General features: G+C 44.8%; 1 protein-coding gene across 1 annotated transcript; it reads right to left on the bottom strand.

Moving 5' to 3' along the window:
- Positions 1-18,971: 18,971 nt before the first annotated feature.
- Positions 18,972-53,468, bottom strand: MMP14 (matrix metallopeptidase 14). Its single transcript, XM_073575427.1, has 10 exons — positions 53,118-53,468; positions 26,566-26,714; positions 25,681-25,803; positions 25,296-25,603; positions 24,978-25,145; positions 24,567-24,718; positions 24,305-24,443; positions 23,970-24,120; positions 23,779-23,894; positions 18,972-21,202 (listed from the first exon to the last, which is right to left on the bottom strand). The coding sequence occupies exons 1-10, from the start codon at positions 53,205-53,207 to the stop codon at positions 20,883-20,885; spliced, it is 1,716 nt and encodes a 571-aa protein (XP_073431528.1). The 5' UTR covers positions 53,208-53,468; the 3' UTR covers positions 18,972-20,882.
- Positions 53,469-72,089: the final 18,621 nt, after the last annotated feature.

Genomic DNA, 72,089 nt, shown 5'->3' with positions numbered 1-72,089 from the left:
CTGAAGTTCAATATTTGGCTTCGGGCTCAATTAGTTCATGAGATCGATAACGCAATATCTAACTCATTGATCCATTTTGATTGGCAGGTTTTCAGAGTTAATTTTCCCAATGCTCTCCCAGCGGGTTCCCTTTGCCCTCCGCTTCTGTGGGATTTGGTCGCGAGCAGCTGATGCCCCTTGTCCGTTCTTCGGTGTCCTCTTCAACTTGGCAAGCATACGGTAAAGCTTGGGATGAATGGTGCCTTCTGGTTGTTCGCAGACCGGTTCAGGTTTGCGATCATTCGAGATTGCAAGTCACGATGGAATATCTATGCCAGCTTAATAAGAAGGGTTTGTCGGGTACATCGGCGCAGCAGCGTTTGTCGGGCCTGGCTTTTCAGTTTCAGTTATTCGGTTGGGCTGATGTTACCAAAGCATTTACTATTAGACAGGCTATGAAAGGTGGGAGGAGGATTCAGCCCTGCAACCAGTGCAGGCGTCCCATTTCACTAGTTTTACTTGGTCGTATCATAGCCATTACTGAATCTGTGTGTAGTTCTTCCTTTGAATCGGCCCTCATTTCCGCAGCTTTTGGGTTGGCATTTTTTGGGGCTTTAAGGATCAGTGAATTGGTTCTGCGGTCGAAGTCCAGCGCAGGGTGTGGTTTATTGTTTGGGGATGGGGTTTTCTTGGATGCAGTGGTTCGTGTTTGGATTCGTAAATCAAAAACTAATCCATTGGGCCGGGGTACTTGGGTTTTGCTGCACGCTTCGAACTCTTCTACGTGTCCGGTCGCTTTACTTACTGCATATTCGGCCATTAGGCGAGGGGGGTAGTTTTTTCTTAACATATTCAGATTTTTCATCCTTAACTAGGTACCAATTTCAGGCTTTATTTACCACTTGCTTAATGGCAGTGGGTGTTTAGGCCGTTGATTATGGTACTCACTCATTCAGCATTGGGGCTGCCACCGAGGCTGCTAAGGCAGGTTTGCCTGATGCCGAAGTACAGAGGATAGGGAGGTGGTGTTCGGCATGCTTTGCTCGATATATTCTGCCAGACTTGTTATAATAATGCTTTATTTTACCCACAGATGCCGTTAAACCAACTGTCTGGTTGCTAGGACATTCGTATATGTTTTGGGAAGCGCAACGGGCCGAATGTCGCCCAGGTGGGAAGCACCTGGGATTTCGTGAAGTGCATTTTATGTGGCGGGGCATCTGGGGACTGCAATGGCCGCAAGTCTTACCGGAAGTAGTAACATCGCAAGAGGAGCTACAGGGCCAGTAATGTTAGTCTTACATGTGGGGGGAAATTACCTGTGTTCACACAAGGTGGCGGAACTCATGATGCGGGCAGATATTGAGCGTTTTCACAGCTTTTTTCCTGGTTTGGTCTGAAATTGTTCTGAGGGCAGTATGGCAAGGAGCCAGAGATGGAATGGCCGTCGAACGCACCAGAAGGACAATTAACGCTCACATTTCTAAGTTCGTGCGGGAGACCTTTGGAGTGGTCATCAGACACACACAGTTGGAGGGTGACAATGTGGCTCTGCTAAGGCCAGATGGGGTACATTTGAATGATATCGGGCTCGATATCTTTTTATCTGGGCTTCAAGATGGGGTTGAGCAAGCATTGTTATTGATGGGTGGGGGTCGGAGTCCTGTTTGAGAAACAGGATCCTCCGTGGCGGTGAAAGGAAGAAAGGCACAAGGTTACGGCTCGCTGGCTGACTTGCCTGTGAATAGGCAGCAGGGCATTAGGCGGCGAGCAAGTTTTAATAATGTGCCATTTAAATGGTTGTTCTAAATACATCTAATAAAAGCTGTGACCGACCTTCACCCATCATTTTGGTGTTCGAGTCTGATTTGTTAGTTTTGGTGGGGTTATGGAAGTGCGCCAGTGGGTTAGTTATAGGTCACCGCAGTCTGGCAGGCACTGCACTTGTTAAGGAGAGTACCTCTGACTGCGGTGCTTCCCCTCCCCTATAGGATCAGGAAGGGGTTATCACAGCCCCTTCCTGTGGGTATAAAATACTGGTTCACAGCCAGCCCTCCCTCTTCCCTCGCATATTTGGGTCCTGGAGGTGCTTGTCCCACCCTCCCTCCCTCTTTTTGTTATGTGTGTTCACTAATGTTCAATATGTTTGTTTTTTCGTAGAATGCAATTCATAGCGGTGAACGAAAGAAAGGCACAAGGTTACGGCTCGCTGGCTGACTTGCCTGTGAATAGGCAGCAGGGCATTAGGTGGCGAGCGCGTTTTAATAAAGTTAAGTGCCATTTAAATGGTTGTTCTAAATACATCTAATAAAGGCTGTGACCGACCTTCACCTATCATTCGAGTTCGAGTCTGATTTGTTAGTTTTGGTGGGGTTGTGGAAATGCGCCATTGGGTTAGTTATAGGTCACAGCAGTCTTTACATACATTCATCTCTCCCCATTGATCCATCCATCCATTCATCCATCCTATTACAGTAGAACATGATTATTCAGTGAGTGGGATATAATCTTTATAGCCAGGGATGGTGTTCTGGTGCTTTGTGTACCTCTGTACACTGTGTCAGTGACTTGCCTTAAGTAGTGCACTGGACAGAAGATTGTGCTCAAGATTTGTGTGAAGATGAGGAAATTTAAAGGGAATCTGTCACCTCATTTTTGGCCTAGAAGCTGCGGCCACCGCCATCAGGGGCTTATCTACAGCATTCTATAAAGCTGTAGATAAGCCCCCAATGTAACCTGAAAGATAAGAAAAACGAGTTAGATTATACTCACCGGGGAGCGTGGTCGGGTGCGGTGGGTGTCGCGGTCCGGTGCCTCCCATCTTCTAGAGATGACATCCTCCTCCTTACTTCTGCCGCGGCTCCGGCACAGGTGTACTTTGTCTGCCCTGTTGAGGGCAGAGAAAGGTCAGAGAGGTCCTGCAGCTGCGCACTGCATTACTCTGCTCTGCCCTCAATAGGGCAGATAAAGTACGCCTGCGCAGGAGCCGCGGCAGAAGTAAGGAGGAGGACGTCAGCTCTAGAAGATGAGAGGCGCCGGACCACGACACCCATCGGACCGGATCCCCGGGAGAGTATATCCCATCTAAGACTTGAGGGCACAACAGCAGCTTGGATAGAGAGCTGGGACTCAGGAGAAAGAAGCCCCCGAGATAGGCTACAGCTGTCTGCCGTGCAAGTAAGGTTCTTGAGAAGAACATCTGACAGGAGGAACTTCAGTGTAATTCAGTACTAGGAGTACTTCATTCAACCAAGCGCTAGGAAGGAGACTGCACAGCCCATCTGATGAGAGAGAATCCCTGAATTGTTTCCAGGCTAGCCTGCTCCGTTACCCTCTGAATCAGGACCCTGGACTGCAGTTATCAAGTAAAGGTACAGAAATTGTACCCCACTGTGTCTTGTCTGCTTCCTACCCTTACGGCATTGCTACATCCCCGTGCCAACCACCTCTACACTGCCCTGGGACTATAGCTTCACCTGTGGGGAGCTTTTTCATCCTTGCTGCACCTTACCATCTGTCCCAGTGGATCTGCATGCAGCGTCGGCCTAACACCTCCCTTGCCGAGCACCACAGGTGGCGTCACGAAGTGTTCCATTCCATTAACTAAATTCCCCCATTACTTGGGTGCCCAGGGCCACGAACCGGGTCACCGCTGCTGTGACACATTCCCCTGACACCGGCCCGGTACCGAGTACCCCACAGCCCTGGGAGGGCGACCCAATTTGGCGTCACGAACAGGATTACGGAGCCCGGTACCCCCGGGTCCTGTGTGCCATAGACTGTGTTTGTGCAAAAAAACTGTGTGTGTAATTGACGCCAATAGCCGCCATTACTGCGCTGCTTGGTGCGTGCGGGTAGAAAGAGGTGGGCCTTCGTGGGCGGAGCCTGCCGCAGAGCGCGAAGAAGCGAAGTGCCGGGCGTGAAGAGAGTACAGCGCGTGAGAGAAGGAGGAGCTGAGGCCTACAGCTCGGAGCATCGGGCCTGTAAAGCGGCCGCCGGTGAGCTCACATAACCCCCGGCCCTGGCTAACGTTAACTAGGGGGGGAAGAGGATGTCCACGCCAGACAGCAATGTAGCGGTCTCCATAATGCCGCTGTCCATGCCCTACATCCCGGGAGCGGCCTGACTACCGCAGTACTCGGGTGAGTCACATACCCTGAGTGAATTTAAAGAGAGACTGTGCTGTTTGTTTAAAGTCTACCCTCTGTCTGAGAGCCAGAAAGTGAATATCCTGATCAGACAGCTAATGGGTGCAGCACAGAGAGAGGTGAAAGCTTGGCAGGACACTGATAAAGAGACTGTTGCAAAGATCCTGGCCAAGCTGAGAAACACCTTTGACAACCGCCCTGCAGCTGAAATCAAGATCCTTAACTAGGTACCAATTTCAGGCTTTATTTACCGCTTGCTTAATGGCAGTGGGTGTTTCGGCCGGTGATTATGGTACTCACTCATTCAGCATTGGGGCTGCCACCGAGGCTGCTAAGGCACGTTTGCCTGATGCCGAAGTACAGAGGATAGGGAGGTGGTGTTCGGCATGCTTTGCTCGATATATTCTGCCAGACTTGTTATATTAATGCTTTATTTTACCCACAGATGCCGTTAAACCAACTGTCTGGTTGCTAGGACATTCGTACATGTTTTGGGAAGCGCAACGGGCCGAATGTCGCCCAGGTGGGAAGCACCTGGGATTTCGTGAAGTGCATTTTATGTGGTGGGGCATCTGGGGATTGCAATGGCCGCAAGTCTTACCGGAAGTAGTAACATCGCAAGAGGAGCTACAGGGCCAGTAATGTTGGTCTTACATGTGGGGGGAAATTACCTGTGTTCACACAAGGTGGCGGAACTCATAACCATGATGCGGGCAGATATTGAGCGTTTTCAAAGCTTTTTTCCTGGTTTGGTCTGAAATTGTTCCGAGGGCAGTATGGCAAGGAGCCAGAGATGGAATGGCCATCGAACGCACCAGAAGGACAATTAACGCTCACATTTCTAAGTTCGTGCGGGAGACGTTTGGAGTGGTCATCAGATACAGACAGTTGGAGGGTGACAATGTGGCTCTGCTAAGGCCAGATGGGGTACATTTGAATGATATCGGGCTCGATATCTTTTTATCTGGGGTTGAGCAAGCGTTGTTATTCATGGGTGGGGGTCGGAGTCCTGTTTGAGAAACAGGATCCTCCGTGGCGGTGAAAGGAAGAAAGGCACAAGGTTACGGCTCGCTGGCTGACTTGCCTGTGAATAGGCAGCAGGGCATTAGGCGGCGAGCGCATTTTAATAATGTGCCATTTAAATGGTTGTTCTAAATACATCTAATAAAAGCTGTGACCGACCTTCACCCATCATTTTGGTGTTCGAGTCTGATTTGTTAGTTTTGGTGGGGTTATGGAAGTGCGCCAGTGGGTTAGTTATAGGTCACCGCAGTCTGGCAGGCACTGCACTTGTTAAGGAGAGTACCTCTGACTGCGGTGCTTCCCCTCCCCTATAGGATCAGGAAGGGGTTATCACAGCCCCTTCCTGTGGGTATAAAATACTGGTTCACAGCCAGCCCTCCCTCTTCCCCCGCATATTTGGGTCCTGGAGGTGCTTGTCCCACCCTCCCTTTCTCTTTTTGTTATGTATGTTCACTAATGTTCAATATGTTTGTTTTTTCGTAGAATGCAATTCATAGCGGTGAACGGAAGAAAGGCACAAGGTTACGGCTCGCTGGCTGACTTGCCTGTGAATAGGCAGCAGGGCATTAGGCGGCGAGCGCGTTTTAATAAAGTTAAGTGCCATTTAAATGGTTGTTCTAAATACATCTAATAAAAGCTGTGACCGACCTTCACCCATCATTCGAGTTCGAGTCTAATTTGTTAGTTTTGGTGGGGTTGTGGAAATGCGCCATTGGGTTAGTTATAGGTCACAGCAGTCTTTACATACATTCATCTCTCCCCATTGATCCATCCATCCATTCATCCATCCTATTACAGTAGAACATGATTATTCAGTGAGTGGGATATAATCTTTATAGCCAGGGATGGTGTTCTGGTGCTTTGTGTACCTCTGTACACTGTGTCAGTGACTTGCCTTAAGTAGTGCACTGGACAGAAGATTGTGCTCAAGATTTGTGTGAAGATGAGGAAATTTAAAGGGAATCTGTCACCTCATTTTTGGCCTAGAAGCTGCGGCCACCGCCATCAGGGGCTTATCTACAGCATTCTATAAAGCTGTAGATAAGCCCCCAATGTAACCTGAAAGATAAGAAAAACGAGTTAGATTATACTCACCGGGGAGCGTGGTCGGGTGCCGCGGTCCGGTGCCTCCCATCTTCTAGAGATGACGTCTTCCTCCTTACTTCTGCCGTGGCTCCGGCACAGGTGTACTTTATCTGCCCTGTTGAGGGCAGAGAAAGGTCAGAGAGGTCCTGCAGCTGCGCACTGCATTACTCTGCTCTGCCCTCAATAGGGCAGATAAAGTACACCTGCGCAGGAGCCGCGGCAGAAGTAAGGAGGACGTCATCTCTAGACGATGAGAGGCGCCGGACCACGACACCCATTGGACCGGATCCCCGGGAGAGTATATCCCATCTAAGACTTGAGGGCACAACAGCAGCTTGGATAGAGAGCCGGGACTCAGGAGAAAGAAGCCCCCGAGATAGGCTACAGCTGTGTGCCGTGCAAGTAAGGTTCTTGAGAACATCTGACAGGAGGAACTTCAGTGTAATTCAGTACTAGGAGTACTTCATTCAACCAAGCGCTAGGAAGGAGACTGCACAGCCCATCTGATGAGAGAGAATCCCTGAATTGCTTCCAGGCTAGCCTGCTCCGTTACTCTCTGAATCAGGACCCTGGACTGCAGTTATCAAGTAAAGGTACAGAAATTGTACCCCGCTGTGTCTTGTCTGCTTCCTACCCTTACGGCATTGCTACATCCCCGTGCCAACCACCTCTACACTGCCCTGGGACTATAGCTTCACCTGTGGGGAGCTTTTTCATCCTTACTGCACCTTACCATCAGTCCCAGTGGATCTGCATGCAGCGTCGGCCTAACACCTCCCTTGCCGAGCACCACAGGTGGCGTCACGAAGTGTTCCATTCCATTAACTACATTCCCTCATTACTTGGGTGCCCAGGGCCACGAACCGGGTCACCGCTGCTGTGACACATTCCCCTGACACCGGCCCCGGTACCGAGTACCCCACAGCCTGGGAGGGCGACCCAATTTGGCGTCACGAACAGGATTACGGTGCCCGGTACCCCCGGGTCCTGTGTGTCATAGACTGTATTTGTGCAAAAAACTGTGTGTGTAATTGACGCCAATAGCCGCCATTACTGCTCTGCTTGGTGCGTGCGGGTAGAAAGAGGTGGGCCTTCGTGGGCGGAGCCTGCCGCAGAGCGTGAAGAAGCGAAGTGCCGTGCGGGAAGAGAGGACAGCGCGTGAGAGAAGGAGGAGCTCAGGCCTACAGCTCGGAGCATCGGGCCTGTGAAGCGGCCGCCGGTGAGCTCACATAACCCCCGGCCCTGGCTAACGTTAACTAGGGGGGGAAGAGGATGTCCGCGTCAGACAGCAAGGCAGCGGTCTCCATAATGCCGCTGTCCATGCCCTACATCCCGGGAGCGGCCTGACTACCGCAGTACTCGGGTGAGTCACATACCCTGAGTGAATATAAAGAGAGACTGTGCTGTTTGTTTAAAGTCTACCCTCTGTCTGAGAGCCAGAAAGTGAATATCCTGATTGGACAGCTAATGGGTGCAGCACAGAGAGAGGTGAAAGCTTGGCAGGACACTGATAAAGAGACTGTTGCAAAGATCCTGGCCAAGCTGAGAAGCACCTTTGACACTCGCACTGCAGCTGAAATCAAGATGAGGTTCTTTGGCTGTAAACAGAAAGGCGCAGGATAGTATCAGGGACTATGCTCTCAACCTGCAGGAGGTGCTGCGAGCAGTTAAGCAAGTTGATCCTGACAGTGTGAAAGAGGAAGATAAACTGTTAAAGGAGCAGTTCATTGAAGGACTCCTATCCAGTACCCACAGAGGACAGTTGCGTATCATAACCCTGCAAAACCCTGATCTGGACTTTGCTGATTTTAAGGTCAGGGCTATTCGGGTACTGCAGGAATCCACTGACAGATGTCCAGCGCCCCCTAGGCGCCCAGCGATCACCTACCATCAGGAAGCAACGTCTTTTCCTTCCATCCCTGTGGAGGCTGATGCACAAACTCTGGATAAAGATCCAACTGAGGAGCTGCGTCTTCAGGTCCAGGAGTTGACCAAAGGAATGGCTGCACTTAATAAAACCGTGCAGTCCCTGCAGGTGTCCTCCAAAGAAAAGATCCAGCTGGCTTCCTGTCCAGAGGATGTCCCGTGGCTCCGGAGGAGGAGAGCCCCGCCACTTCGAGGAAGGAACAACAATCGCTATGACCAGGACGGACGTCCCATCTGTTGTCGCTGCTACAAGGCAGGTCATCTTGCAAGATTTTGTCCTTTAAACGCGGAACCCCCGGGGTAGAGGGCCAACCCCCAGGAGTAGGATCCCCAGGCCCAAGGAACTGGAGAGCCAAGTATGTTGGAGGGAGACCAATCCTTCCAGTGGTGATTGACGGCATCCCCATGAACGCTTTGCTGGACACTGGCTCCCAGGTGACCACTATGCCATACATTCTTTACAGGAGATATTGGGCTGATTCTGAACTTACCCGTGGCCCAACTGATGAACTGACAGTAGTTGCCAGTAATGGTCAGTCTTTGCCGCAGATTGGATGCAAAGAAATTACTGTTAAAGTGGGTCAGGTAGAACTAAAGCATCAAGGTCTGATAGTTGTTGATATTGATCGACGTGAATGTAATCCCATGATAACTCTTGGTACAAATGTAATTGAAAACTGTCTTTCCGAGGTTATTGTCTTGTTGCAACAGGTGGCTGAGACTGCTGGTTCCGGTGAACAACGAGTCCTGCAGAAGGAGATCAGAGCCCTGATGCAAAGACAACAGGTAGAACTCTCTGGAGGAGAGATTGGCAGCATCAGAGTGAGTGATGCTTTCCCCATTGCAATACCCCCCCAGATGTGAAATGTTGGTTTGGTGTCGGGCAGCTATAGGTCTTAGAGGGAGAGATTACCAAGCATTGGTAGAACCATTATACTCCGACAGCAGGCCCACTGTCCTGACAGCCAGAGGGGTGGTTGATGTACGAAAAGGGAGAGTACCCGTACGTCTTTTGAATTGTAGGGAGCAAGAGGCCACAATACCTCGGTACGCCACAGTTGCTAAGCTGCTCACTGTTAACTGTTAATAACAACTCATTGCAGGCAGCAGAGCCCTTGGTTTCATCCGATCAGGTGGAGGACAATGGCTCTGTGAAGCAGCCGGAGGAGTGGTGCCAGCAACTGCAGGTGGGGACTGACTCTACACTTTCATACCCGAAAAATGGGGTTTACAGAGTGACACAAGAGTATGAGCGGGTATTCACCCACTAGATTTTGGGAAGGCAAAAGGGGTTCAACATCGTATCGCCATTGGAGACCATCCACCCATAAAGGAGAGGTACAGACCTATACCCCCAACACAATACCAATGTGCTAAGAGTATTTTGAGAGAGATGAAGGAATCTGGGGTTATCAGAGACAGTTGTAGCCCATGGGCAGCTCCAATAGTTTTTGTAAAGAAAAAGGATGGTACCATTAGAATGTGTGTTGATTACAGGAAAATTAACAGCATTACACATAAAGATGCCTACCCATTACCCAGAATTCAGGAATCATTAGCTGCACTTAAAACTGCTTATTACTTTTCCACCTTGGATCTCACCAGTGGGTATTGGCAGGTTCCCATGGCAGAGGCAGACAAGGAGAAAACAGTATTTACCACTCCAATGGGTCTCTGTGAGTTCAATTATATGCCATTTGGGCTCTGCACTGCTCCAGGAACATTTCAACAGCTGATGGAGTGCTGCCTGGGACACATGAGCTTTGAGACGGTCCTGTTGTAGCTGGATGATGTCATTGTTTTCTCCAAAACCTATGAAGATCATCTGGAACACCTGCCTGAAGTGTTTGAAGCTTTGTCCAATTTTGGCCTGAAGGTGAAGCCCTCCAAGTGCCACCTCCTGAAGCCCAAGGTGCAGTACCTCGGTCATGTGGTCAGTGCAGAAGGTGTGGCACCAGATCCTGATAAGGTCACAGTCATCCGGGACTGGCCGAAGCCCAGCAACCTTCATGAAGTACGCCAATTCCTTGGACTGGTAGGCTACTACCGAAGATTCAGCAAAGGCTTTACTGAAATAGCCACCCCTATGCAAAATCTTCTGGTGGGGCAGTCCAAGAAGACCAAACAGAAAAATTCCACCTTTGAATGGACTGAAGAGTTGGAAAGGTCCTTCACCAGATTGAAGATGGCTCTCACAGGAGATGAAGTTCTGGCCTACCCAGATTATGACAAACCCTTTGTGCTGTACACTGATGCCAGCAACGTGGGACTAGGAGCAGTACTGTCGCAGGTACAGAATGGGAAAGAAAGAGTGATCTCCTACGCCAGCAGGAAGCTGCGCCCCACTGAAAGGAACCCTGACAACTACAGTTCTTTCAAGCTGGAGTTCCTTGCCATAGTCTGGGCTGTCACCGAAAGGTTCAAACATTACCTAGCCTCCGCCAAGTTCACTATTTTCACGGACAACAACCCGTTGACGCACTTGGACACTGCAAATCTAGGTGCACTGGAACAGCGATGGATGGCTCGGCTATCTAACTATGAGTTTACCATCAAGTACCAGGCAGGGCACAAGAATGCCAATGCTGATGCGCTGTCCAGAATGCCTAACCTACCAGATGCAGGAGAAGACCCTGAGGCTCTTGAGGAAATAGAATTGCCTCCCTTTCACCGGCCACTTGCGGCCCAACATGCTCAAGGAGTGAGAAACAGACGGTCTGGCTTGAAGGAGGTCACCCTGAATCCATCATGATTGGGCAGAAACGCAAGATAGTGACCCTGCAGTCTGCCTGGTGAAGGAGCTGCTGACACGAGCTGACTCACGTCCAGAGTCGGATGCTCCTGAAGAAAGGAGTTGTGGAAGGAGAGAGGCCGGCTGTTCATTTATGAAGAGAAGCTGTGTCGGACGAGTATCAATGCCCGCACTCATGAGCTGGTTTGGCAGGTGATAGTCCCAAAGAGAGAGGCATCCATGGTCCTAGAAGCATACCACAATGGAGCTGGACACTTCGGATGAAAGAAGTTGGAAGCATTGCTCCGGGAGAGGTTCTACTGGGTTGGTATGAGGAAATCCATTGAGAGGTGGTGCCGGGAGTGTGGACAATGTAACCTGCGCAGAAAGGATCGAGACAGCCAGAGAGCTCCTCTACAGCCAATCATCACCAAACAGCCCCTTGAGTTGGTAGCCCTGGACCATGTGAAGCTGGTTCCAAGCCGGTCAGGCTACATCTATGCTCTTACCATTGTGGACCACTACTCAAGATTCCTGGTAGCTGTGCCTGTCAAAGATCAGACGGCCAGGACGGCAGCCCGAGCATTCCAACAGGACTTCTGTAGACCACATGGGTATTCTGAAAGAGTGCTTACGGATCAAGGTCCAGCTTTCGAGGCAGAAGTGTTCCAAGAATTCTGTGACCTGTATGGTTGTAAGAAGATCAGGACAACACTGTACCACCCACAGACCAATGGCATGTGCGAGAAGATGAACCAGGTAGTAATTGACCTCCTGAAGACTTTGCCCTTGGAGTAGAGGAATCTGTGGCCAGAGAAGTTGCCTGATCTGGTAGACCTCTACAACCATATTCCAGTGAACTCTACCAACTGTACCCCAGCCTATTTAATGAGAGCAAGACCTGGTAAGCTGCCTATTAACTTAGACATAGGAGTCCTGACACCTGAAGTAGCATCACCAGATGCTGATTGGGACACGGAGAGGCAGCAACAGTACAGGAGAGTTCAAGAATGTGTGGAGAAGAGTCTAGCCCAGGCAAGGCAAAAGCAGGAGAAGCTTTACAATCAAAATGCACCTGCCGTCCCTTTGTCGCCGGGAGAACAAGTCTTGAAAAGGAAGAGAAGATTGCACAAATTGGATGATCAATGGGAAGCTGAACCTTATACCATTCTGCCCTCGAACTTTGATAATACTAAAGTATGCCTTGTTAGTAAAGATGGAGGAGAGACCTCTGCAGCGGTATCGAGAGATCATTTGAAGTTATGCCCTGACCAGTTAAAAGAAAGAAAAGAAGAACCAGATAACATCCAACCCATAGTGGAAGAAGAGAAGGTCAGCACAGTGCTTGGAGAATTCCCTGCGAATTGGACTAAAGTAAACAATGCTATAGTGGTGCCCGTGTTGATATTTCCCCAATTGGTAGCACAGGAAGACGTGACTCAAGGAAATCCTGAAGATCAGGAAAATCAGGCAGCAGATGCCACACCAGCAGTGGAGCCAGAGAACCCTCGCCCTTCCAGTGGTGAACCTGTTATGCCCCTGGTGAGTCTAAGAGTTCACAGACAATCTAGGATCCCTGTGCTGTGCAGAACCCCCAGTAGTGTATCCGGTACATTACCCACTACACCAGTCTTACGCAGATCTACTCGTATCACCCAAGGCATACAGTACTACCAGTTAGATTCCGCATATAAAGTAATATGACTGTTGAAATGTAAATATGTAATTGTTTTTCAAGTTTTGTGCCTACAGGTAACCTGTAAGAGTTTCCTTTAAATTTGCCAGTTTGTTTTATGGACATTGTACCACAGGACTTGTGTGGTCAAAAACTTTCCTTGTAAATATTTCACCATTTGCCCAGGAATGGACCATGGACATTGATGCTTGGACTTATCATCATAGGACCATTTTTCAAGCTCTTGGTTTTTGTAACTTTTTCATTTTTAACTCTTGTACAATTATTATTGTTTAATTGTTTACATGTTTCATGTTTTTGTTCAGCCCAGGAGTGCTGACTTGCACTAGGGGGGAGTGTGGCGCCCCCAGGGGTATGGTCGCCACAGTGGCTTTGCCTTCTTCCAGGGGAGGGTAATGCCAGGCTTGGAGGCAATGATGGGTCTCTCTCGCAGTCAATCCATACATGCAACACAGTTCCACTCCAGGCCAGCAGGGGGAGCTCTGAACCAGATTTAAGGGGAGGAGTGCTCTCTGAGGGCCAGGAGGAAGGAGTAGTCAGTGAGTCTGCGGAGGGTGAAGTGTGCAGACGTGGAGAGAGAAGCTGGAGGTTGAGCTAGGAAAGGAGAGCTCCCTCACAGTGAGCACATGAACTGGAGCCTGGTGTCCACGGTTGTACGGATACTAACGGTCCTACAACAGATACCAGAGGAGTAGGAGGCTGTACATGCCCTACTCCCATCTAAGACTTGAGGGCACAACAGCAGCTTGGATAGAGAGCCGGGACTCAGAAGAAAGGAGCCCCTGAGATAGGCTACAGCTGTCTGCCGTGCAAGTAAGGTTCTTGAGAACATCTGACAGGAGGAACTTCAGTGTAATTCAGTACTAGGAGTACTTCATTCAACCAAGCGCTAGGAAGGAGACTGCACAGCCCATCTGCTGAGAGAGAATCCCTGAATTGCTTCCAGGCTAGCCTGCTCCATTACCCTCTGAATCAGAATCAGGACCCTGGACTGCAGTTATCAAGTAAAGGTACAGAAATAGCACCCCGCTGTGTCTTGTCTGCATCCTACCCTTACGGCACTGCTACATCCCCGTGCTAACCACCTCTACACTGCCCTGGGACTATAGCTTCACCTGTGGGGAGCTTTTACATCCTTGCTGCACCCTACCATCTGTCCCAGCGGATCTGCATGCAACGTCGGCCTAACACCTCCCTTGCCGAGCACCACAGGTGGCGTCACAAACTATTCCGTTCCATTAGCTACATTCCCCCATTACTTGGGCGCCCAGGGCCACGGACCGGGTCACCGCTGCTGTGACAAATTCCCCTGACACCGGCCCGGTACCGAGTACCCCATAGCCCTGGGAGGGCGACCCATATAATCTAACTAATTTTTCTTATCTTTCAGGTTACATCGGGGGCTTATCTGCAGCATTACAGAATGCTGTAGATAAGCCCCTGATGGCTGTGGCCGCATCTTATAGGCCAAAAATGGGGTGACAGATTCCCTTTAAGAAGAGGTTTAGGTGGAGATACAAGGACTGTGCTCACTGCTGGCTTGCAGCCCAGCACAAGGAATGATGGGGAATGATGGGAAATGTAGTCAGAAGGGAGCGGGGAAATGTGAATAGGAAGTGATGACTGTAACAGCAAAGCTAATGCCAGGAGGGGATAGGAAGTGAAGCAGAAAGGTGTAAAACAACATGGAACTTGCAGAAAAAGTATATAGGGATCTTTAGGAGCTTCATCCTTAGGGTATGTGCACACGTTGCGAATTCTGCTGCTGATCCGCAGTGGATTTGGCCCTGCAGATCCGCAGCAGATTCCGCTGTGGTGTACAGTACCTTTAAAGTCTATGTAAAATTAAAAACGCTGTGCACATGCTGCGGCTTTTTCCACGTGGATTTGCTGCGGTTTTGAAACCGCAGCATGTCAGTTCTTTTGTGTGGATCTGCAGCCTTTTCACACCTGTTCCAGTATAGGAATCCACAGGTGTCAAAACGCAGGGGAAATTCGTACAAAAACTGCAGGAAATCTGCACTGAATCCTCAGGTAAAACGCAGGTAATTTTACCTGCGGATTTAGCCAAATCGACGCGGAAAAATCTGCAGGGTGATCCGCAACGTGTGCACACAGCCTTAGACATTTATGACAAAACCAGTAGCTGAGTTAAGATAGTGGATAACTTCTTTAAGTGATCTTGGTTATGGTACTATCTACTCTCTACTGAGCAGGATGTAATTATTGGCAGACAAAATGGTGCTCAATACCAGAAATATTCCATAATCAATATCACAATACAGATAGTTTACTACATGTTAAAAAATGTCCATTCATGTAATTTATTTTTTCTCACAGAAAAGTGAAGAATTAGACTAAGGGTACGTGCACACGCTGCGGATTCTGCTGGCCCTGCAGATCTGCAGCAGTTACGCGTACATTGTACAGTACAATGTTAGCCAATGGGATTTCAAATCTGCAGTGCACATGCTGCTGATTTTTCCGTGCGGATTTGCTGCGGTTTTAAATCTGCAGCATGTCAATTCTTTCTGCAGATTCCGCAGCGGTTTGACACCTTTTCCATTGTCCAGGTGTCAATCCGCAGGGTAAAACCACTGGCAAATCCACAGGAAAACCGCAGGTCACTTTACCTGCGGTTTTACCTGCAAATCCGCGCGTAAAAATCCGCAGGTGAATCCACAGCGTGTGCACTCACACTAAGGCTGGAGTCACACCAGCGTCTGGCATCTGATGCGATATTCTAATGACCCTCGGCTCCTGCTCTGCTGCGCGCGTGATCCGAGTGTCAGTACACTGTACTCCGAGCCTCTTGCACAGAGTGGATCAGAGTGCAGGCGGAGAAAGTAATTTCCCCATCTCCTCCTTTACCAGGGTCAGCGTATATTGCACAGCACTTAGATGATATCCGAGTGACGTGCATGGTGTCACTCACACCCATAGACTTATATGGGTGCAAGTGAGCCAAGTCTCGGTGCCAATCGCAGCATGCTGTGATTGTTCTCTCATACTGATTCAGCATGAGAAAATGATCGCAGATGTGAGCTGCCTCATAGTATAACGCTGGGTCAAGTGCTATGCAATGTTTTATCGCGTGGCACTCGGCCATATTGTACGGTAGTGTGACTCCGGCCTAATGCTAGGATAGTAGTACTGCTGAAAGCTCTACAATTATGAGTCTGTAAGGTACAGTATATCATGGATGTCATTGAAATCTCTGAAGTCTCCCAATGTGTGACCTTTAAAGGTAACCTGTCACCTGTAGAAACACTATTTACCTGAAATATAGTGGTGATCTACAGGGTCATAGTGTTTAAATTATGTCTGACTGACCCTCTTACTGGAGAAGCGGCTACATATTGCAGTTATATCCTCTATACAGTGAGTGCAGCTGTAATCACTCCCCAGCACATTGACACATGCTGCAGAGCAGTTTGTCAATCAGTGTGTCATGAAGTGATTACAGCTGTACTCACTGTGTAGTGAGTAGTGACTGTTACAGCTCCCAGTACTGCCACCATGGAGCGGCTGCAGGGAAAATAACATTTAATTTTCTTCCTGAAGCCGCTGCTTCAGTAAAGGTACTGTCACACTTAGCGATGTACCAGCGATCCCGACCAGCGATATGACGCGGTCAGGATCGCTGGTGCATCGCTAAGTGGTCGCTAGTGAGCTGCCACACAGGCAGATCTCACCAGCGACATCGCTGGGGATGGGGGTCGCTACTTACCTGTCACACTAGGCGATCCTGACGTCCTCCCGCCCGGCTCCACGCTCGTCTCTCCACAGGAAGCGCCGCAGGAAGCTGACGACGAGAAACAGTCCTGGACGTTCTCGCGTGATCAGCGATAACCAGCGGGGGAGCGGGTCGTAGGTAAGTATCAGACACAGAGATATCGCTAGCAATATCGCTATAACGTCACTAGTTATAGCGATATTGCTAGCGATATCTCTTAGTGTGACAGGCCCTTAAAACAGCCAGACTTAATTCAAATGCTATTTACCTGCAGATTCCCATGATATCTGCAGATAAAGAGCATTTCTGGAGGGGACAGGGTCCTTTTAAGAATATTGAAAATAAATGTGTATACTGTATCATAATTTACTAGTTAAATAGTTACACTACCGCAATGATCACTGCTGCATAGCCTGAGCAGGTAACTATACTGTGAAGCAACAATCTGCTCCCCGGTCCTGTCATGGCAGAATTCTTTCTTGAGTGATCTCTGAACACAGTTTGTGGTGGTACTACTACTATGTATGATTTACTTTATGTATCAATGTATGAAAACTCAGATTCGTAGTGGCAGAACCTGCTATCAAGGTTTACCAACCACCTAGACAGTCTGTAAAAGTAGGGCACTTTTTTGCCCTGTCGATGAAAGAACTGGATGCATCTATGATTTTTTTTTTTTTAAACTTGTACAGATTATTTTGACTTACCGTATATTATAATCAATTTACAGTTCACAGTGAATGCAGCTAATGCCATCATGTTGTAGATTTTTATGATTTATTATGGTTTTCAAATGTGCTGCTATCACACTTACAGGCAGACATAAATAATAGATAGTATACATCTATTAAAAGGATGATGCCGACTGCATGATGTCGGAAGTGAGCACTCCATTGGTTGACAATACCCAATTATGCTCTATATACAGTGCTAAGTTTAGTTCTGACTAAAAGACCAAACTACATCTGAGGTTATGTGATCCAATTTATCATACAACCAAAATAAATTTTTGTGCTATAAGATGATTGACAGCAAAGGGAAGATGACAACTTTTTTGGGATAGTTTTATCCATATTTTTTTAATTAGTCATGGATCCCAATCCAGTTTGCTTTAAAGCGAACCTGTCACAAAGTTTGACCGATACAAGATGCGGCCACTGCCTTTCTGGGCTGATGTACACCATTCTATATTTCTGTAAATAAGCCGTCGATCCAACCTGCGAGAGAAGAAAAATAATTTTTATTATTATACTCACCTGTGAGGCACTCCAGTCCGAGGGGTGTTGCTGGTCCAGGTCCGGCGCCTCCCATCTTCTTGTGATGCTGTCCTCCTGCTTGCTTCATGTGGATGACTCCTCTCTGCGTCATCCACATGTCATCCACACAGGCTCCCCGGCATCGCGCTCCTGTGCAGGCCCTGTTGAGGGCACAGCAAAGTACTGAAGTGCTCAGGCGCCGAGATAGGTCAGAGAGGCCGGCTTCATATTTGTGTGGCAAGCTGACGTTTTTATTGATACTATTTGGGGTACATATGACATTTTCATCATTCTTTATTGTAACTTTTAGGTAGGTGCTGTGATGAAACAAACACAAGTCAGAAGTTTTAATTTTTTTCTCTCCTTGCAATGTACATTAAACTTTACAGGTTAATTCATTTTAGATTTTGATAGATCAGACTTCAATGAATGTGGCAATACCAAATATGTTTACTTTTTAATTTACTTTTATCAATAATTGGGAAGGGGAGGGTGATGATTTGAATTTTTATACTTTTTTACATTTTAAAAATCTTTTTTTAAATTTTGTGTTCAGCCATGTTAACACTCAATCATTTGATCACTCTTTCTATATACTACTGTACTTTTGTATTGCAGTGAATGGTTAAAATGACATTCTCCTATGAAGCTCGGCCACAGGCTAAGCTTCCCAGGAGGATTAAGATGGCAGCAATGGGGGGCCTTCAGGAAAAAAATCATTGTCTAAACTATTTTTCAAAAAATATGTGCTACACAAAAACCTGATTTAAACAACAGATCATTTTCTGATGATTGCTTCCCTTTAAAAGATTGTTTGATTCAAACATCGCAGAGGCTGCTGTAAGTACAAGACTTTATCATGTACCGAGTTAATAAACTACACAGAGGAGTAATTTTGTATGTACATACTGAGATGTGGCCCTCATATTGGCCATTTCAATTCTAGTAGATGATTAGGAGTCTATTTTTTACATACAAGAGATATTGCCATTTTTCTATTGAGTTTTAGTGGACAATTTCAGAAGTAACAATAGAAGTTTCATCACTACTGATTGAAAGGTGACAATCGACTTCTTAGAAACCGAAGACAAATAGTAATTTCTTGACATCAGGCAATAAAAAATTGGCTGTTTTACCATCATTTGCTAAGAATAGAATTTAGAAGTGACCACAAATACTTCTGCACCTCCGATTATCTCTGTTACGACTAAACTGCCTTCTAGTCAGTACAAAGGCTGGAATAGTGTAAAAGATCATTCCTTGTGTGCAGAGACTGGGGATGGTGCAGAGAAAATGTGTCACTGTAAATATGTCACTATATAGCATCACTGCTTGCTTGAAATCGTAGGAAACCTACAAAATCAATAGACAGAAAAATGAATACAGGTAGTCACTTTTTTTGTATTTTTATATTTCTAGTGTTACAAAACCACTGGTTCATAACAATTAGGTTTAGGTAATTTTATAAAAGATGGTAAAAAAACAAACAAACATAAAAAACACAAACTTTGTCCACATGAAAGAAGCTTTAATTTGACCGATAAGGTGGGTCCCCAATCCCCTCCATAAAGTAGGGTAAACCATAAAGTGATACGCATTTCAGCACCATATAGGGCAGTAATTGAGGTTACTCAATGATATAAGGCACTTGGAGTTAGGTTAGAAAGAGCATGCGCTTCTCTCCAACCCCCAAATACTGTGCAAGCCCTGACCCCCATTGTCTATGTTTGAGAGGAGGAGGAGGAGGGGGTGAGGGAGTCGCAAACTCATTGCAGGAGGGATGAGTGGAGCATAATCTAGACCGGATCTATATTGCTCCACTAACCCCTCCGGCGGTGGACAAGTGGGAAATGCAAAGCGGCCTGACCTGCAGGAGCTGCCTCATTATCAAATAATAATTATAATAATAATAATCAAAATATAAAGATACAGAGAAAGACAGGAAACAAGCAAATGTGACCCCCTCCCCAACCCCCTGATCGTACCTTGTGATCTGCCCTTCTTTACCTGACACAGCCAGAACCCTCCCCATTGCAGAGCTGTGATTAACCCCTTCCCTGCCTACGACACTTGCAGAGCAATGATTTTCTCCCTTCCCAGCTACAGGTGTCTTAAGGACCATGATTTACTCCAACACAGTCAGAGACACAGAAGCAGGCATTAACCCCCATCTTGGATGGAGACATGGGAGACAGGCGAAAGTCCGTCTCTGCCAGATACCTGCAAAGGCATTTCAGAGCAGTGATTACCCCTTCCATCACAGAAAACCAGCAAAGCAATGTCTGCCAGGTCCTGTAAAACAGTAACTAATACCTGGTACAAAATACCAGCAGATAACCCTGAGAGTTAAACATTCCCGTATAATATTCAACAGGATACAGGGGGTGGTGGCGGGCAGAGAAGGCCTTCTATAAAAGCAATGGATGGGGAGATACAGGGCACTTTCAGGGCAGTTTGGGAGCTTACTGATACTGACCATACACTTGTCCCTTCCTTTCTCTTCAGAGATTCCTGCTCTGCACAACTTGCTAAATTCTTCCCACTTTCTCTAGGTCACATATCATAGACAGTACTTTATATTCAACAAGGCTAAAAATCTATGTCCTCATCACACAAAGTTAGGTTTATTGCAATACTTTGGTCCCAAGTGATACTATTAGTTTATCATGATTAAAGTCTGTTAAGAGGAAATCTATAGGTCACAACACAGCTGTGACGACATGTTCCAACTGAAGAAGATAGTCTAATGTCCATCATTTAGATATTCATAAGTCTAATTGTGCTATGGACTTTATGACACCGAAGCCACAATCTCTTGGCATGTAGACATAATCTCACATGGTCAGACAGGTGGCTCTCCCCCACTCACATTGTAGATTCCTGTACCCATCCAAAAACCTATGTATCTATAAATGGGTGGTAGTGGGATCTGAAAGGGTAAAAAAAAAGACAATCTGTCAGAAACATATATTTATGTGCGTTTTCTGACCTTTGGAGGGCGTCCATCTCTGCTCTGAATTTTGCAAGTGGTGGCTGTACCAACAGCACTGCCTGACCAATAGCCGAAAAAACTATAATTTATGTACCCCTGCAGTAACCGTTATGGAAGACATAGCTCCAATTTGGCAGTGAAGGGGTTAAACATAGCAATGTCCACCAAATAAAAGTGGCATAGTTGGTGTAAATGGATTCTCTCGCTTCCCAGGAGACAGATAGTCCTCCCCATGATATCTGTGTGTGAGGAGCGTGTGGGAGGGCAGGAGAGATTGTCAAGGGGGGTAGGGTCCAGATCCATGAGGTCTCACACTTTGTCCAGCAAGGAGCGCTGCCAATATAGAAGCCTTTTTGGGGTACCATACTGTCTGAAGATCAAGACAGCCAGTCCAAGGAACAAGACACATAGCAGGAGGAGGACAGGAACTACAACAGCTGCAGTGCTCACTCCTCCATTAACTTCATCAACTTCAATGATCACCACTTCCTTATCAGTATCATCGGGTTGGTGGACAACTCTGCAGCCCATGAAGTCCTGTAGGATAGACTTCGGGTATCCTGATTCTGTCTTTAACTGCTTGTTATTAAACTTCCAATACTTATTACCCTTATAGAAGTAAGTAAATTCTGAAAAACAGAAGAAAGTAAAATGTTTAAAACGATGAAATACTCCAAATGTTATTTTCACCACACAAAAATCAATATTATATAGATGGCAAAGACATGGATAAAGCCCCCGTCACACACAGCGATCTCACCAGCAAGATCGCTGTGTGTGACACTTATCAGCGACCGGCCCCCCTGCCGGGTATCGCTGATCATGCTCGAATGGCCTGGACATTTTTTTGATTGTTGATCTCCCGCTGGCCAGCAGGCATCACTGCATGTGGCAGGCGGGAGACCAGCGAGCTGGAGCTGGTAAACAAGGTAAACATCGGGTTTCTAAGCGCCGCGCGGCGCTTAGAAACCCGATATTTACCTTGGTTACCAGCTCCCTGCACCAGTGTGCTGGTATCTTAACGTTCACTGCAGGTAACTAAGCGACGTGCGTTGCTTGTTACCCGCGTGCCGCTGTCCTGATCGCTGCTGAAATCTGCCTGTTTGGCATCTCACCAGCGATCATGTAGCGACACACCAGCGATCCTGACAAGTTCATATCGTTGCCGGGATCGCTGGTGAGTCGCTATGTGTGATGGGGCCCTTAGGTAGATGCCATATTTACACACACAAGATCCCCAACCTGTAAATGTTCTAGGTGGGGGGAAACCTCTTATATCATTGTGGCGCCCCTGAGGATTCAGTTGCCACAGAGGTACTACACCTCCTCCTGGTGTGGTGCCCCACCGTCCAAGTAAGTTGGAGGCTCCCGACCACGCTCCAACACTTGCATCCCACACAACACGGTAGTTCAGCAAAGCCACATTGCGGCTCCCTGCTTGGAGTGTAGCAGAGCACCTTTGGTGGCTCCCTGCTTGGAGCAAGAAACGTGCTGGGAGGCGGGTGGAGTTAGAATACATAAAAGAGCGGGAAGGTTTAGGATTTCAGTCAGTCAGAAGTCAGTCAGTGAGGAGTGAGGAGAGAAGATCCCTGGGAGAGGGATGGAGGAAGGAGGTGCTGCAGCAGATCTCAGTGACCTGGGTCTGCTGGCACGGGAAAGGAAAGAAGGAGAAAGACATTGAACAGAAACCTGATCTTCCATAAGAAGGAAAGACTAGTACGGAACGTAGGAGAAAAAAGGAACAGAGGACTTGGGTTAGGAGAGAACCCTGCCTAGAAGTTCTAAGCGCAAGGCCTGGGCCCGGTCCCCGAGGTTGTATGGACACAACACTGCAGTTGTATGGACTGCAGCAGACAACGGAGGAGTAGTGGGCTGTAAATGCACTACTCCCATCTCAGACTTGGGGGCACAACAGCAACATTGATAGTGAGCCGGGACTCAGGAACAAGGAGTCCCCGAAGCAGGCTACAGCTGTCTGCCGTACAGGGAAAGTTCTTGGAAACATCTGTTAGGAGGAACTCCAGTGTAACTCAGTACTAGGAGTACTTCACTTAAAGGCGCTATAGAGGAGACGTTCAGAAAGGCACATGTTGGCGGAGTGTTGGAAGGGAGCATTCCATCTGGCCTGGAGGTTGACTGGGTCCCTGACCCGGAGGACACAGCACGGAGGCAGACACCGGTGTGTACTACAGACTGTGAGTAAAGCTTTGGAACTACAAGCCCTGGTGTCCTCCATTTATTCCTGCGCCAACACACCCTGTACCACTACCTCTGGGTACCAGCTTCTACACCGCCTGTGCCTCTCCTCTACCCCTACATCTACACTGCCCTGGGACTACAGCTCCACCTGTGGGGAGCTTCACCATCTTGGCTGCAACACACCACCAGTCCCAGAGGATCTGCATGCAGCGTCGGCTTAACATCTCACTTGCCGAACACCACAGGTGGCGTCACGAACTATTCATTCAATCAATTACATTCCACCATTTCAATTTCCACATTACTTGGGCGCCCAGGGCCACGGACCGGGTCACCGCCACTGTGACACATCCCGCTGACACCGGCCCGGTACCGAGTACCCCACAGCCCTGGGAGGGCGACCCATCATCACAACAGGTTGTTGTCCACAAAGAACCCGTGAGATTGCAATACTTATAATACAGTTGGTACATTAAATCTATTGTGAAATTCCAGGAAGAAATATACATCAGTTCAAGGCCATCTGTCATTGTTTTATGAGTTAAAATCAGCATAATCATAAGAATGCTTTACGACTTTTCTGTCCATACACTAGAAGAGGATCTATTGTGCATGGGGCCATCCCAACTACCTCCTGATGACAAGAAAGAGCGGTCTGTTGATATCCATATAGTAAAAAAGTAGCAACAACATTCATAACTGAAAAAAAATCAGTTTTTTTTACTTCATTACAACTACAGTGGGACTGCAACGCTCCAACCCCAATAAACAGACAGGTCTTTGTCAAGCCATAATAGTAGACATGCACAACTCATAGAGTTAAACCTCCCACCACCAATGGCAGACATACATTAACCAGCCCACCAGCCTGATGTTTAGTTCCCTTAGAGATAAGTGCTGCCAGAGGAGTCATGAAGCAGTTTGACTTTTTCTCTCTCTCGAAAAATCCAAACCCTCTTTGCCAATACAAACATTTTTGTTGTTATAATTCTAATATTTCCCATACCTCCATGTTTTCCGTTGAATGCTGCTCTAACAGAGTCCGGGATTCCTTCCCACACTTTGATTGGTTTTGGATAATCCGCATCTACTTCTCTCCTGTCCTCATTGAATCTGTAATACCTGAATTAAAAGAAAGTGTGTGAATAAGGGGAATATTTTTAATGATTTAGGTGATTTATGTACATAATCATTTACTTGTTTCCTCTGAAGAAGTAGGTCATTCCGTTATTCATCCAGTTGAGTGCAGCATCAATTCTGTCACTTGGTAGTCCTCTACCCATCTCCTTCAATGACTTGGGATATCCAGGCTCAAGCATGGCTTCATTAAAAACCCAATACTTATCCCCTAAATATACACAGATATAGGCAAGAGTTTAAAATCATGCCTAAATATATTAAATGATCTACATTTGACAGCTAAAACTTTAAAAAAATAAATATAAATATATATATATATATATATATATATATATATATATACTTTCCATTTTTAATGCATACAAGAATAAAGTTGGCCTTTCAATAATTACCCTTGAAAAAGACAAATCTTTCATCTTTTCTTTCATATGCTGAGTTGATAGAACTTGGAAGTCCACGCCAGAATTGTCCAATCGGCAGTGGGTAGCCATCCATTACTCGATTATTTTGTAAGCGCCAGAACCAGCGTTCCTACAATGATATAACTTAGTAAGCAAGAAGAAAGGGCCCCTTGATTGAAGAATTAAACAGAGATTGGTAGACTACTTGAAGATTTTACATCCATGAAAATAAATACAAATAATACTAACTGACCTTAAAAACAAACATTTCTCCCCTCAACACAGCTATAGTGTCAAAATTGCCTTGACAAATATCGGGTCCATAAGGTACATTGGGATCATCAGGAATATTCAGTCTAGGTGTCGTTGTGGGACGAGGTGCACGTGTTGGTGGTCGTCCGTGGCCTAATAAAATGTTTAAAAATGTAGAAACATTGAAAAAAATTATATTACGAGAAGGGTCTCTTAGCCATGAGGTTATTCTTTTATGATATTCAGCTTAATATTGTATTAAAATTATAACATGAAATGTAAAAACATTCCTCCTCATTAATGTACGTAACACCTCAACTTTTTCTAAAGGACATATTTTTAATATTTTACATTTAGCATATGCCTTTATTGTCATCAAACAAGCTTTCATGCTTGTCCACCAGACTCTTACCACTTCCATAGATCTCCTGGATACCCCTTCGATCATCATCTGGTAGCTGAAAGTTCTGAGTGTCCATCCATTGATAAAATGGAGCCATAATGGCTGATGGATCAGCAGAATGTTCTAGACCCAATGCATGGCCTAGTTCATGGACAGCCACAAGAAACAAGTCATTCCCTATTATAAAAAAGAACACAAGAATTACTCACAAATAGATTTTAATTATTCTTGCTGATGTATATAGTCTAATTTCTTCACAGCCCAAGTGTCCTTAGATTAAGTGTACACATCCAAAGATGCCACTATAATTGTTGGTCTTTCTCTTACCATCTAGATCATCATTCCTGGATGTCCACGGTTCCGCAGAATCAAAGTGTGTATCTCCGCCAATGCCTTGCCCAGGAAAGTATGCATGTGCCAAAAAGCCACCTTCTCCATCAAAAGGTGTGCTATCCCCATGGAATCCCTCAGCAAAGAAAAGCATTATGTCAGCATGCTTGGCATGACCATCCTGTATATCCACATATCGGACCTCACGGAAACGCAGTGGGGTTACGCTCTGCCATACTGCAAAAGCTCTTCGGATAGCCTCATATGTCTCATATTCACCCACTTTTGGAGTATAGTTTTGGATGCTAGGAGTAAAGAGTTGAACACTGTTAAAAACCAGGACAGCACCCACAGCAATTGTACAGTAATTTTTGGCACATACCAGAAAGTGATGTCCCGATGCGGCCATTTCAGACCCTGAATAGCGTATCTTTTTCTCCTTACATTCGCTTTAATTTCAGCACCAAATTTATCCGGCACACCACAACGTGGCTTCTTCATTGCCCTGAAAATCAAATTCTGATTAGTCAATTATTGCTGTGAGAACATGCGAAAGCTACATTGAGGTATTTGTATATTTGGGGCAGTAACAGGTAAGAATGGATGCCACAAGCTAACATGAGTGACAAGAGACTTCAATAGACAGTAAGTCTATGATTTTTCCTGCTGAAAAATGGACAGTTTTTGTATTCTGTGATATCATCATCACAATCCTGGTTCATTCCTTTCTTTTCTTCTCTGTGTCTATCTGACTTCCTTTTTGAGTTCTTCTTCCTTTCACTAGCTTTCTTCTCCTATAGATATGGCATAACTCTTAATTGTGGAAATACCACTTTAATTCTGCAACAGAGAGCATTGCCTAACTTATAAGTCTCCTTATGCCAGCTTGGTGCAAAAACTCACTAGATCTCAATCAAACCCTTCTCACTCGGTCAACCAGTACCCATTACTACACTGATGAGGAGCAAGAACCCCAAATCAGTTGTCTGTGTATGGCTGTCTTTTCCTTTTACAGAAGACTTTGGATTAGCTGAAACTCCTAAGTCATGAGACAAGATTTATTTAAGGGTCTTATAAAGCAGCTACCTTCAATGGGTAGCATTAGAAAGCTAGTTTTCATTCCCCTCACCTGTAGAGATAGTTTGCATATATTTTCCCAGGATGCTTTAACTGGCCTATAAGTCTCAGTACACCAGCCCAGTACACTACTAGGAGAAATAGTACCCCCTAAAGCTTTAAAATACCCAAGCACTGTCAGTTCCAATACCTTTCTGTGTCACTGTCCAACTTGCCAGTCACAGTCAACCCATAGAACCTTTGCATAGCAGCAATTGCTTCATTCATAGACTGTGGAGAGCGTAATGTGTGAGTGCGAAGGTCTCCTGGAGGCAAATAACCATATTGTTGTAGCCAGCCCTAAAGACAGAGATGAAAGTAAAGCAGGTTAGAAAAATATGTCACATTATAAGATACATTATAATGGTTTGCCTCAGCACTTTTATAACCATTTTTCTGTTCCATTAAATAAACAGAAAAAAAAATAATGATGTAGATTCTGTCATAGGATGGACAACATTAGCTCCTGGTGGGCTATGATGATAATTGACTATAATGTGGTCATTAGTGTCCGTCATTTCCAGGTTTTTTGACGTAATCCGCAACAGAGTCTCCTACCAGAATCTCTAAGGTGTAGACCTAGCTTAACAACTGCAAAGGTTAACAAGAAAAAAAATAATATCATATAGGAAAATAAACTGTCATTATAAACTAATTAGAGATAAGCAAATGTTTTCAATAGAAAAATATATATATTCTAAATTGTAGAATATTTGGATTTCAACATCAAAATGACCTGCTTCATAATTTTGTTTAACAATAGTGGTGAGGAAGACGGCTACGAATGCCACAAATGGAAATATCTCTTTCCACAGGCAAAACCCAAGTAAAAGAAGGTGGCTTTAGCATCCAGTAATCATCAACTTGCTTTATTTTGACATCAGAAATACAGAAACAGCGGCAACATTTCATCCCCAGAATACATATGAGTTTTTGTCAAGCGACCCAGATCTATACTAGGGATCGAAAAATTGCTACTGTGTCTGTATTTGTGATACCAAAATAAAGTAAGTTGATGATTATTGGATGCTGAAACCACCTTCATGAATTTGTTTAGTCACATTTAAGTTTGTTTCCTCTAGTGGTGTTTAATAGCACTGGAAAACATAAAAGGGATATCCGGAACTTAAAGGAAAGAAAAAATTTGCCTAAGCGCTAACAGTCAAGTAGTTGCTACCTACCTGCCTGTGGTGCCTGTGGTGCCCGACGCTGTTCTCTCCCGACACAGAGCAGTCACAGACTTCCACAGATGTCACGTCAACAGAACAGCAGTTTGTTTTCCTGTTGATTTCCTGTTGACAGGGAGGGACTACTGGTGTCCTTCTGATTGACAGACGGCTCCACGTTGCCTAATTGGGGGAAGCCGGCTGTCGATCAGCATGACACCAGTAGTCCCGCCCTGTCAACAGGAAGAGAAGCCACTGCTCTGATGACAGAGAACAGCTGAATCTCTGGAAGGAGTGGTCTATGACCGGGACCTGGTACAACAGACAGGTAGTTGCCTCTGTTAGCTACTACTTGACTTATTTTTTAAAGTCCTAAACTGTCTGCTGCAAAATATGTTTACCAGTATGGTCAGGTTGCCCATTATGGACAATCTCTTTTTGTTAGAAGGGCTCCCCAAAGACATACTGTTGAGAGGGTGTACAAGCGATTTGATGTAGTCTGTGCTATGGAACGGAAGCTCACCGGTCCCATGAATGAAGTGGGCTGTGGATCTTGCATAAACAAGGTGGGTCATTTAGAGTAAAATATCTCTTTGTAGGATCTCTTCACTTTTGGTGTAAAATGTGGTTCCATATAGTATGAACTGAATACACAACTTAAGTGTTTTTGCCATTAAAACCTTTAAGGAATATTGACCAGAGTTGGTCCCAGTAATCTAAAATGTGTGGCATATTTAGTCAAAATGCAATAAAAGTCTCTCATGGGAATAATGATTTTAGGTATGGATAGATGAGATGTGCAATGTGTACGTTTACATCATTAACGAGTTTCGCCTTTCTTATCGATCAAGGGGAAAGCATCAGGCATGATAGTTACATGAAGATTTATAACCTTTTGAGTGAGTCATCTTCAACAATATGGTGGGGTCTGGTTGAGACAGAAGTGCACAATACGGCAATACCATAAGAGAAATGAGACAGGATGAGAGTGATAGTAAGGGCCCCGTCACACATAGACCTTGTCAGGATCGCTGGTGTGTCGCTACATGATCGCTGGTGAGCTGCCAAACAGACAGCTTCACCAGCGATCAGCACCAGTGACACACGGGTAGCAAGCAACGCACGTCGCTTAGTTACCCACTGTGCACCTTAGTTACCAGCGCGCTGGCGCAGGGAGCTGGTATCCAAGGTACACATTGGGTTTCTAAGCGGCGCGTGGCACTTAGAAACCCAATGTGTACCTTGCTTACCAGCTCCCTGCACCAGCACGCTGGTAACTAAGGTACACATCGGGTTTCTAAGTTCTGCGCGCCGCTTAGAAACCCTCTGTTTACCTTAGTTACCAGCTCCTGCTCGCTGATTGCTGGTCTCCCGCCTGTCACACGCAGAGATGCGTGCTGGCCAGCGGGAGACCAGCGATCAAAAAAATGTCCTGGCCATTCCAGGACAATCAGCGATACCCAGCGGGGGGGCGGTCGCTGGTAAGTGTCACACACAGCGATCTCGCTGGTGAGATTGCTGTTGCATCACAAAACTTGTGACTCAGCAGCGATCTCGCTAGCGAGATCGCTATGTTTGACGGGGGCTTAATACTCACCTGGGGACTTGTGTGGGGTCTGTGGCTGGAGAAGAAAAATTACCAGATAGCAATTCACTTCAGTGTTGATATCACTAATGGTATAAAATTAAGGTTTTTCACTCAGCCAACGTATTTCGGCGCAGGTTGTAACCTTTTTCAAGGTAAAAAAAAACAAATGACATATTTCAAAATGACACGAGTCTGGAGCCAAAATGAGTTGGTTGAATAAAAACCTTAATTTTATACCATCGAGGATTCTGCGTTCCTGCAAGCGCAGGCCAGGTACCGTGATGCCTTCACTGACTTGAATCTTTAAGAATGTAACATTATTTACAGTTAGGAGACCAGGTTGCTATAATAATAATAGTACAGTAGTGACATCACGGAAGCATATAAATCTAAACATAACAAGATACAGCATTTCATGCAGATCTGGCAGACTAAGGGTTAAATCCTACATCTATAAGCATTCATCAAAGCGAGGGAGTGTGTGGGGGATGTTCTGAGAAGGATAATGTATTTATCTCCCGGGAGACTCCCATAAAATGGACACCGCTTCAAAGAGTGTGGGGGCAGGGAATGGTATGGTGCATTGTAAAGAGAAACAGTTTAGAGTTACAGGAAAACCTTTCACATATGGGACTAGGAAGGGAAAAAAGAGATTGTGAGAGGAATGATGAGTCTGTTGTGAAAAAGTACAAATGACCAAATATAGTCTCACATGATCAGTTACGCAAACTGGCCATTATTCCACAAAACACACGAAACCTTACACAATCAGAACTGACTCAAAAATAACCCTGAGAAAGAACTCAAAGCTCATCCAAAACACTTCCTTTTATGTGACATTCAGTACAACCACAAGTCTAGTACTTATCAGGCTTTCCAAATAATAACCCAGATCGGCAGAACCAGGTACATTGGGTATATAGAAATGCGAGTGAGGTAAAAAAGGTTCCAACTTCTGCTGGCCGCGCTGTCTTATCAGAGCTTTCTGTACAATGTCGCTGTCTTCCCAGTGGTTGATACCTTTTAATGGCTAACTGAAACGATGGTAACAAATTGCAAGCTTTCGAGACTACAATTTGCAATGTGTTACCATCTTTTCAGTTAGCCATTAAAAGGTATCAACCACTGAGGACTCTCAATTCTGAATTTTTTTCTATCTACTGGCTAACACGGTGCAAAGATATATACATCTTTCCTGTCTTCCCAGTCATTGCTGTTCAGGTTTGAATGTTTTATGTCCGTATTTGTGACGGCGTTGCGAGAAACAATGGCTGCCCGGCTTGTGATTTGGACAAAAAAAAGAGCAGCTTGGGTAATTCATTTTTTTGTGTGCATTTGTCTTTTCTGAAAGATAATTCAAATAAATTCTACAGCCTGAGTGTATTTTTGATTTACCTTTGTATTTATTAGAGAGTTTGGGTTCAGGGATTTTTTTTTTCCACTTTCTACTGTATCCCTCAGGAAAAATAGCTGTGTTGTCAATGTTAATCCCCCAGTAATTCTTATGGGAAGCATCTAAGGCCACATATTTTCTTTAGTTTAGTCACTTAGATCCCTCTGTATGAGACTTCATAGAGCTGCTATGTGTCACCGCAAGAAAGGTACTGCAGTCATTTCTGTCATTATTGACATTATTTTTTTTAGTAAATTATGATGAATTTGTCAGCACTCACAGCCATGCCCCCTTCAGATCAAACTCTCACTCTCAGGAGACATTGATAGAGCATATCTAATCTTGCACTGCCAATCGCATTATTCTGCTGGAGAAAAGACACCGACTGATGTGTCAGCGGCTTTCTCATAGAGAACTCAGGCCATGTGACCGCTTCTGTGTATGGGAGAGTCGGCAGAGTGAGCGTTCCTGTGAATGGGAGAGTCGGCCCAGTGAAACCTGTATGTAAGGGAGAGTTGGCCGTGTGAACACTCCTGTGTATGGGAGAGTCGGTAGAGTGAGGGCACCTGTGTATGGAAGAGTCGGCCCAGTGAACGCTGTATGTAAGGGAGTCGGCCAAATGAACGCTCCCATGTTTGGGAGAGTGGGAGAGTCGGCCGGGTGAGCGCTCCTGTGTGTGGGAGAGTCGGCCGAGTGAGCGCTCTTGTGTGTGGGAGAGTCGGCCGAGTGAGCGTTCCTGTGTATGGAAGAGTCGGCCCAGTGAAAGCTACTATGTAAGAGAGAGTCGGCAAAGTGAACGCTCCTGTGTATGGGAGAGTCGGTCAAGTGAACACTCCTGTGTATGGGAGAGTCGCCCGAGTGAATGCTCCCGTGTATGGGAGTGTCAGCCGAGTGACCACTCCTGTGTAGAGGAGAGTCGGCCGAGTGAGCGCTCCTCTGTATTGGAGAATAAGATGAGATGGCTGGCGGCCAAACGATGCTTTGGCCACCAGCCATCTAATGTGTATGGCCAGCTTAAAGAAGCACTCCCATCAAATTTGTATCCTTCTAATATAATGCAGTAATCATATTATACAGCACTGTGTACTTACAATTGTTTATTTTGCCTTACTACAGAGTTAATTCTTCTCTTTTCCGTTAGGTCTGTGAGATCACGTGACTGAAAACTGACTGGCTGAATCTTTCTAAAGGCCCCTTTACATTTAGTGATGCACCAGCGATCCCGACCAGCGATATGACCCGGTCAGGTTCGCTGGTGCATCGCTAAATGGTCGCTAGTGAGCTTTCACACCTGAAGATCTCACAGCGATGCAGCAGCGATCTAGCAGTCGTTACTTACCTTTCACACGCAGCGATCCTGACGTCCTCCAGCCTGCGTCCACGCGTCACTCGTCGGCGCCAGCAGGAAGCAGACAACGAGAAATGGAACTGCGCGATCTCGCACGATCAGCGATAGCCAGCGGAGGAGCCGGTCGGAGGTAAGTATCACACATAGCGATATCACTAGCGATATCGCTGCTGCGTCACCAAATCGGTGATGCTTTAGCGATATTGTTAGCGATATCGCTATGTGTAAAACCCCCTTAAGCTCTACGTAACAGCAGGAGGTCAATTTTCCGTCTATGACTTCTCAGTTACTGCAAAAGTCCTTAGCACGGAGGAGGGGCAGAGCAGCTGGGTTAGAAGTAGGGTATGATTTCTGCGGGGACAAGAGAAGTACTGTTTCTACTGTGACAATGTGACTGGCGCCATACGTGGGGAGATATGTGTCGCCAAGGTTGCTTTCCTGCGTGATGTGAAAGCCATAAATTTTTCCTCCAGCATGTTATGTGCTGAGAGCAATCCAGTCGCTATATGGGTCTTTCATGGAGGGTAGGTCAGAGATGGGCGAGACCTCAACCCACCATATCTCCACCTCCAAGGTGTGGCTGGAGGAAGTTAAATGTCCAGCCGGTTTTTTTTCTCTGTTGGTGTTGTGTGGAGCAGGGTTTCCCAACTCCAGTCCTCAAGGCCCACCAACAGGTCATGTTTTCAGGATTTCCTTAGTATTGCCCAGGTGATAATTGCATCACCTGTACAATACAAGGGAAATCCTGAAAACATGACTTGTTGGTGGGCCTTGAGGACTGGAGTTGGGGAACCCAGGTTTGGAGGAAGGAAGCTTCCAGTCTGAAGCTCCTGCGAGAGCTGCCATATGTGTTGTGCCAGAAGGCGGGAGCCATACTGGGCAGGACTTTATATGAACTTTTTACTTTCATTTGAGCCAGAAAGGCTGTTTTCTGTTACCAGTTTGGGCTTATTGGTTTAAGACGCAATAAACCACCCAGAGACATTAACCAAATGTGTGCCTGTGTCTACCTCGGGGAGCAGCTAAGTGAGCCGACCTTCCACACTATAAAGAGCTGAGAAAACAATAACTTACTGGGTAGAAAAGCAAAATAGAAAAGTGGCCATCGAAATCTGGGGTCAAGCTGAGAATCCAGGGTTGTCCACTTTTGAGGACAATTTATTTTCTTTTCCAATATTTTTATTTTTAACAAGGGTATAGGGGGGGGGGGTAAAGGGGATAGGGGGGGGGTAAAGGGGATGGGGGGGAGGGAGTTGATGTAAGGGTATGGTAGTAAACATAACAACAAACGTAAATTTGCAAAGCAGCAACAATTTGACCCAAGTAAAGCAAGGGACGCAGCCCTTGAAAAAATAGCATTGTAAACAACAAACTATGGTATACAGAATAGAAGCAAATAGTGCTATGATAGAACATGACTTTGACCTTAGCATTATAAAGACCAATATAAGATAATACAGAGGCCAAGAATAATTAAATATAAAGGCTAATCAGGTAAGTGATGTAGGGAAAGATTGATCCCATTTGTGCCACTTTCTGTAGAATTGGCCGAAATTGAGGACAATTTATTTTACTCAAATACAGTTTATCTTCTCAAACTTCTGTGTTGCCCTGTCTATAGCTGGCTACAAATGAGTTATCGGAGAATTGCTGCCTTTATGACTTTCTGATATAAAGTGTTTGTAACTCTGGTTTTTGTGTTTTTCTTGAGCTCCTCTCAGCTGATTTACGACCACTAATCACATCAAAGTTGAATGTGCAGAAAAACTAGAAAGCTGCAAAAACAAAACAGTGCAAAATGCCAATTGCAAAAATAATATTTAACCCCAATTGCATATATTTACATGAAACAAAATATCCCCATAGGTGGTCTACCATCATACTGCCGTGTTCAGAGTTGGGATACTTTTTTCCATCACATTTTCAAATTTCAGAGAGATACATTTACCAAAGGATCCTCCAGGAAGATGACAATGTGAACAAGAATACAGATGAGTGTGCACCAAGTATAAACTAGGGAATATGATTACATATCCAGAAGTCTTTTTGTCTAGCCGTGTCCAGCACTGGCACTGATGATTCTGGGAAACTGACTGATAAAAACAGATCTCATTTACTTCTTAGACCCAATTAAATACATAGATATTAGAACAACTAAGCAGACTCCTAGACAAAAACTTACTTGGCTTATTATGGACAGCCACAATGATCCGATATACAATGTCAACCATTTTCTATTTAGTTGTTCTATTAGGGTCCTGTTTGTAAGGCGCCCCAATACATGACATAGCCTACTGTACAATGCAGGAGCTCAGATGTTAAAGGGTATCTGTCAAAACGATCCAACCCCGAAACTGTTAATATAGTTACGTTGCAATGGTATATCGCTAATAGAATTGGTGGACTCAGTGTCACATGATGGTCTGTGATGTGCGACGGGGGCGTGATGGGGTATATCAACAGCCACTCATCAAATTCGGGACAAGCTGTGGTGTGCCTCACATTGTATATTCTACTCTAGTCAGTGACTGGAGTAAGATTTGTGGCAAGGCACACAGAGGCGCACGCCATTTTACAGACATAATAAATCTGGCACGGTTGACTCTAGCATGCCCCCTCCCTCACCAAGACTGGCGTGAACAATGCTGGTCTTAATAAATCAGGGTCTCTATGTATTAATTTACATGATGACAAATACAGGATAATACTTCATAAGTACAAACTGTTCTGATATCATGTTTAACATATGTGTAGACCCCACTTTACTGGGAAAATGTATTAGTGCCTGTTTTATCGCTATCACCTGACAGCAAGCTGTTGTCTATGCCTAATGACAGCCAGCAGTATTCTGAATTATATTCAGGCTATAACTCAGGATCTGGATGCTGACAAAATAAGGAAAGTCATATTACAAAGTAACAGCAGCAATAGCTGTTGTGAGAGACCTGGACTACCTACCAACCTTGTACAGCACTACTTTTACAAGTCAACAGAATTGCATAAGTAATTATAGCTGTGATAGTTTGGAAAGTAGCAGATTATCATTGGTGAGAGTAAATAACATTCATATAATTTCAGCTAAATGTTTTAAAGTTAGGATAAGGGTTGCTCAGGGTCCGATCATTCTGAGAACAGAACTCGGCAGATCCCCAGCTCAATTGAGCAGCATCGGGCAAATGAGATGGGTCGGCCAGAGATAACCGAGTGCTATACGCTTCTTTGGAGCTTTTAGAGGCCCATTTACACTTACTGACCGGGACAGTTAAACGGCCGCTGATTAGCTATATGCAAGGCAAATAGCTGTCAGGTTATGGCCTGTGTGATGTGTGACCGATAATGATGTTTTTAATGCGGCCATGAACGCTACAATCACCTGATAAATGAGCATTTTCTCTTTTTGCGGGTGATTGCCGGCATGTTTACATGGCCAATAATTGGTGAATGATCGATTGTTCCTGATTATCACCTGGTATAATGGGCCTTTTTTTTGTGCTTTGGGCCTTCATGGCGGTGTTTCCCATGGATGTAAGAAATGATACAGAAGTCACAATATACATGTTAACAATGCCTAACAAGCATAAACCTGCCGAAACAGATCTCTTCAAGCCTAAGCCAAAGAAAACTGTGTAATCTCTGCGATCGCAGTCAGAAACCACCATCTATTTGTCTGTTCATAGACATTAGGTAAGAGTCAGCTGAAAGGTATTTATCACCACCGATACCTGCCCCCATATAACACTTGATTTCCTAACCTGAAACCTGGTCAGGGGTTTCTCCAAAATAGCAGGAGCAAAAAGTCAACACATCTCAGCCAGATAAGGCAAGAATTATACATTCCTGTAGTTTACACTACACCACACTTTTTTTAACCCCTTCACGCCGCAACCCTTTTTAGTTTTTAACTTTTTTTTCATTACGTTTACCGATTGGATTCATTCTTTTTGTATATTGATAGATTGGGCGATTCTGAACGTGCTGATACCAAATATGTGTACGTTTGATATTTTTTTAATTGTTTTATTTTGAATGGGGCGTTCGGGGGGTGATTTGAACTTTTATATTTTTTAATTTTTTTTAATATTTTTAGTCTGCATGGGAGACTAGAAGCTGCTGTGGCGCCCCCAGGAGTATGGCCGCCACAGTGGCATTGCCTTCCTCCAGGGAGGGTGATGTCATGCTTGGAAGCAAGGAAGGGTCTCTCTAACAGTTAATCATTTACATGCAACACGTTCCCACTCCAGGCCAGCAGAGGGAGCTCTGAACCAGGATTGGGGGAGGAGCACGCTCTGAGGGCCAGGAAGGGAAATAGTTAGTTAGTGTGAGGAGGGCAACGTGTGTAGACGTGTGGAGAGAAGCTGGAGGTTGAGCTGAGGACAGAGAGCTCCCTCCCTGTGATAGCGCATGATCTGGAGCCTGGTCTCCGCGGTTGTATGGATACTGAAGGTCCCGCAACAGAAACCAGAGGAGTAGGAAGCTGTAAATGCTCTATTCCCACCTAAGACTCGGAGGCACAACAGCGACTGGTGAGCCAAGAGAGATAGAGGGCTACAGCTGTCTGCCATACGAGATAGTTCTAAGAGAAGATAAGAAGGAGGAACTTCAGTGTAATACGTACTGTATGTACCTCAAGCCAGCGCTAGGAAGGAGACTACACAACCCATCTGATAGAGAGATACCTGAGTTACTTCCAGGCTAGCCTGCTCCTGTGCCATCTGTAATCAGGACCCTGGACTGCGTTTGCCAAGTAAAGGTAAAGAAACTGCACCCTGTTGTGTCCTTGCCTCCTTCCTGCAACATCCTCCACACTGCTACATCTCGGTGCCAAACACTTCACCTTCTTCATAACCCTTTATCTACACTACCCTGGGACTACAGCCCTGCCTGTGGAGGGTTACAACATCATAGCTGCACTACACCATCAGTCCCAGAGGATCTGCATGCAGCGTCGGCTTAACATCTCCCTTGCCGAACACCACAGGTGGCATCACGAATCATTCACTTATAAACTTTATTCCCAACTCAACCCCTTTTACATGCTGCTGTGACATTTCCATCTGAGAGACCGGCCCGGTACCGAGTACCCCACAGCCCTGGAAGGGCGACCCACTGCAATAATCTGATCCGCCTCTGCTACACATAGGTTAATATCAGATCGCCTGTGTGCAGCAGAAATGCTCACTTGCTATAAGCGCCGACCGGGGGCAGCACTCATAGCAATCCGGCAATGACAACCACAGGGGTCTCCTGCAGACCCCGGGTTGTCATGCCAACCCATTGGCGAACCGCTATCATGTTACACGGGCGCCGATGGGCGGGATTAGTGACGCGCTTCCAGCGCAATCACATTAAATGCTGCTATCATAGATTGACAGCGGCATTTAACAAGTTAACAGCCGTGGGTGGATCACGATTTAAAAATCATTCCCCTCTTCTACTCTTGACCCAGCTGCTCCCTCCTCTCCCTGCCAGAGAATTTGGCAGAGATTCATGACTCATACAGGGATAATTGACCTCCTCCTGTTTCTACATAGAGCTTAGAAGGATTCATCCAGTCAGTTTTTAACACGTGATGTCATAGACCCGGGGGCACACATATCATTGTTGAAACCTGTGTGTCCACACAGGGGCCCAAGATGTAAGGGGGCCAATTCCTACCACCAAAGCAGATGCAGTTTAGCATTTTTAGGAGCTGTTGGGCTGCAAAGGGCCTATATATTGTTCTTGCAATATATTAAGAGGATAAAAACTTTGATTTGATGAGAATGCTTCTTTTATGTGAGGAGAACAGAGCTTAAAGAGGTTGTCCACTACTTTTACATGGATGGCCTATCCTTAGGATAGGTCATCAATGTCTGATCGGTCGGGGTCCAACACCCGACACCCCGCCGTTCAGCTGTTATCACCGGCCAGATGTTCTTACTTGCCAAGCTGGCCTTGTACTTTCAAATCAATATGAGGCCGATTTGCAGTACCCTGCCACAGCCACTGCAAGTAGACAACCAGCTCTGTAAGCAAGTACTTCCGTCCGGTGACTGCCAGCACCGGTACTGATAAAGGCTGATCAGCGGGGGTGCTGGGTGTCGGACCCTAACCGATCAGACATTGATGGCCTATCATAAGGATTGGAAATCAATGTAAAAGTAGTGGCCAAGCTCTTTAATAGTGCAGTAGCGTCTGGCCATGTAATAACTGTACAAAGGACTTACATTTCAGTTACAGCAGAAGCATTGTTTTCCAGCATGGTACATTACAACTTTACCTTCCTACCTTTGCAAAGTTTATTATATACATATGTAGCATTTTGTAACTTAACTCCCAAACCATGATAAAGCAAGATGTCTTGATGCAGGAAATTTGATGCCTAACTTGACATGTAAGGGCCCCGTCACACATAGCGACTCACCAGTGATCCCGACAACGATATCAACGTGTCAGGATCACTGGTGAGTCGCTACATGATCGCTGGTGAGCTGTCAAACAGGCAGCTTGACCAGCGATCAGCACCAGCAACGCCGAGTGCACGGCGTCGCTGTGTACTTTAGTTACCAGCGCGCTGATGCAGGGAGCTGGTATCTAAGGTACACATCGGGTTTAAAAGGGGCGTGCGTCACTTAGAAAACCGATGTGTACCTTGGTTACCAGCTCCCTGCATCAGCGCTCTGGTAACTAAGGTACCCTAGTTACCAGCTCCTGCTCGCTGGTCGCTGATCTCCTGCCTGTCACACACAGCGATGCGTGCTGGCCAGCGGGAGACCAGCGACCCCAAAAATGTCCAGAGGTTTCCACAGCGATCAGCGATACCCGGCAGGGGTCCGGTTGCTGATAGCTGTCACACACAGCGATCTCGCTGGTGAGATCGCTGTTACATCACAAAACTTGTGACTTGACTCAGCAGCGATCTCGCTAGCGAGAGCGCTATGTGTGACGGGGGCTTAAGACTATGTTCACATGTCTAGTAATCATCTATTAGAACGGATCCAGCAGCAATCCGATGATACAACTTTTTTGTCCGGCTAAGAAAAGAACTGATTTTAAATGGATCCGTTTTTTTAACATTGAAATCAATTGAAAACAAATCCGTTAATGAGGCATCCATTTTTCTTTTATTTTAAAAGTATTTGATTGCTTTTTTTTACTGGATCATCTTCAAATGGAAGAAACAGATGGCTAACTTATAAAAAACTGATCCATATGAAATCAGTTTTTTTTTTAAACCAGATAAAAAAGTTGTGTCTATACCTCCAACTAAGGCCATTATTGTGATACTAGATGGTGGCCCGATTCTAACGTATCGGGTATTCTAGAATATGGCCAGCGGGCGACCGACGTTCAAAAGATGGTCCAGGATGATCCACCACGATCGGCGATCTCACAGCGGGGGCCTGGTTGCTGCTACGTGTCACACTGAGGCCAAGTACCCACATTGCAGAAATGCTGCGGAAATTTCTGCAGCATTTCCGCAACTCCAGCTGCGGGAAAAACGCATGAGAATTCGCATGCGTTTTCCAGCGGAGAACATGCGTTTTTCACGCGATTCTTGCGTGCGGAATTCAAGCACATTTCAATCGATTTGAAGCATCGCTTGGAATGTGATTGACAGGTTGGTCACACTTGTCAAGCATAGTGTTTGACAATTGTGATCAACTTTTTACTATTGATGCTGCCTATGCAGCACCAATAGTAAAAGATATAATGAAAAAAATATTTAAAAAAAAGGTTATTCTCACCTTCTGACGGCCCCCGATTTCCTCTCCACGCTCCCGGCTTCTTCTGGCCCCAGTAATGCTTAGCGCGAAGGACCGGAGATGACGTCACTCTCGCGAGAGCGCGACGTCATCAGCGGTCTTTGGTGCAAAGCATTACTGGGACTGGAAGATGCCGGGTGCATGGTGAGAGGAGGGAAAGAGTCCGGGGACCGTCGGAAGGTGAGTATATTACTATTTTTTATTTTAATTCTATTTTTTACAGGGTTATGGTACCCAGGGCCTGGAGGAGAGTCTTGTCTCCTCCGGACCCTGGGTACCATCTGCACATTGAGCACTGCGCCGGTCATCTCCTGGCTGCGTCGCCGCTGACCTCCGTGCAGCAGGAGATGACCCGCAGCAACCGTCAGGAGATCAGTGGCTAGTGCCACAGATCTCCCGACGGTAGCGATGGCTTGCGTTGTTCGAATGCCGCGCCAATTCGCGGCCGGACTGCGCCTGTCGCTGATTGGTCGCGGCTGGCCAGGCGCGACCAATCAGCAACGCGGGATTTCTGTTACGGACAGACAGACAGAATTAGACAATTATATAGTAGATAATCATGGTCTTCCTTGGATAATTGGAGAAGGCTTTTTGTGTACCTAGAACTTGCTGCTGGATCCATTCCAACCGATGATTACTGGACATCTGAACATAGCCTTAATTGACTTATGCTAAAGGGAATCTGTCACCCCATTTTTGGCCTATATGCTGTGGCCACCGCCATCAGGGGCTTATCTACAGCATTCTGTAATGCTGTAGATAAGAAAATATGCAGCAAATATCTTGACGTGCTAAAATGTACGTTAACACTTAAAGGGAATCTGTCACCCCATTTTTGGCCTATAAGATGCGGCCTCCACCATCAGGGGCTTATCTACAGCATTCTGTAATGCTGAAGATAAGCCCCAGATGTAACCTGAAAGATAAGAAAACACGTTAGATTATACTCACAGGGGGGCGGAGTCGGGTGCGGTGGGTGTCGCGGTCTGGTGTGGGTCCTCCGATCTTCCCATCTTCATATGACGCCGTCCTCCTTCTTACTTCCCCCTCGGCTCCTGCACAGGCGTACTTTATCTGCCCTATTGAGGGCAGAGTAAAGTACTGCAGTGCGCTGGTGCCGGGATAGGTCAGAGAGGTCCCGCGCCTGCGCACTGCAGTACTTTACTCTGCCCTCAAAAGGGCAGCTAAAGTACACCTGCGCAGGAGCCAAGGGAGAAGCAAGGAGGAGGACATCATCGTATGAAGATGGGAAGTGCCGGACTGGACCGCGACACCCATCGGACCGGACCGTACCCCCGGGTGAGTATAATATAACTCTTTTTTCTTATCTTTCAGGTTACATCTGGGGCTTATCTTCAGCATTACAGAATGCTGTAGATAAGCCCCTGATGGCGATGGCCGCATCTTATAGGCCAAAAATGGGGTGACAGATTCCCTTTAAGTGTTAACGTACATTTTAGCACGTCAAGATATTTTCTGCATCATGGTATAGTTGACATGTTGGGTGTTATACAATGCTGCATCTGTAAATTTTCACATTATAAGATGACTAAGTTAATAAGTTTAAGTGTTTCCCAGTCTCCAATCCTCATGGCCCCCAAGAGATCATGTTTTCAGGATTTCCTTAGTATTGCACAGGTCATGGAAGTATTACCAAGGCATCAGAAATTGCCACAGTTCTCTCATATCTACAATACTAAAGAATTATAAAAAAGGTTAGCGGCACTCCAGTTAGGAATGGGGAGCACAAATAGGATAGCACTCCAAAATATTTAAAGAAAAATTCGGCACTCCCAAATTTGCGATGCAAAAATCATATATAGAATTTTATTGACAAATTATCCACTGTAGACAAAAACTGTTGACGTTTCGGCCAATTCTTAGGCGTTCATCACAACTATTGTCTTCAGTGTTTGTGGACCTCAAGACCAATATAGAGCAAATGGTGTCGCGTCCTGGTGCTACTCCCTCCAGCACTTCAGTGCCATTCCCCTTAGCGCACCAGGACGCGACGCCGTTTGCTCTATATTGGTCTTGAGGTCCACAAACACTGAAGACAATAGTTCTGATGAAGGCCTAAGAATTAGCCACAACGTCAACAGTTTTTGTCTACAGTGGATAATTTGTCAGTAAAATTCTATGTATGATTTGTGCATCACAAATTTGGGAGTGCTGAATTTTTCTTTAAATACAATATTAAGGAAATCCTGAGAACATGATCTGTTGGGAGCCGTGAGGACTGGAGTTTGGGAAAGACTGTGTTAGGCCATTCCAGCATGAGCTGTGACCCTCCCGTAAATTGTGTTGACTACTTTGTGAGGTCTTCTTCTGCTATGGTCTTCTGCTAACATTGTGTTCTGCTTTATCTAATGTGTTTATACACATCCTTATCACATTGGTGTCATCATAATATTACTGTTTTATGTGCCAAAAAACGCCTAGAAGGTATAACGTTACAGGCATGACAATCTGCTTCTGGGAACATATCCAGGGAAATACTCAACTGTCTCTGAATGGGACTCAAGCTGACTCACTTTTGTTAAAGTAAAACAGAAAACAAAACAGAAACGTGCACATTACTGTATAGTTTGCCAGTATAAAGCTAGACCGGACTTGCAGAAATTGTGCCAAATGTAACATAATGGCGCTTGTTTTAACACTAATTTGACAACTCGATGGACATGTTAAACTATTTTCTTTTCCCTTTGTCTTTTCTTGGCTGGACGAATATACACCAATATTTTGAATGGAAAAATGGAGCATGCCATTATTAAATGAGCAGAATGGGTCAGAACTGAACTAGTTAATAAGAGGCCCAGATGACAGTGATTGGGCCAGGAGTAAAATGGAGTTTGATTGGGGGTTATGGGTTAGGGTCATTAAGAGGAGGGGACAGTATAAGGGGGAGTATATACCGTATAAGAAAAGGGCCGAAAAGGAGGCCATTTTAAGGGATCCCTGACACAAGAGAAATAACCCACTCTCCCCCTTTCTTTTTTCATGGCATGTTGGCATTCTGGTGATGATAGAAAATAATTTTATATATCTAATATATGGCACTGTTTTGTTCATTAGGTAACATTCGAGATTTTTTTTGCTACTATGGGTTGCGGCGGCCAAGGCGGTGGGAGATCCTTGGAGTTGGTGGAATTTTTTAAGGGGGGGAATAAAAAGATGGTTTCCTTCAGGATGGAATTATGATTGCTGATCTGGTACTTAGTGGGGCTCTGGACGGGGGTGTATCCTGGGAGCCAGTGGTGGTGTTCTTTTTACCTCTGATGGTGGTGTGGCGTCCTTGAGCTGGAGGTTACAATAATTCTATTGGAAAACACTTTGTTTAACATGTGCCAAATCGTGTAGCTTCAAGGGTCTCCCCCAATTTCAGTAATTAAATTTGGTTATTGTTATTATTTGTTAATAAATGGCCACTGTGGCCAATTATATCCAAAAGAAGGCCTCCTGTGCTCTATTATTATTTTTATAAGTTAAGAGGTACAGGGCTGGGGGGTTGATTAGTGGGCTTGAATGGAACAAGTTGGCCATACACTGTCATGCATTTTACAACCTCCCAAAGTCACTATAACAGTAGGTTCACATGACCAATTTCTCCACACCTGTGAAAAAATGGAACAATTATTCTGATCAGACTTTGATCACAGTGGCATCAGTTTTTGTTGCATGTGGAGAGAAAAAAAAGTCTCTATTTTATCTGACCGTGAAAATAGGACTGAGCGTGCAGGTTTTTTTTCCCGAACCCAGAGACTTGAATATCCGATTTTAATCTGACGCCTCGGATCAAATTTGGACATGTCTCCGATTTTTTACGTGTACCACTCTGAGGAAAAAAATCAGACGTGTGTACAGCCCCATAGAATAGCACAGGTACGAGTGTTATCCATTAAAACCACTGGATAGCACTCATATGAGAAAATTGGTTGTGTGCACAAGCTCTAAGCTTTCAAACATTTGTAAAACATTGTGGTGTAAATCCTGATGACTGTAAGAAAAAAATCTCTGAGCTCCATGGAACTCAACAATGTAAATCTATTAGTAAAAGATATGATGGAAACCTGAGATGTTAATTATATACTATAGAATATTGATAGCTGGAGTTTTCCTTTTCTTATAAGATCAGTTATTTAATTATAGGGGAAGCTTCTTAATGAGAGGCACATGAAATCTATGAATGGTCGAGTTATCCTTCCTTTTTGCTTTGGGAGCGGAGGTTCCACCTAGTAACAAATGCCTCCTGAGAAGAGATGTGCCTCTATGGCCAGCTTCACTTCCTGTTCCTGTTAAGGGCAAATCAATTATTTTTTTTGTATGGACTGATAATATGGAGCAATACAGGAGTATGTATTAAGTCATCAAATCCACACTATGGTAAAGGACGATGGGTCAGAATAATATCACTTTACATGATATGACCACTTCATCAACAAGCTTCCCTAAAAACACAAACTTTCCATATCAAGGCACTCACTTCACAGAAGAAAAATTCACATAGGTCATGTAGCTTCAAGCCTATGACCCACAAAATCCACATTTCAATGCAACATAGGAATCTAAAACTTAAATATCATTTTATCTTCTTGAACCACAAAGTGAGATAAAGTTTGTGCTGACTTAGCATTTTGAATTTGGCTTTTACGCAGGAGAACACTGGGAGCGAACGTCACAGAAGAACAAAAGTGAGGCCAATGCCCGTAGAAGGGCGGAACAGTGCAGATGAATGACGGCAGTCAGAATGCGCAGGCGCAGGATTTCTGGATGCGCACCTGACGTCACATGGACACAGTGACGATGTGGGAGAAGAAATGTAGGATAATGAAGCAAGGAGAAGGACTTATCTTCCAGGCAGGGTACACATTATAGCCTGGAAGAGCTCATTTACATAAAGCGAAAAAAAAGATGATTTTTCCATAACAAGACATCTGATATGAGACACACAGGTGGGACTTTTTTCAGCAGTATATAACATTTATGCCCATATTAATAGATCAGCTCACTCAAATTTGAGCTTTTAAAAAGTAATTACAGCCATTCTGATGTGTGTTTTCAACATATGTACACAGTCTCAACAGGTCTCAGAGATCTTATAATAGTGTATGCAGCTTATATTATGAAATCTTATGATAAATCCATTTTTAACATGCGGTAAATGTCATTGTACCTAATGAAGCTTAGTTCGTCGGCCAATCCCACTGATATCGGCTGATATTAGTCTCATGTGTACGGGGCTCTTTACTCACAATCCGATGCCTGGTCCTGTGAACTGTGTACTGCTAATCATTCCATCTGCTTTAAGTTAATTCAGTGTAGGACATGTTGACACTGAATTTGCATTCAATAATGTCCAGTATGATTTTGTGTTTAGCAAATAAGAGGAGATTCAGCAAGTTCCTTGGCTGGGAAAGGGGTGGAAGTAGACTGATCTATCCTTATTAAAAGTATTGTCCTCTACTTTGATATTGAAGACCTAACTAGAATAGAATCATCAATATTAGATCAGTGGGGGTACGGCAGATCACCTTCTATTCATGTTAATAAGAACTGATCGGCATTTCCCGGGAGTGGCTGCAAAACAGTGTAACGGAGCAGTGGTGAACAATGGATAGAGCTGGCAGCAGCTGGAGCTAGTAACAGCTGATAGATGGGAGTGCCGAATATCAGAACACCACCAGCCCGAGACTGATGATATCTCCACCTATCCTACAGATAGGTAGTCAATGTCGTGGAAGTGGACAACCTCTTAAATATGTAGAGAAGATATAATATTCTATACATAATATGTGTAGAAGACAACTCAGCAGCTGGCCATTGATGTAAAGTGCCATAGTGAATCACTGTATCGAAACACCATGTAACGGGATGTAAATTGGCTCTAAAGGGTCACACATTGACTTATAAGGTGGCTACCTCCAATGGCCTAGGGACTAGACTAGAGAGCCAGATACTTCCTCCTTGAGGACAGCTAATTTGCTTGCTTTTTTCTCAGGGATCATTGCATGGCCTATAACGTTCTATGCCAAGCCAGCTGTCTATACAGAGGGAACAATTGTAGACAATGGTGATGTAAATTGTCAATAATAAGGGAACATTTGATGAAGAAATAAAGCCTCTATACGTGTATATAGTCTGGTTTGTATAGGGCCCTGACTGTCCCATGATAGATGATGTTGGGGAGATTAAAATTTGGTGTGCCTGATTTCGGACTGCCGATCCTTTTATTCTCAAAATCTTTGGTTTAGAGAACACAGAAGCATTTGGCAGAGCGATCGTTACAGTGCATGGGAGAGATGCCCAAGTATGGGGGGCATTATGGACATCGATAACATACTTAATACATGATGACAGCCTTATTAAGTAACAATTGAAAAACAGATGACTGCTGCTAACATTGTAACAATGGTGGATCCTGTTGAAGAGTATGCTGTAGGCTACTGAACAATGAACAATATCCTAAATATCCTAACGTCAGTCTCACAAGCTTCTGCTGGAAAGTATCGTGCAGTAAATTACTGAAAGCAGCTTTTGTAATTGCAATGTTCCCTCCAAATCACATAAAATCCCATGCCCTTTAATGCAAATTTCAATCAATGTCTGATCTTTCTAGTATTTAAGAAAGTTTAGATTTCGATTATCATAATTTTGCCAAGATCTGCTTGACTAATAAGATGTTGTGTATTTTACCCCATTGTAAGGACTTGATGTTCAGATTTTCAAAGAAGGTAGAACAAGCTGTATCCATATTTTATGTGGAGAAGTGAATTTTAATGGAACTTTGAGTTCGATCTTCAAATACTTGAAGTCAAAAAATTTCTCACTAAACACAGAATGGAGATATATAATGTACTGGACACTGCGTAATTCACTGGTTCCTTGCCCTGGGAGACTACCTGCCAGCCGATTGGCAAAGGTTTAATAGCCTGAAACTAGTAGATTATAAGGCTAGAGTAAATGCCATTTATATTTAGGGGCTATAAGTTTAGTTAGGATAATTTCATGATTGATCAGTTAACTGTCAACCAATGGCTACATAAAAGTCGATCGTCTGTCATTTAATAGCCTGTTTAGACAAGTCGACCATACTTTCACGCACACAAAACGATTGTTACTATCGTTCTGTGCACATAGGATACCCACTGTTTTTGGCAGCATGTCCTGTTTGAACAAAACTAGCTTAAACAACTATGAACAAGCATTTTGCTCGTTCGTTCTCAATAATTGTCCGGTGTAAATGCTCCCTTAGATCTATAGGGCTGGTAAAAGCAAAGGACATCTAGCTAGCCTTGACACTTTAGATACAGTTCAGATACATTTATATTTCTAAAGAAGCATAGAAGAATAGGGCATTTTACCATGTTGACAGACAGTCAATTAAATAGGGTAAATGTCCTCAGCCTCCCACTTAAACACACTGACTGGGAGTGTGAGTATCTAATGTGCAGGGTTTGTTTAGAATGGCGATGAAGCAAGCATCAAACATTTTTGGTTGTGAATCTTCAATCTATCAATAATAGAGTTAAAAGATCACTTCACCACTGGTATGTAAGTAGCCATAACCTTAAAAAAAGCAACAGTGGGAAAGTGAGTTACGAGAAGCTTAATTGTGAGGAATGGCATCCAACAGATGCCAAAATGTCTGGATCCAATGCTTCCCGAGAATGAGTAACATACATAGTGGCCACACTGGAGCCCAATAACTGAAGACTTCTCGATAAGCAAAAGATATTCTCTGGCACTCTTATTAGTGAATGGCAGACATTTAAGTTCAGTAATAGAGCAGATGATAAAATTATGAAGCCACCTCTGCTGATATGTTCAGGGTTATATGCAGCTTGAGGCTAGTGTCCAAAACTTGCACATTGAGCTAATCATAAGAAACAAAGATGGAAAAATACACTGCTCAAAAAAATAAAGGGAACCAGTTATTATGAAGCAACACTGATTGAGAAGTTTCCCCCCTCCCATGTACTAATGTGCCACAAACAGGAAGTTGATATCACCAACCATTCCCGTTTTATTTAGGTGTATCCATATAAATGGCCCACCCTGTATATTAATATGTAGAAGAAAGTTTCCTCTTCAGTGCACTAACCTAACAACACAATGTAACTCCAAGTCAATCACACTTCTGTGCAATTAACCTGTCCAATTTATCTTGCCGTTGTGCAAATGGAACAGACAACAGGTAGAAATGATAGGTAATTAGCAAGACAACCCCTATAAAGGAGTGGTTCTGCAGGTGGCGACCACAGACCATTTCTCTGGTCTCCTCTTTTTTGGCTGTTGTTTTGGTCACTTTTGCATTTTGTCATTGCTCTTACCCATAGAGGTCCTGTACAGTTACACGAGGCAGCATCTACAACCCACAGAAGTTGCTCAGGTAGTGCAGCTCATCCAGGATGGCACATCAATGAGAGCTGAGGCAAGAAGGGTAGCTGTGTCTGTAAGCACAGTGTCCAGAACATGGAGCAGATACCAGGAGACAGGTCAGTACACCAGGTGACATGTAGGGGGCCACAGAAGGGCAACAACCCAGCAGCAGGACCGCTACCGCCTCCTTTGTGCAAGGAGGAATCGTGCCAGAGCCCTGCAAACTGACCTCCAGCAGGCCACTAACATCCATGTGTCTGCTCAAACTGATAGAAATAGACTCCATGATGGTGGTATGAGGGTCCAACATCCACAAGTGGATGTTGTGCTTACAGACCAGCACAGTGCAGGGCAATTGGCATTTGTCAGAGAACACCAAGATTGTCAGATTTGTTATTAGCGCCCTGTGCTCTTCATGGATGAAAGCAGGTTCACACTGAACACATGTGACAGACGTGACAGTCTGGAGACGCCGTGCAGAACATTCTGCTGCCTGCAACATCCTCCAGCATGACTAGTTTGACAGTGGGTCAGTAATGGTGTGGGGAGGCATTTCTTTGAAGGGTCGCACAACCCTCCATGTGCTAGCAAGAGGTACCCTGACTGCCATTAGTCACCAGAATGAGATCCTCAGACCCATTGTGAGACCATATGCAGGTGCAGTGGACCCTGGGTTCCTTCTGATGTATGACAATGCTAGGCCTCATGTGGCTGTAGTGAGTCAGCAGTCCTTGCATGATGAACGATTTGATGTTTTGGACTGACCTGCTTGTTTCCCAGACCTGAATCAAAATGAGCACATCTGGGACATCATATCTCACTCCATCCACCAACGTTTAAGGATTAAAATCTTGGAGGCCATTCCACTCATCCACATCCATATGGCTATTTTGGATATTAGGAAGAGTGAACTTGTCTGTTGCACTCTTATTATCCTACAATGACTATCACTCTTCCTAGGTCCTATCAGGGCATGTTGATGACCTCTATTTGCCAAAATTGAGAGTCAGAAGGAAGTTTAGGTCCTGCCTTATCTTGGTCCAGTCACTCATTTACATAGAAAGGCACCATTTAGTACTATATCTGCCCACTGCCCACATGTCTTGTCCTTAATGTTTACATTATTAAAGGAAGAGAATGCAGCTCTGCTGTCAAGTTTTCATGGCATAGTCCTGTGCCCAGAGACTGTCTCATATTGACTCTACCAGCTCTCTTTCCCACTATATTGTGTTATTTTAATATTGACCTTCTGCATACATTGAAGTGATGCTCTGATTAGAAAATGAGCTATTGTGTAAATCAGTTTTTTGTATTACACGTATTTTTAGAAAAACTCTGGCATTGTTTCTTTTTCATATCACAATCATTATTAAAAAAAATTAAAAAAATAATAATCTTGCAATGGTCACAATGGCCGCTGAGGCTTCTCTATTTTCACAAATCATCAGAGGCAGGATTATAATGACAGGTAACACCTCTGTATACAGCTAATAAGGAATCCATCTATCACAATAGGCAATGTCACAGCTGACACTGCTCATCTTCCCTTCACAATCACCTTTGCAAAGGCTCTTTAGATACTTCAATACAAAAAATACAATTGTGGCTATGCCCGTGTTGTTTCCTGCAACAACAGAAGGGTAGTATCTAAAAAGGCCTTGTGGCTGGTGTGAAAATTGAAACATTTTTATTTTGTTTTAATAAAGACTGTGATATGGAAAAATATTTAAAAATGCCAAAAATATTTAAAAAATACATTTAAAACAAAACAAAAGGTCATTTTCTGATGATAGCTTCCCTTTAAGAATACTATAGTTACTAAAGTCGAACTCTGCAAATCTATAAGCCAGCTAAGTTTCTTATGCTGACTTGAAAGATTTGTATTAGAATTTGCTTAGTAAGGAATAATGATAGTGTTGGCTTTCCCTATATGGCTTGGTGACCCACTTTTTGTATTTCAACCCATAAATTATAAACATCTGGATTACTTTAAAGACACAATGAAACAGGATAGTTAGTGGAATATAGGCCGAATTCTTTTGTCTCTTCAAGAAGCATTACAATATTTTTCATTTAACATTAATCTAGGGGGTAATTGTTTTTATAACTGAAATGATCATTTTAAATACTATTGTTCTGAGCACAAATAATATTTTACTTAACATAATTTTGTTTTTAGGTAAGTTCTAGTACAATTGACAAATCTACACTTTATATTCATGGCTATCAGCCAAGTTTCTAATGAAAATGTATGGTTTAGAGGCATAAGATAATGACACGGTGTGGATTTGGTACAGATTTTCCATGTGTATGCGGAAAATCTGCAGTGTAATATAGTACCGACTGAGCTAGGGTATGTTCATCTGTTCTATTTTTGCAGCAGTTCCCCCATGAAATTTACAGAACCAGCAATGTGAATGAGATTTCTGAAATATCATGACCATGCTGTTTATTTTTTCCTTACAGATTTGAAGCAGTTTCGATCTGCAGCATATCAATTCTTTCAGTGTTTTTGCAGGGAAAAAAACACATAGAAAAGATATCAAAAGCATATGCAAAAGTGTAGCAATTTTTTTTTTCCTGCCAACACTCCAGTATTTTCATCAGAATTTTTACCTACAAATGCTGCACATGTTCACATACCCTTTTAAAGTGGTTCTCCAAACTTAGGAAACAAGTCTGCAGTCAATCTATATGACTGCAGACTTTTGAGTCCTCACATTGTGTGCGCTGCGCACTGTGAGGATTTTCTGGTGCCAGGAGCAGGGCGGTCAGGGGAGCACAAGCATGCATTTTTCATACTTCCGGCCATTTTCCAACTAGACTGTGTCCCGACTCGCTCAATACAATGAGCGAGATAGCCCCCATCTAGTCAGTATGTGACTGTGTGCATGCAAATCACATACTAGCGGTCCCGTGCCTGCTACTCCCGGTGCCGGAGAATCCTCACAGCACACAGTGTGCGCAATGTGAGGATTCACAAGTCTGCAGTTACACAGAGTGCCTGCAGACTTGTAACCTAACCCCTGAAATGTACATTTTCCTGGCTTTTAATTTCCACAGCATGTCAATTCTTTTTACAAATCAGCTCTTCAATCACTGTAGCCATTGTGTGATATTGTCAGCAAAATTTACAACAAAATCTGCATGGAACATGTGGATTTTGATGCAGAAATGCTTCAAATGAACTGCAGAAACTCCACTTCAAATCTGCTACGTGTACAGGGACTCTTTTACTATGCAGTTTTTTGAAGTGAAAACCAGATGTGGAAAGAAAAAAAAAAAAGAAAGAAAATATATGGGGCAGATATTACTTCTTCTCTTGAATCAACTCCTGGTTTCAAACTTCAAAAGCTGTATTAAAAAAATCTTGAAATGTGTAGTAGGACGCTTAGTAAGGCATTCATAATACTTCAATATAATAATGTCCTCACTAATACGACCACTGGATGTAAATCATATTTTCCTAATGGATTACTTTTTCTTTTGTCTCTCTCTGATTACAATTGATTTTACGAATCCCCCTGGTAGTTGGAGCATAAGCCTTTGATTTATTAACAATCCCTCTGCCAATAACATTAGGCCAGTAAAATGCAGATGTGGTTAAGTAGTCACTGGCTAAACTGATGAGTGCGCCTTCCAGGAATTTAAGCATAGGTGAGGAGTCAGGAGAGGGGGAAGGAAAGGACTCAGCATTCGAAAAGGTTAACAAAAAAACCTCCACCATCTGCACAAAATGGAGGAAATTGTGGTAACGTCTCTTCTGCAGAACTTGTATTTTTCTCATTCATTGGCCTGGAATGTAGTAGATGCTTACATAGACAATTTCGGGGAGCAGGCTACTATTAGGCACGCTGAATTCAAGTTGTTACTGGAACAATTCAAGGCAAAAGTAAAGTTGAGTCTTTGTGTGAATCTGGACTGGAGCTACATCTGGTGACTTAACCCTATGTAGGACTTTTACCGGCTCCTTTAGGATAAATCCGAATTATGTCCTTCCTGGAAACAGTACATTCCCTAAGAAAAGGCATAGAGTTACTAGCAAATCCTTGTGTCTTTTCAGAAGTATTGTGATTCTGTTATCAGCCTTTGGCAAAGTTTTAACTATTGACCAAGAGAAAGTTAACTTGGCGGAATATTTTAGAGTTGGATACGCTTCTGAAACATTCATAAACATAATTAAGCTTTTAACTTTTTGCACAGTAAATCAAGCTTTACTTTACCAGTCACAAACATCATTTGTATAGACCAAGCCTTTGAAATAAATTGATTTAGTTGGAAAATCAGACATTGCACCATTCACAAGACACACGGCTTGTTGTTAGGCTCCATGTCTCTGGTTAACTAGGACAAGGAGACCAAAGAAATCTGTCTGTTCAATGGAAGATCCTCCAAGTGGCCTCTCTCTCCCCCACCTCCTCCTCCCACAATGACTCTCCTCATTCAGTCTCCTGGCTCCAATTTTCACCCCTTCTTCTCTGGTCCATTTTATTTAATCCACCGCACTTTCCAAACAGTTTTTTAAGAACTGGTAAAATAAATTACATCTTTGTGAATTATACAAGAAGAAAGCGGCAATTCAGAAACCCACAGATGCAAAATGTCAAACTTTGTCTTCCAAGAAATATCTTTTTAAGGCTACATTTTTTATCCTTCCTTAGTGTTCACAGACATTGGTTTTCACTCCATGACCCGCTCTCTAGGCTCACTCTCATCTCCTCCTCATCTTTGTGCCATTCCTATCAGTTGGAGATCAGGCACACCTATACTTTCCCTTTGCACAAATTTCCCTTCCTAATTCACTATAATTCTGGGTCTCTCCCCTTGGCTTTTAGCTCTCGCCCCAAACATTGAATCTTTTCCAGAGAGCACATTTCCAGATTTTAACAGGATTCATGTGTGACCTCAGATTCCAAGGAGAGCCCAGAATGACTTCTCCAGGAAAAAAAAATGAGGGAGGGGAAAAATTATTGGGATCCAAGGGAATCATCAAAAAGGCTTTTGGAAATGTTCAGATATTCAGCTAAAATGTATTCTTCCAAAATATTATCGATAAATAGATGCATGCAAATGTATTATCTCACCTCTGGACTGAACTTGGCAAGGGTGAATGTGTATACCGAACACAGCAAGAGCCATATCCAGATTGTATTTAGAGAGTCCATTCTTAGCATAGGTCTGCAATCAGCCTTGGGGACTGCTGGAGGTGGCACGTTGGGAAAGTCTAGAAAAGTAGTATTTTCTCCTGTGCTTTTCCACGTCCACCTTTTAGTTACTGGTGGCTGCTTTCCTCAGTCATAGGAAGTTGTCCTCCAGCAGTCACCCAATCTTCTACTTCTCCATGAACTCTGGTATCCTCTTCTGCAGCGGTTTTGTTTCCCAGCTTGATGTTCCTCTTTCCAACAATCTTTTTAACAACTGTGTCCTGCCTCTGAGATGCAGACGTGTTCTACTCCCACATTTAGGAGGCACTGGAAAATGTGATGTTGTACACCACCCCCTAGTGAACACATTGGATATTGATTCGGAGCTGTAAAAAGATGCTAAAACCGCTTGGTAGACTTTTGGGGTGAATATGCCAAGTACTGTGAATACAGCCTTAATACCGCTAAAGACTCTAGTGGGATATTCAGCGCTAATTGTATCGATGATGTTTGTCCATGTACTGATAAGTTCTACATTCAGATCATATCTGACGTATAACGTGGGCATGTATTTGCTGCCTGTTATTCTACTGAAAGAGGAACAATATAATATTTTAAAAACATGTAAGTGAAAATACTTCACTACAGATAAAACATGTTTTCATGCATGTTAATTTAGACATCACTTCTGAGGCCCGGGCTCACATGACATTTCTGCAGTCATTTTTTCGGAACTGAATTACACTCATCCATAGCAATCACATCATCATCTGAATGATATGTGGATTGGCAGAGCTATCTAATATCTCTCTAACCAAGAAATCTCAACTGTAATAAATTCGCGTGTAAAACATTTCAGTTTGAACTTCTGATATAAATTGGATATACCAACATTCTGGATTATTGTTCATAGAAAAGTCTTTAAATTGTAGATGTAGGGACATGAGACATCCCTATTGTTGCCCTTACACATTACATTACATTAAAGTAAGGGTGGCACCTGCCTGCAGAAGGATTTTTTTTCTTCACTATGTACAGATATTCATTATGTTAACTAGAGGGAAAGTCGGTGAGGGAACAGTGACCTGTCAGCAGTCTGCATAATAACTACCTAATCAGAGCAACACATAAAGACCCCCCACAGGCCGCCCCAGGGCACGGGCATATCATTAACTCAAAACTGAAAATAAAGATTAAACAACAACCCCAAGTCGGATTTCATCAACCAAGGTATCATTTTAATCAGTATAACGGCGCCGACCTGACACTGTCTGTAGGTTACTGTGCACAATCCTGCTGACAGTTTCCCTTTAAAGACTCCCTCATACATTTTAGGCTAACGTCGCCGAACCTTCCAATATTGATGGGTTTGGAGGACAGTCTAATGCACACACGTCAAACTCTGGCCTGTGGGCCAAATCTGGCCTGCAGGGTGAGTGTATTTGGCCTATGACACCACCATCACACTCTCAACTGTATCGTCATATCGTCATATGCCGATCAGGGCCCAGGGCAGTATAGAAGGCACAGCCCCCCTCCAGGTAACTGATGCATCATGTAACATGACATTGATAGATCATGTGACAGGTCATGTAAGTAACACACAAGTGCTCTGGTGCACATCTGTACATGGAAAACGACAGGAAAACTGTCGCGCATAGAGTGTCACACAAATATTCCTTTATGTACAGCACTATACATAACATTGCGCTACACAAAATAGAGCAGGGGTGGGAGATTAATTTTTCCAAGGGGCCACACGACAGACCGTGACTATTGTGGAGGCCGAATCAATATACTGAAATCAATTCTGCTCAATATTTAAATATTTATTATAATTTTTTTATATTAATTGTATGACTTAAATTTGAGCAGAATTAAGTATGCTGACATCCCCTATATACAGTATGAACCACCACATAGTCCCCTACATACATTATGAGCCTCCACATAGCCCCCTCAATTAACAACCAAAGCAATCAACCTATAGGGCCCTTATACATGTAAACCATAACAAAAACCCTTAAACATTATTTATTTATTTACTTAGATTAAAAACCCAATACATAAAGACATAAATGCACACACATTTGCACTGAAAAACAATGAGCTAAGAAAAAAAGCAGAAATGAGGGGAGATAGGAACTAGTCTTTCCCTTTACAATTCTGTACAATTTCCTGAATGCAGAAGTTGGCACAGAAAGTTGAAACGGTATGGCGCCCCCATTCATTGTCGACTGCCTTTATGTAATCCTACCCCTACTCTAACTGACCAGACATCCTCAATAGGTGATCAGATAATATGTAATGAAGAAATATAAATATATACAGTACAATACAACATAGATACTAGTAGGCTGAGGGGGTTTATCACCAATATTTTTCAACAATCTGACCAGAAAAAAAACAAGAAGAAACATATATGATGATATGATGTCCTTGTCAAACATAAATGGCAGTCAAGTGGCAGTGCAATTAATACCACAAAACATCCATATACCTCATACTCACGTTTCCATGGACATGGACCTCACACACACACATATATATGGAACCTATATGGCCTGAACAGTTAAGTACTTAGCTTAATGGCATCTTCTTCCAACACATTTCCACTCTCTTTTGGTCATTCAGGGGTTCATCAGGGAATTCAGGACAAGAAAAGGAGACGATAAGCTGTGCTGCAATGAAGATATCAGCTCACAGGCCCAGGCCACATGCCCCCATATAGCTCCCTACATACAATATGTGGTATATGTGCATCCCCAGGCGGTGCACAAAACATTATAGTGGGAGCAATCAGGCCATGGCCCCCCCGGAGCCTCAGGCCCTGGGCAGTAGCCCAGATTGCCCTCATTATAAACCACCTATGATACTGATATAGTTGAAAGCAATGATGAAAGAGGGAGCTGTCAGCTGACGCTCCCTCCGAAATCATTCTCCCTCTACATCTGACTTCTCAGCACGGCGGGTGCGATGATGTCACTACTGTGCCGAGCAGTGCAGAGCTTCAGAGCGCTCGCTGCTGAGACCGGAGTAGCGGGGGAGTGGTGAGTATTATATATACTGTGGAGGAATTCACTGTGGGGGTATCTTACTGTGTTTGACAGTCACTTTTGTTGCCATCATACTTTATTACCTGTATTATTCAAGGTTTTTATAATTTGCTATTGTATATTTAAATTAGGCCATTGGGCCATATGATTTTACTGCTCTTACATAATATATTATATTATTCCAGTATGCCCCATTTGTGATTGTGTTTATATTATTCTGAGATTTATTAATTAAAATGCACTTTGCTCGTGGGACAACCACTTCAAGTTTGTTTCCATATGAAAAGGTTCATTGTTATATTTGATAAGAAAAACTTCCTCAATTGTAGACAAATATGAAGGATGGTCCGCGACTTTGTCCAAGCTTTTAATTTTGCCCCTCTGGTGTATTTGAGATTAACATCCCTGGTATAATGTGTATGGGGGCATGTCAGGTGTCCCTGGATAGATAAGGTCAAGGAACCGAAAGATCCAGCATGTCCAATTTCAGATTGCCGATCTATTTATTTGTTCCTTAAGAGATAAGCCACAGCCAGAGATGTTTGGCAGCAGCTCTCTCACAAAGAACACAGGAGTTTTGTAGAGAACACAGGAGCGCTTGGCCAGATGAACATTCTTGTGTACGAGAGAATCAGGGGAGATAGCTTCCGATGAATGATCGGCCCATCTATCGTTTGGCTGACAGCTATCTAAGGTGTATAGGGAGCATCACTGTACTAATTGATTGTCACTGCCCTGGTCTGCTGAGACAGGCAGTGAGGGGGAGTAAAGCAGTTTGTTTTTTAAACTTAACTGCACCTGTGACCTGGGGTTTTCTGAAACCGGAAAACACCTTTAGAAATATGGACAAGAATAAAAAAAAATACATGGTCATGGTCTTTATGAACTTTGGGAATATAATTCCAAGTTCACAAAAATACTAAAGATTGAAATATCAAAAAATGCAGCATAAAAAGAATAATAACAAGAACATATATATATTTTGTGCGTGTACATATAATACTCTTTTTTCTTTTTTTTTATATAGCGCTAACATATTCCGCAGCGCTTTACAGTTTGCACACATTTTCATCACTGTCCCCAATGGGGCTCACAATCTAAATTCCCTATCAGTATGTCTTTGGAGTGTGGGAGGAAACCGGAGTACCCAGAGGAAACCCACGTAAACACGGGGAGAACATACAAACTCCTTGCAGATATTGTCCTTGGTGGGATTCGGACCCAGGACTCCAGCAAGGCTGCAGCGCTAACCACTGAGCCACCGTGCAATTTTGTATACCAAAAGATAGAGTCCCATGTGCAAATGTCTTTGAGATTTGGCATCAGAGGGGGCCTAAAAGGATCCTCTTCTATATTAGAAGTCACGAATGTTATAAATGGCACATGATAGGAGAAGAGCCCATTACACATTTTGCTGTGAGACTTGAAAGGAATCTGTCAGTAATAACTCCCCCTCCCTTCCCAAACTGCATTTATGGGCTGGGCTTGCAGGTCTTTGGAATGTAAATCTATCACACCTTTATAACAACTTCTATCTGTTGCTGCATTTCCTGAGTAATTTGCGTTTTCATTCATATTCATATGAAGTGCCAAGTGCTATGGGCGTGACACAGCACTTAAAGGAGTCACTGCCTCATTAGGTTGTTTGATCAAAGGTAGTGGCTTAAGTGCGCTGCCATGCCCAGATCACTTGATGTATTATTTGCATATGAATGAAAATGCTATTTACGGTACTCCAGAATGCAGCAACAGATAAACTATACAAAGGTGTCAATGGATTTACATTTCAAATCTCATATATAAGGTTGAAGGGGATTCACTTTAAGACTTTCAATTTACTCCTGGGTCTCGCCGCAAGGCCAATTTCTGCTGTAACTATGTGATGTCATCAGAACATCTAACATTGAATCAGTATCAGATTTTTACACCTAGGCTGTCACTAGTGTTAGGCTCTCTAACTATATTATTCCAAAAACATACCATAAGTACAACAAAGAACTAGTTGGTACAACTTCAGCCTCATTAAAGCACATGTACCGCTGTCGCCTATGAGCCGTATCAGCCATTCTGCAGAGCTACCTGGGGACGTGTGTGTGGGTTTGTGCAGGTTTGGGGGCTTCTTCTGGTCACCCGAGTATAAGTTTATTGGGTTCACGTGTTTACTACAGTTCTGTCTGGATCGGTCATTATTCCCTCTAAACGAAGGGTGATTTCTGCTGTGCTAAGATGCCGTATATTTTCCAGGACTCAGCTTGCCATGCTAAGACTAATATTATAACATGTGACACATACAAAGGCGCTCCGAAAGGTCACACGAGGGCACAAATGGGAAATAGGAAGCAGACCTGAAAATGTGAATGCTAAGCATCCCTGTGAGGTAAAAATGCTTTGCAGACAGCAGTGGTCATTTAAAAATCCCTCCTCTCAGCAGCTCTGACCAAAAGCTCACCAGCAATGGCTGGGGGGGATCTGCGCTACACCTTCTGGAAGAGAAGAGGTTACACAACAAATTAACCCCGCTCTTCCCATCAGCCTCTGTCCCATGATATGTTAGTTAGCCCCTGTATGCACCTGGCACTCTGCCTTCCCCACAATGCTCAACCCCAGAAAGCCTGTCTCAGCATAAACTTGGGTGTGTTTTTTGCTGAGCCGTCATTTCTGCTCCCCCCACCTTTCTTCCTTGTGACCCTCATTTCCTGAAACTCCTGCCTACTTTTCCTCCCACACCCGTCTTCATTTTCTTCCCCCCTTTTTTCCTCCCCTTTCTTTGTGTCTGTATCTCTGTGCCCTTCCTGTAGCCTCTCCCCACCTTTATACATTTACAATAACATTAAAACATAAGGGGCGCTACAAGACGAGAACGTAGTTCCAGATCATAATTATACGGCACAGACGTATAGGAACCGAACACCACACAGGGAAATGTGTGCACTCGCATATAGGACAACTTCTGGATTTTTGGAAATGACCCTCTGTACCACTCCCGTGTGTAAAAAAAAAAAATTCAGTATCTCTGTATGTAAATGCATACCTCAGATAATCATCCTCACGGCAGGGCAAAATCCCTGAGCAATTTCGGGGTTAATCGGCATGCTACATACTAGTAAAATGTATGTGTTTTCTGGTGGAAAGTAGCTACAAATACACCCCTTACTTCTTGACCTGCCACAGGGACCCTATTCTTGGATACATTGTGTCTGTACACACTGTAACACTGTCCAATCAGTGCTGAAACTGTCACACCACACCCAGGTGTCAATTTACCCATACCTTTCCAGGAGGAATAGCAAAAGAACAATAAAATGCTGTGAACTAAAAAGAGAGGGTGCCCCAAAATCGTTATTTCATGGGCAATGAAAGCAGTCGAGCTTGGACTGGCCCACCGGGGAACAGGAGAATCCCTTGGTGGGCCCCACTCTCTTCTATATGAGCAGTAGTTAATATAATACACTTGATTCAGTATGTAGAAACAAAGGCGGCGTCTCATCATTCATTTAACAAACCACCCAATTTATTAGTATACAGACAAGTAGGCATATAGTGTAAAATTTGCATGAAAATCAATAGTGGGCCCTTAGAGTTAGTGTTACTGGAGGGCCGTTGACACACCAATCTGAAACTGTAGGGCATTTACCAAAACAGACATGTCAGGGGAGATTTTTTTTAGGAGACAATCTTCAAACATTAGACTTGATGGCAAGGAGAGCTATAACTGGCCCTGCAAAAAAATGTTTGATCAGAGATAACACACATACAATTTTCTATGGTCCAAATCAGCCCAAGTATGCCTACATTCTCCACTATAAAACATAAATGCACAGCATGTGGGCCATGGATGAAAGACCTCGGCACATGCAAGAAAGGCAAATAAAATATATGTAACAACATGCAAAAGGAATTCACACACACCCATCTGCTGTCTTGACTATGTGAATATGGGAGTGTTCTCGGGTGTCCCACTGACCTCCTGTAACCTGACTACTCTGCTGCAAAGATAAGAGGAAGTCAAATAAAAAAATGAAAAATAATAAAACCTAAACAACTCACAAACTAATGAAGGACAACAACAACCAGTTCCTTAAAGAAGATTTATCCTAGTTACCGTCCTTTGACTCGACACAAGCAGCTATTTGCCATGAGCTTGGCAGTATGTACTGAAATAAGATCAACAAGATCATGGTGAACTGCATGGAAAGTCCTCTGCCTGTGATAGGACCACATTACTTAGGACAACAACACCCTACCATCTGTCACTAGTCTGCCTTGAGCCCTAGTGGCTTGATGAAGCTGCTAACGCTAGTCAAATTTGCCCACTGAATTTGCTAATTATGCAAATTGTCTCTTCAGAGAGGAAGAGGACTAGAACTCTAGTGCCACCTATTGGAAGTAGCAATCCTAAAAGTCAATGTCGACCCTTTAACGAGCCTTGTTACATGACTTAGGATAAAAGCCAAGCCAGAATCTCAATTTGCAGACAGGAGAAATGATACTTCTTGGATATCGGTCAGACGCCTCTCTCACAGCCAAACCAGATCTCACACTTTGCACTGACGAGGGGCAGTATCCTGAAACACAGTGTCTGCAAATTGAGATTCTGGCTTGGCTTTTATCCTAAGTCATGTAACAAGGCTCGTTAAAGGGTCGACATTGACTTTTAGGACTGCTGTTTCCAATAGGTGGCACTAGAGTTCTAGTCCTCTTCCTCTCTGAAGAGACAATTTGCATAATTAGCATATTTCCCAGAGGAGCATTGCAGCTTTGTCTCATCATCTCGACATGCTTAGCATTTCATTACCCACTGAATTTGAAAGGCAAGCCGGTTGTATAAACTGGGTAATTTACTTTCGTATTTTTAAAACTTCAGGTATCATTAATTTTAATACCAAGATTCCCAATATTTAACCAAAAGAGTTACTCTGAAACACTGTAAAACAGAGCTATAAACAATTACTGTATGTTCCTACCATGGAAAGTTGTTCCATCATTTGTCTCAGATTTTTCAGTGTTTCTTGATTACATAGAACAGACACTGAATCTTCATTTTCTTTTATGTCAGTTTACTGAACCTAAATGGGTTGTCTCGCAAGAAACAATTATCACAAATCCATAAGATATGCCATAAATAAATTTTAGATGGATGCGGGCCCCAAATATCTCCAGAATAGGGGTCACCTGATCTCCCATAGTGGCCAGCGTTTAGTCGGTGGAGAGATGGGAACATGTGTACCCAGCGTCGGACTGGAGCACCTTGGGCCCACAATAGAAAATTATTTTTGGGCCCACTATGTAGCTACATAGAAATATATACAAGGCCATCATTTGTGCGGTGAAACACGCTAATATCAGGGTTTAATATAAGGTAGTACATGTCTTAATTATGTAGCAGGGGCTGGGGTAGAATCACAGAGGGGTAGCCACCTCATAGAATATAATGCAGCACCCCACAAAATATAATGCAACCCCCTCATAAGGTATAACGCAGTCCCCACCATAGAATATAATGTAGCACCCTCATAATTATATATAATGCAGCCCCTCTTATATAGTATAATGCAGCCCCACCATAGAATATACCACAGAATATAATGCAGCCTCCCAGAACGTATACTGTAGCCCCTCATAGGGAATAACGCTGCCCCCATCATATAGTATGATGTAGCCCCCCAGAATATAATGTAGTCCCCTGAGAGAATATTGCAGCCCCACCATAGAATATAATGCAGCCCCAAATAGAGTATACTGTAGCCCCCTCATAAAGTATGATGTAGCCCCCAGAATATAATGTAGTCTCTGAGAGAATAATGCAGCCCCACCACAGAATACAATGCATCCCCCCATAGAGTATACTGTAGCCCCTTCATGTCTTATGATGTAGCCCCCAGAATATAATGCAGTCCCCCGAGAATAATGCAGTACTCCACAGAATATAATGTAGCCCCCTCTTAAAGTATAATGCAGCCCCTCTCCACCCCATCATTGTCCTCATCACAACCTCCATCATTGCCTTCTCCCCCACCACCCCTATCATTCTCCCTCTCCACCCCATCACTGCCCATTCCACCGCCTCAATCATTGCCTCCTCCCCCACCACCATCATTGTCCATTTCATCACCTCCATCATTGCCCCCCCACCATCATTGCCTATCACCTCGATCATTGCCTCCTCCCCCACCACCATCATTGCCCATTTCATCACCTCCATCATTGCCTCCCCCCACCACCATCATTGCCTATCACCTCCATCATTGCCTCCCCCACCATCATTGTCTATCACCCCATCATTGCTTCCCCCATCATCATTGTCCATCACCTCCATCATTGCCTCCCCCACCACCATCATTGCCCATCACCTCCATCATTGCCTCCTCCACCACCATCATTGCCCATTTCATCACCTCCATCATTGCCCATCACCTCCATCATTGCCTTCTGCCCCACCATCATTGCCCATTTCATCACCTCCATCATTGCCTCCCCCCACCACCATCATTGCCCATCACCTCCATCATTGCCTCCCCCACCACCATCATTGCCTCCCCTCACCACCATCATTGCTCATCACCTCCATCATTGCCTCCCCCCACCAATATCATTCTCCTTCCCCACCACCCCTCTCTCTCTCACACACACATACACAATATCATTCTCCTTCCCCACCACCTCTCTCACTCACACACACACACACACACAGCACCGCATCACTCTCTCACACTCACACACAAAGCACCCCACCACATACAGACAGGCAGGCACACAGACAACAGACACAGAGCACAGCTCACCTCCCCACAGCAGCAGCACATCCCGGCAGCCTCTTCCTCGCCTGTAGCTTTCTGTCTGAAACAGCATGCTGGATGATGATGTCATCCAGCTGGGCTATCTCAAACAGGAAGCACGGGGCAGGAAGCAGGTGAGGTGGGGGACGGCACTCTCATCTGCAGACAGCAGTGCACAGACAGGCACGCTGTGCACAGCTCACCGCTTAGAAGCCAGCAGTAGCAGCAGGTGATGTGAAAGAGCTGCTGTGCGACTGCACTGTTCACATCATTTGCATAGCTTACTCGCTGCTGCCAGCTATAGAATAGAGTGTGCACTGCTCGGTGCACACTTCGCAGGGCAGGGACTAAAGAAGGAGGCAGGTGCTGGTGGCGGGGCCCACCGGAGGATTCTTTGGTGTCCCGGTGTTAGGGCTTGTGGATTGCACCAAATACAAATTATGAAAAGGTGCGATCACAACCAGGGGTCCACCGTGCAGAGATGGTATTCTGCTGCTATACAATAACGGAGGCCCGGATGGCTAAATTCAACTACAAAATTATCTATAAAAGAGGGGCCGAAAATGTACACCCTGACGCCCTCTCCAGGATCCGACTTAAAACTCCAGGGAAGAATCGAGACAATGAATTGGAAGGGGAAGAGATACCATTCGCCCTCACCACCGCCGTGTTCACGGCTACCACCCAGAACGTATCCCCCTTGGGAACACTAAGGGGCATGCTGGAACAATCCCGTGACAAATGGATTCAACAGCAGCAGAAAGACGAACAAATTGGATTTCTCCGAAAGTGGGTAGCTGCTGGCAAACTGCCCACTGATTCCCAAAGACAGACTTTGACTCAGGACATGTTGGTGATGTTACGACAATGGGAGAGACTGGCTTTCAGAAAAGGACTATTGTACCGTAAAATGACATCACAGACTACATCAATGACGAATTGGCAGGTAGTTACGCCGGGAGCCCAACTGAACGAATTGGCTCGGGAAGCCCACGAAAAAGGGGCTCACTTCGGAACTCATAAGACCTTGCAATGGTTGCAGCAGATAATTTACCATCCACGCTTACACGTTGTTGTGGAAGAGACTTGCCGGGCCTGCCGCCTATGCAAGTTAGCCAAACCGCCAACACAGCGAGCCCCAGTGCAGACAATAGTGACCTCAGCGCCCCTCAAGCTTTTGACGGTGGACTACTTGACCATTGGTCCCGCCTTCCAGGGATATGAACACTGTCTCGTCATGGTGGACCATTTCATTAAGTACGCTGTGGTCACTCCCATTCGAGATCAAACCGCGGCCTCGGCCGCAATTTGTAGAAACTTTATACAAGTGTACGGCTGCCCTCAACGTATTCATTCCGACCAAGGAGCATGCTTTTTGGGAAAAGTCATGGAGGAACTAAAGTACACCGTCTTTACGATATTGACAAATCCCGAACCACGCCATACCACCCACATGGAAACGGGGCCTGCAAACGATTTAATCGTACACTAATTCAAATGTTGCGTACTTTGGAGAGTGACAAGAAGGCCCGCTGGCCCGAATATGTCTCTGAACTAGTATGGGTCTACAACAGTCGGGTGCACCAGGTTACCGGCTATACTCCTTACTCCCTGCTATTCGGACGAGACGGCAAAGGGATCACGGAGATAGAGTTGGACCCAGAGGAGCCCCAGCCCTGGACCGGAGTATCGTCCTGGGTACGAAATCACCGACACCGGCTGCAAACTCTCCACCGAATTGTTCATACCAAGCTCCAAGACTTAGAACACCCAGGAAAGAACCTACCTCCACCGCCCAACCTCCAAATCGAAGACCGAGTACTCATACTAGACCAACACCCCCAGAACAAATTAGAGCCACGCTGGGAAGAAAGCCCCTACCGAGTCCTACGTTGCATAAACCCTGAAGGGCCTGTATACGAAATACGACCCGAGAAAGACAGAACACTGCCTACTCGCATTGTGCACCATAATATGTTACGTCCATGTACTTCCACCGACCCGGTACAACCTGAGCCTACCCCCCCAGGTCTCTGAACCGTTGCCAATGGCCTGGGACCCGGACGATGAAGAAGACTTTTCCCCGAAATCCATGGGCTTTCCACTCAATGACAATTCAACTGTTCCAATTAACCTGCCCGAACCAGCTAGCCCACCACCGTCCACCACCCCGGAAGACTCCACCCTAGTCGAAGTTAGACGCTCCGAGCGGTCAACAGCTGGCAAACCCCCCGTACGATACGAACAGGACCAGTTCATATGGCAACAAAAGCTGACATCTCCACAGACAACCCCAACATACTAAAGCCCTCGCCCAAGGACAGGCGAGCATACAGGTGGGGGAGTGTGGGGAGGAGGGCCTCCGCAAAGTGTCCGGGCCGGAACCAAGGGGACCGCCATATAGGTTCCTAAGGGAACTGTACCCGGGGAGCAAAAGAGGGAGGTGGAAGGCTGAGAGTGACAGAACAGCATGGGGAGAGGCGAGTATAAAAGGGACAGGAAACACGCAGGGGAGTCAGTTGGCAGCACGGCAGAGACAGAGCGGGAGACTGTGAGTTTGAGAAAGCCGAAGCAATGGACACTGACCGGAGAGGAGGCCAGCAGCTTAGGGGACATTTACAGTGGCCTGTCATTAGGAGACGCCGGGATTACGACCAGAGACTACCGTTTCACTCCAGTCCAGAGTCGCGGCCTACCCACAGACATCCGTGGCCGTTGCCGCTGTACTCCAGCCTGTCACGCACTGTCCGCTGCCTCTTGCGGTGACTACCGCCCGACTTCAGCCAGCGGTTGCGGCCTCCCGCGGATGCTGCCGCCCAGGTGTAGCCCGCGGCTGTGGCCTATTCATCACCGCCCACAGCTGCCATTCCCCCGCTGCAGTCGGCAGTTGGGGCCTGTTCCTCGCTAGCAGAGAGACTCAGTGCATAGCCCAGGCCATGCACGTGGCCTGTAAACCGCCACCCCTGGAAACTGCGACACAACCCTGCTTGGGGGGACTGGAGTCTCCTTAAAACCCTTGACTAAGCGTGACCCCGCTGTCTTCATAGGGGGTCGCCACCTCAAAGGACCCCTTCAGGGCCTGTTGTGCCCCTACTCCCCTGGGTGCCGGAGCACCCGAAGACGACGCCAGATCCTCAACAACTGGGCCCAGCAACTACGACACCAAAGCATCTTCTTCAGAGACGCCGAGGGACGACAGAACGGGTAAGTGGCAATATAGATACCAAGGACCCGTAGTCGGCCATACCGCGGCCTTATAGTAGCCGGCCTCAGCCGGGGTAGTCGTATTCCCTTTAATAGTGTTTGGTTGTTTTGAGTCCCTGCGTGGACATTTATTGTTATTTTTTCTGGTTGCTTAAGTATAGCCCTAGTGGCATTCATTTATAAAAGTTATTTTCAAAAAGTATACTCAGTCTCGCGACTCGTCACTGCATCCTGTGTACCTGCTTTACCACACATGGATTTCCAGGCAATCGGTGAATGAATATATTATCCGAACACGCACAAGATACTTGGATAACACCCGACCAGGCTCGGATAACACATCCTCCAAGCACGTTCGCTCATCACTAATCGCACTCGCCAGCTCTCCACTCACTGGTCGTTGGACTCTGGCCGGAAAGTTGTATCAATAGACCTCCATTCTGGAGATAATTACGAGTGCCACCTCTGGGTCCTATCAGAAATTTATGGCATATCCAAAGGAGAAGATACAAACCACTAATGGTATTGTTTATTGTTTGAGATTAGCCATTTTAGGCAGGAGAGAGACTGACTATAGCTGTCTTAAGTTGGATTAGTGACAGGACGCCCACAAAAAATGTCCTCTCCCTAGATCACTACTTCATTTCACTCATCCCTAGTTCTAAAAAGATCCACAAACCCTGACTTAAATTCCACATGTGTTAATGATATTGGCAGCTTTATCTCTAGAGATTCCTTATTGTATTACAGCTGTTTGGTGAGGAGCATTAGTTGGGATACCATAGCGGTGTACAAGTCACAACGGTGTACAAGTTTACAACTTTTCCCTCAAGATTTATGCAAAATTCTTTCTTATGAATGTGACAGTAGAAATTATTATAAGCACTCTCCCCTAATAGCTCTTTTTATCCCTACACCCTGCCCCTTTTACACTTATTTCCACTGGTGGCCCAATCCCAGCCCCAATTTTAAATATAAACTATCTCCTGTCCCTGTGTGATACCTCTCTGCTCACTACTCCAACCCTCTAGCTTGTCCATGCAGCGAACATAAAAATTATGAACAATGTCCTCCCCACTACTACTAAAACCAGACTAACCCCTAGCAATGGGATGCCTAAACCCTCCTGCTTATGACTGTTTGCATTTTCACAGTTTTTGATGTGACTGTTTATTGGTGTCATGAAACAGTTTTCTGTGAACCTTATGTTATATCCTTTATTTGCTTTTCCAGGTGTTTGTAGTTTGTGACTTCCTGAGCTCGGTGGTGAAACAGGATTCTTTGATGACGAGTTCAGATCATAGTCATGGTGGTATGGCCTCAATAAATGGTAAGTGCTACTAGGAAATGAAAGATATATGTGGAGATAAGTGAAGCAGAGTAATGAGTCAGTATGGATTCACCCACAACGCAGCTCTAAAAGAGGAAGTGATCAGACAGGACACGGTCATCTCAGACTTCCTCCAGTGACTACATAGGAATTTACAGTATGAATGGAAATAGTTCTTTTTTAAATGTGGACATTTTTGCAATAAATGGAATGGGCAAAAGACACTGACATTTTATCAATTTGTATCAATTAAAACAGAGTCAGATAATAAGCAACCACACAAATCTCAAAACAAAGGTAACAACGTTGACTAGTGGTCTAAAGAAATAGAAGAATTTGTTTAAGGTCATTACATTGCAGATGACCACTATTAAAAATGACTTCTACAATGTAATCCATGGCAAGTAGGTTCCTGTGACACACAGTGTGGGAAAGACTAAGTGCAACACAAAGGTATGAGGGGAAGGAAGCCCTTACACTAGGGAAAGGGTGAGTGGAGACCCCTAGGCAAATCTAATATCACCCTACCTGCCCTACTGTCCCTAAATTGGTTCCTCACCAATCACCGAGCAGGAAACCTAAGCACTGTATCTTCCTAGAGCTAAGCCCTGCATAGGGATGGGGAGGGGTTGAGCACTAGTCAGTCCCCACTGTACACTAAAGAGAAGAAGAGAGACAAACAATGGGGAAGCAACTTAGCTTGAGCAGAGAGGTAACGCCAAACGTCCTCAAACAGCTCCAGAGAGGACGTAAGCTGACTGGTAGAGCGCCAAACCTTCACAAGGGAAAAATGTGAATATCACCAGCGATACTCTGCAACAGACTGGGGATTTATAAACACCCAGGTCCAGGTGTGTCAACTAGAGCCGGAGGGAGGTTGCCGCTGGGTACAAGAGTCAGAAGGATTAAGAAGTAGTGATGGGCGAGCACTAAAATGCTCGGGTGCTCGTTGCTGGGGTCAAGCAAATTGATATACTCGGGTACTCGGACAGAACAACGAGCCCAATGTAAGTCTATGGGAGATCCGAGCATTTTTACCGCGATCCCCCCGGGGTTCCTTTTAAGGCCTAAAAACGTCTGAAAATGATGGAAACACTGCTCAAATGACACAGGGACATCATGGGGACAGCCCCTGGAAGCATTCTTGACTCCTAGTTCACAGCTTTAAACAATGTTGTCAGAGTTTCATGCCATTTTTACTGGTGCACCAAAAAACATACCAAAACGAAACTAAAATGGATTTTGCTGGGAAATATGTTAAGGAACATCCTTTCTAGGTTAATGACTTGTATATAAGGCAAAATAATTAACCCCAGACCGAAATGTTCCTCCACCACTTGGGCTATGTCCAGACGCAGAATTTTTGAAGCGTTTTTCAACTTTAACATTGCTTTCCACCAATACAAATGCATTCACTAGGAACTGTCCTTGCAACATTTACCAACCCTAGCTGGCCATGTGGTGTGCGACACATAAGCAGACACATCTTGTTTTATTTATGAAGGAGGGACTCTTAAAGTCACAAAGCCTATTTTAAAAGGGGCATCAGGCAGCATTAATCTGCTTAAAGGGCCACTATTAAACAGTGGGTCTCCTAAACTGTTATAACCTATGCAGTGAGTGGATGGGCTGCCAAGAATTACAACGCACCCCAATACCCCTTTCACGAGATATCCAGGAGGGCTTCCATAAAAAATGTTGCATTAAATGCAAGATCTCCCCTGCTACCAAGTCATATGCGCCCCAATATGCCTTTGAACCCAGGTACTGGATGGGCCCAGGAAAATCCACTTCACATTATTCATTTTTTACTCCCATTCTGTTTTCTTTTGCACTGCCTGCCCTGATACCAAGTCATATGCACCCCAATAAGCCTTTGAAAACTTAGTGTATGGGCTGGCAAACATTTCCCCTGTGGGTACACCTTAACCTTTTTTCAGAACAAGTATTTTACGCACAGCCTAATCACCCACCCTTGTTAATAATTCGACACTGGCTGTAGCTGCACGGAACACATAAACCATTTTGATCTAGAGGCGGTGGATGATCAGACATGGAGGAAGGCCTGATTAAAAAATAGACCCAATTTCTAGGTGCGGGTCTCATAGACTTGGAAACATTTCCCCTTGGGGGTGTACATATTTTTTGCATTTTTGGCCGGAGCATGACTGAATACGTTCACCCTGGTGTTCAAGTGGTGGTGGACGGTGAGGATGAGGAGAAGGAGGAGAAGGACACCAAATTAGCCAAAATCAGGAAGCGTATATCCATGTTTAGTTATGAAGAGGAGCATGGGAATACACCTCCCAAAAAACACTACATTGGAGTTTATGCTTCGCTGTCATCATTTGGTGGTGTTGAGAAGTCAGGCCGAATCCATACTTTGTTCATTTTTATAAGAGTCAGCCTGTCTGCATTTTCCGTAGAAAGGCAAATGCGCTTATCTGTGTTAATGCCACCAGCAGCACTAAAAACCCACTCGGACAAAACGCTAGCAGCAGGGCAGGCTGTTATGATTGGGTCACCTAGGAGGAAAGCAAGACCAAGCTAAGCCACAGAAAACCAGAGAGGTTGGTAACTAAGCGGATTGCAGACCCCTGATCCTATCCACACAACTAGCAGTAGCCGTGGAGCGTACCTACAATGATCCTAGATGCCTCGACACAGCCGGAGAACTAAATAAGCCTAAAGCAAGAAAGGGGAAATCTAAATTGCCCCAGAGCAGACCCCAAAGGAATAGATAGCCCCCAAACCTATATTGTCGGTGAGACAAGATGAAACCACTAACACAGGTAGGAAAATAGACTGAGCAAACGATGGGGCCCACACTAACTAGACAGGACAGGAAAGGAAAGGCACTGTCTGCAATCACGCAAAAAACCTTGCAAAAAATGTCCAACACGTCTATACCAGAGTGCTGATATAGTGGCGAAGTCGTGTGACTTCAGTATTTTTCTATCAGCACTCTGGTATATTCTGAAAGCAGAGCAAAAAGAGGCCAATCTAATAAAGGACAAAAACAAACTGGCACAAGCAGTAACATAAGGATGGAAATTCAGGACAGCACCAGCCGGAGCTGGCTGACCACACAAAACTGAAATAGACAAAACCAGATCAAATGTGAACAATAGCAAAAGAACACTTAGCTGAGCAAGCAGGGACTGAGCTGGAAACTAAGACCTCAGGAGGCATGAAAAAATCACCAGCAGGGATAGAGGGAGTCAGCTGTCTTAAATCCAGTCAGAAACTCCAGATCTCCAATCGTCCTCCTTATTATCACTTAGCAGGCCTCTGTTAATTAGATCAGCTCCATTACCTCCAGTAACCACCAGAGGGAGCCCGGAAAGAGAACTTGCGACCCCTCTGTCAATATAACCAGCTCCACTACCTTCACTAGTAACCAGAGGTAGGTCAGAAAGCGAATTCACAACAGCAGGCTACGTAAAGAGCCAGCTCATGCCACGTGTCCAGCTTGGATACCCAATAATTAAAAGGCACAGAGGAATTACGGAAGACGTTGGTATGGTCAGCAAGGTTCTCCCTCAGCATCTTATAGAAGATTGCATTCCTTGTGAGATTACCCCACACCTCAGTGCATGGGTGATGGGAGGGTCTTAGAAAAGTGTCCCAGAACTTTGCCAGTGTTCCCCTGCCTCTGCTGGAGTGAACTTGTGTCTGTCTCGCGTGTCCTGCTTGGTTGGCCAACGAACTGTTATCTCTGCCTCCAGCGTTTTGAGATGGGAATTTTTTTAATAATTCTGCAACAATGGCCCTATGGTACTGCACCATTTTGGTACACCTGTCTGCCTCTGGAACAAGAGATTGAAAGTTATCCTTGTACTGTGTGTCTAATAGTGTCACTAGTCAGTAATGACTGGTGCCCAATATTTTGACAATACGAGGGTCACGGGAAAGGCAGCGCAACATGAAGTCAGCCATGCATGCCAGACTGGTAACAGGCAAGCCTTCCGTGTCCTCACCAACAGGACGACTGACCAAGGTGTTTCTTCCCTGTCCTCAAGCCATCCATGCTGAACATACAGTATGACAGTTGTGGTTGTAGTCCCGTCTATAGTGCATGAAAGTAGCTCCTGTTCTTCCTCCTCCTCCTCTTCCTCATTGTCTACTAATCCATGTTGGGATGACACGAGGCTGGACTGTGTGTATTCACCCTGTATGGTTCCTTGATCCATGTCCTCGTGCTCTGCCTGCAATGCCTCCTCTTTATTGTGAGCAGATGGTGATGATAATTATGGCGCCATTGCCGCTCACCATCTTGGTGGACTCCTCAAAGTTTTGGAGGATGCTACATATGTCTGACATCCATGTCCACTCCTGAGGTCTTATGTGTGGAGTCAATCCTGAAAAACGACTGCCTTGTTGATGCTTGTATTCAACAACTGCCCGCTTCTGTTCACAAATCCTTTCTAACATATCCAGTGTAGAGTTCCAATGCGTGGGGACATCACAGACCAGTCGGTAATCCGGAAGTTGCAATCGCTGCTGAAGCATTGCAAGGGCGGCTGAAGCTGTAGCTGACTTTCTA

This window comes from Dendrobates tinctorius, unplaced genomic scaffold, assembly GCF_039654945.1.
Source record: "Dendrobates tinctorius isolate UK_male_01 unplaced genomic scaffold, ASM3965494v1 ptg000044l, whole genome shotgun sequence".
NCBI classification, from domain to species: Eukaryota; Metazoa; Chordata; class Amphibia; order Anura; family Dendrobatidae; genus Dendrobates; species Dendrobates tinctorius.
The sequence above is the reverse complement of the archived record's forward strand: the minus strand, read 5'-3'. Positions and strand labels throughout refer to the sequence as shown.

Coding starts and splice junctions, on each gene's coding strand:
- MMP14 (XM_073575427.1), bottom strand. CDS start 53,207: ATGCTAAGAATGGACTCTCTAAATACAATCTGGATATGGCTCTTGCTG. Junction 25,604..25,680: donor CATCGGGACATCACTTTCTG/GTATGTGCCAAA, acceptor CTTTACTCCTAG/CATCCAAAACTATACTCCAA. Junction 21,203..23,778: donor ATTCAACGGAAAACATGGAG/GTATGGGAAATA, acceptor TCTGTTTTTCAG/AATTTACTTACTTCTATAAG.